The following is a 72,089-nucleotide window of genomic DNA, read 5'->3' as shown; positions in this document are numbered from 1 at the left end:
ATAATAAACCTCCTCAATAAATTGCTAACACGGCAAAAATATATATCGTCACTGATTTTACACAATCATGAACCTGAGAATTTTTAAAATTATTGTTGACACTTACGTTCGAGCAATAACCTACGTATAATGATGACGAGTGTTTGCAGAGCGTGGGTATATCCCTGATAAGGACCGCCCTCTATTTGAGTAATGATATCGTATGAGGGAAGTTTGAAAAACAAGAAGAGTATAAAAGATGTACAACTCGACAGCTGACAGTTGACATACGACTCTCAACACGAGCGCTTCACAGCTACAACGGAGAAGAATTTCACGTCTGTTTTTCAAATAACGTAGACAAAATGTATGATTCGTACAGACTAGCTATTGGTGCATGTGGTGGCGATCTTCCACAGGAAGAACTCAGGCCAAGGTCAAGTTCAATGAGGAGCACCACAAGCACATCGAGTACCAGCAGCAGTGGCAGTGGCAGACCTGCAAAGACAAAGAGGAAGACCAACAGAAAGTATATGGTCAGCAAAACCGAGCACCTTCGAATGGTTGGAGAATGAAGTAGCCTCGACCTGTAGTGAGGAAAATGATACGGTAGACGTCCCATTTTATAAATCGCTTTTGAAAATACTCTGCAAGACAATATACAACACTGAAGTCATCAGCCTTCAATAATTCAGTTTAACAACCTACTGCATCCTGCAAAATTCAGTGATGAAAGGCATCAACACCAGTGACTTGAATTGAATCATACATCGTGACAGTGAACGGGTGATAATATAGGACCCTTGAGCTGGAGACTTTTTGATAGCCTTACGGAGAGACTCTGGATAGAAAACAATCGAACGGGAGTTCGTCGTAATGCTTCAAGAGACTTTCATTTAATGGAACTGGTTGATCGGATACCTGGGACAGTTCCTTGGCCAGATCGTCGGTGAAGATATTTACAAATGGTATCACAAGCTGGACTTAAATGAAACGATAATCGGACTTGGACTTACTTCATCGGTCGAATTCTTAACGTCTATTTTCCACCGATCAATAGCGTGAACTTACCTTGGTTGTCTTAGAATTTCTCTGGCGGGGAAACTTTTTCTTATTGTTCAGCACATTGGTTTTTAAGAATTTGTCTAGTAGAGAAACTTTTCATTCTTTTTCTTTTACTCATTTGTGCTCAAGGCATGTGGAATACATAGACTTTGTCTATTTGATTTGTATATATTTACGCTATTATTTTTTACACTTTTCTGTTTGAACATCCTTTCTTGTTGGATGCAAATCAATATGTATCATAAAATAAATATTTAATATTTTAACTGAAACATAGTGTACGATCATTTTTTGAGTGTATAGTCATGTCTCTGATCTTTACAATAATTGATGATTTTACATACAGTTTAAAATTTTGCCAACCCAGTTACAGTTAAATATATTCAAAATTATGCTTTGATTAATGAAACAAACATAGTATGAAAAAGTTATGTCATTCAATCAGCCGACAGTTCATATCCCACTCTTTCCTACCTCCAGGGACTGAGCAGAAATTGTAATTGATGGGCATATTTTATTGGAGGTGGGTAATTAGTTTTCGCACAAGCATTTTACAGGGGGCATAAAACTGCTGAACTGCATTACAATCAAACCTTATTCTTCAAAATGTTTCACGCTCAGACAAACAAGTTTCTCGGAAATCCAAAATTTAATTTTTCCTCCATAGAGTAAACACGGAAATATCGGCCATTTTGAATTTCAAAAATCGCAAAATGTTGGGCATTTTGTTTCGCTAGTTCCAAACTTTGCACGCTGACCCCAATTGTTATTGTAGCTTTGGTACAATAATGATTGAATGTTTCATTTAGGAAAGTTTGAGCAAAATTTTAAGTCTTCCACTTTAGGGGCGCATACCTTAAGACTACAAGGAAGATACTCCCTGTGTGCTTCAGGCTTGCCCGGGGCTAGCTAGCCAAATATTATATCACATTATGTCTCAATTATTATCGTCTCTGCGATCTCAGACATCCGTATGGCACTGAAAGGAAGTTAGAAATGAAATATGATATGAAAATCACTGGCTTTGTAAATTTCGAAGTTTATCTGTTTATTTGTTTAGAGTAAAACAAATTATAAATTTTGCCGTGAGAAATGTTGAAATTAAAATCACAGCCCTAATGACCAATTCCATTTAATTACGCTTTATACGTCATTTTCTATTCAGTAGATATTATAAAATTTCACTCTTTGTTGAGAAGTTCACCATTCATTAACAGTTCACGTTCATGCTTGATCTTTACTGGTCTACAAGAAGATCAACTCTAAATACACAATTCAGTCGATTTGACCTATGGCCAGCAGTTCATCAGTGTGGTCAAAGAGATATTAACTGCCAAATGGATGAAAGAAAAAATAGAGAATGAGCGATAATTTTCTACGAACATAGTTCGTAGAAATAAAGTCAACTTCGCACATACATATCAAACTGAGCACAGGCCAATCATGTCACAGCACGTACCAGACAGACCTGCAAACATAGGTCGGCAATGCTGATAACGGCTTATCACACTTGTATCAAATACCCGGATCAAATACCTATTAAGTCGTACAATTGATGCTAAAATTAGATGGTGCAACACCTTTGATGAACTAACAGTGACGTCATGGCGTTGGAATTCCCCCTGACGTGATGATATTTGTACTATCATTGCATATTTCACCGTGTAGCCATATCCTGATTGACAAATAGGCCCAGACACATGACAAAAGTTAACTACATACTTAAATATGCATTTGATAATGTACTATACTATGCTTTAAAGCCAATTATCTCAACATGTATCGAAACATTTATCATTTGCGTAACATAAAATGAACATCTGATTATCAATGAAAAAACGCGAACTTAAAACTGTCAACTGTCTTTCTTGTGATTGAGACATACTATAAGAAACTTATCGTTCTATTTTTCGCAGATCTCAATGTGGCTGGGTAATTCTGTCTGTAAAATAGGGTATACTCTACATAGATATGCCATTAAAAGATTTTTTCCGAGAAATTCAAGGAGTGTGGAACTAATTGCAACGTCCATGTCACTTGCACAGTAGTGGTAACCAGGGTTTGGTCAATCATGGACAAAATAGCCTTTCCGCCACAAGAACTTTCATTAACCGCATTAATTACTCGTCACAGCAAAGCGGTTTATGAAGGTCCTTGAAATGAACAAAAAACTGATATATACATATAAATTGCCGAACGATAACTATATATAACGACAAGCTCAACAGGGTCTTCTTTCCCCGCTAATTCAGCTCAAAAAGCGAAGAACAACAATTGATATCGGTAAAGGAGTGAAAGAAATGCACTGACAAGAAAGATGGTGACGTTTCTCAGTTACACTTGCTGTTTCTGTCTAAGAGACAAGGTGGGCGACAAACGAACACTTCAGTGAGAGGCTACAACAGTGAAGAAAACGCAACCTGCGCGGCTCCTTGGAGAAACGTCGTCTGTTGTCTTAAACATCGTGAAAAAGCTGTATGTCCTTCAGAAGCTGATCGGTTTTCATTCTTAGCAGATCTTTCGTCGTTTTTATACATCTATACTGTTACTGTAAGACGAACAGTTTACCGCATCATGCTGATATTGTTCAGTGTGAAAGCAATGTGGACGTAAAACGTTTGTTCACAAGACCATTCTTCCGAGCTAAGCCAACACTCGTCAAGGACTTACGTAAAATTAACACCAGAAATAGAGTTGCGTTGCGTTGAATCAACCATAACCATAGAAACAACGTATAAATGGCAAATACGGCTGAAATGAATGTAACTGCTCTGTGGCTTGCTTTCACGCTGATGATACAGTTGTTTGTGAACACGCTTATTTAAAATGAGCTGAACAATTTATTATTGAGATGAACTGAACAATTTTTTTTAAAGTCGTACTTTCATTTTCATCAAATGTAGTTTCTAACGTTAATTTCTCTTTATGTATCTGTTGTCTTTTTTGTCTTCGAGCAGCTTTACATGCAGGTATCGCCCAAATCCTTGCTTAGGTTTGAATTCGCGAAATATTTTTTTTCTGCACTTTTACACTTCAAATCCTTAACAGTCACAGACGATAATCCTCCTCAGAAGCTATATTCAACAGGAAGTAAGATTCGAAAGGTTTTCAGAAAGAATTAGTCAGAAAGTTGCCATTTTTTCATATGATAATTTTTCTGAAATGACAGAATAATTATGCATCACCTTCCCAAGTAGTAAAATAAACAGTGGATTTCACCAAGAGTAGAACCCGGGTCAACTGTTAAATTTCGCAGTTTATCACATAAGGATGACTTGAAATAGCTTTACCTCACAGTTTGGGGTTCGACAATTGCCGAAAATTTCAAAAGGGCCAACATATTTACACCGATGTAGGATTTCAGTTTTCAACCTTACCCGATCCAAGACACACACTGAAATTTGAACCGAGAAAAGATATATAGATAATATCACCCTGATCAGGCGTGATTGGGGATATATTTAGTATTGTGCGTATTGTCCCTTCATCGGTGCGAGATTCTATCAATATGCCTCTGTATAAATGAGAGGGAAGCTTATGTTTGATGCTGATTTTCAAGACTACAAATTATGACAAAGATAGTATTTATAAATGTAGTTATTTCAACAATGTTCCATACCTATCAGCGACACATAAGCGATTCTTGCTAGCAATGTCAATGGTCTTATGAACATGAATTGTCTATTGTCATATACATGTACGTCTGCTATGTATTTCCATGTCATATAGCAGCTCTGTTCACTGCTTTGTTACATCAGTAAAGATACGCTACATATGAATGAGTGTCTCTGCACAAAATACGCTGCGATAAAAGTAGTTTCTTCCATGTGTAATCTACAACACAGTTGCACAACTTGTATAATCATTGCTATATTGCATTGAATTAGATTTCAAGGTGCGCGATGAATAAGTGGACAAGGCCATCTAATATATAAAGTATATGAAATTGTATCATTCGCTAACACTCTAATAATACTTAACAGCTGGAAAACGTAACAAGAGCTTGGAATGAATACCAGCAACTTGGAATCTAACATGCACTACAACTGCGATTTCTATCTGTGTGGTGTTGAAACAATACACATGATATTAACAAAAATTATTAGAGTGTCATGGAATATTTGCACGTATGAACGGCTGATAATTATCCCATTGTTTAATTGGACTTGTTTGTGACAAAGAGTTCAGGAGAAAATAGCGTGAACTTTATACGTGTAATTTCCATGTTTCCAGGAGAAAACTGATAAGGACCGTCCGGTGACATCATGTGAAAGGATTTCCCATGAACGAAGTAGAGAAAAATGATCAATGCTTTACTGTAAGAAATTTGAAGGAAAATTTAAGTAAAAATAGAAAATCGTAAAATTCGTTTCACTAATATTCTATCCATATAATGTCCCTGTTGACGATATTAGAAATATGTCAATGTGCTCGTTAGATGACTGTTTAGACAAATATTAACAACTATTAACAGGATATACGTGTTGGAAGAAATGCCATTAAATTATCATTATACTGCTCAGGACAAAAAGTCCCATAAAGTCGGATCCATTCCTACTAAATTACAGACAAGGGGGCTTGCTGTCCTGGAAGATTAAAAAATGGCATAATAATCAGACTCAATAAATACCTATGGTACGGCAAAAAGCATATATTTTAACTGACTTGACACAAATCATGAGCGAGCAAAATAAATCTATTTTTAATACTTACGTTTGAACAATAACCTACGTATAATGATGACGAATGTTAGCATAGTGTGGGGGTATTTCTGATAAGGAACGCCCTCCATTTGAAAAATGATATCATATGAGAAACTTTTGAAAAGCAAACGAGTATAAAAGATGTACTACTCGACCAGCTGACAGTTGACATAAGACTCTCGACACGAGCACTTCGCAGTTACAAGTCTTGAGAAGCATTTCGTGCCTGGTATCCTAATAACGTAGACAAAATGTATGATTCATACAGACTAGCTATTGGTGCATGTGGTTGCGACCTTCCACAGGAAGAACTCAGGCCAAGGTCAAGTTCAATGAGGAGCACCACAAGCACATCGAGTACCAGCAGCAGTGGCAGTGGCAGACCTGCAAAGACAAAGAGGAAGACCAACAGAAAGTACTACTATATGGTCAGCAAAACCGAGCACCTTCGAATGGTTGGAGAATGAAGTACCCTCGACTTGTAATGAGGCAGATGATATGGTAGATGTCTGAATTTGGAACCCGCTTTTGATGAGACTTTTCAAGACAAATATACAATATTAGGTCATCAGTCTCAAAAACACTTACTTTGAAAATCGTTATCTACTGCATCCTACAACATTCAGCGATGAGAAATATCGACGGGAGTGATCAGAATTATACCATACGCCGACGCCATGAATAGCTGAGAATGCCGGACCCTTTAGCTCGACACCTTATTGACAGACTTTCGAAAAGACTCTGATTTACACAAAAAAATTGAAATGACTTTGTCGTGACTTTTCAAATGATACTCTTGTTCCTTGGACATGAACGATCAGATGCCTTGGACAATTCTTTTAACAGATCGTCAGTGAAGACATTGACAACTGATATCACAAGCCGGACCTCGTTGAAACAATCATTTGACGTGGACATTTTTCATTCGTCGAATTTGGAACATATTTTCCACCAAGCAGTAGCTTGAATTTACATTGGTTACTTCAGAATTTTCTTTGAGGGAAACTTTTTCTCATTGTTCTTTGACTCTTCTGTCTTTTATGGCGAAAAAAAAATACTCAGATTTCTTTTCTATTCGATTGTTTTTCATATTTACACCACTATTTTATGTGCGAATAAGTCATGTATCATGGAATAAACATTTGCTATATGAACTGACAACGTTGCATACGATCGGGTTTTTCGTAGTGCTACTGCTAGTGGCAAAAATGTGTGATGTATGATGTATGGGCTTTCCCTGAAGACCAACAATCTCCCACATAAATGCTCGATAAAGCCAGCATAAGTATAGCCCATATGTATCTTTAACGAATTTCGGTATGTTCCATGAAAGGTGTCCGTTAAAGACAGTGACATGGCAAAACTAAGCCCTAAAATTCCTAGACTACAGTACCGGCGACGTAAATGCACCCGTAGGTGTTCATTTGATTGCTCATTGGCTCTGTCTGTACCTATCAGTTTGCAAATAAGTGTTACATCAAGGCTGGATTTATTAATCCATAGTGCATCTATTGATAATTGTCTTGACAAATGCCATGCAATAACGACTTCCCGACATTAAGAAGTACATCTACATTCTTATTAGCTGCGGCACAAATTTGTTCATGTTTGAAATAGCTGTTGGCAGTGTTGGTATGTATGGCTGCACGAAGAACAGCGATCACGGTCAAGTTCAGTAAGGGGTATCAAAACTATGTCAAGTGCATCCTTTAATGGCAGTCGTATGGTGGGATCTCGGAGGATAAAGTGAACAAAGAGTAACTTGATACAGAATGTTTAGTGACTGCTATATTGTAGACTGCACTCGGAGCTTTAGTCGGTTCCTAAGGTGTGATTGGTATTGTTCTGAGGGCAGTATCAGAATATCAGAAGTGTGGAAGAATAAAAATGACAGTCAGATGTCAAATAGAAATGATAGTCGGATTGTGTGATTCATCCTTGTATCCTTTACAATCAGTAGAATTATTATTCTCCTTGGACGATCCAAATTTTCTTTGGTATAAACTTGATTTTGCATACATCATGTCATGGCATGTCTGACGAGAATGCTGGATCTGAGTAATGGTGACCAGAACCAAGTACACGGACTTAGGATGATACTATTTAAAAGACAGAAAAGAGTCTTCAAGCCTGAAGGGACATTTTTAACCGAAACTTAATCATGATCAGATATTTTGGAAAAATCCTCAAGTAGATAAGCGGTACGGCGTACGGTCAGAAACTTGGAGACAGCCTTCTCTGTGGCAGCTCTTGGTTGGTCTTTTCCCAGGTGTTCTCTATGACACGGTTCTACGACATACATTTCCGTTTTGATTTGAATGACTGACATATTAGGCTTTCTAGATTTTACATTGCCTAGGGGGTATCCGATTTGTTGAATTTTATGAAATTTTATCATTTACAAATGCCCCGAGAATATGCGACACCTGGCAATGTGTGAGAACAATTGACAATGGACATTACCGTGGGAGCATAGCACCTGCTCTGTAACCGTAGCCTTGTGTTGTTGATAGCAAACCCACAATAACACGTCTATTAGATTTTAAGGTGTATCAAAGAGATAAAAGGCTGATAATTATCCTATTGTTTAAATGAATTTGTTTTTGACAAATAGTTCATGAAGAAAACAACTTGAACTTTATACATGTAATTTCATGTCATCGCGAAACCACATATGAGAACAGTGGATTAACACCGTGTGAGAGGCTTGCGATTTGACTCAGACAACTACGAAGTTGTCTTAGGATTAGACGAAATCGAGGAAACTGCACTGTTAGAAATTTTGAAGGAAAGTGTCTATAAAACTGAAAATCAGCAAATTCGCTTCACTAATTTTACATCTGGACCATTTGAAAAATACGGTGTCATTGCACTGATTATAGGGTGACTCTGTAGGCAAATATTAACTCATGGCAAATATTAATGGGACAAAGGTGTGAGACGAAATACCGCCAAACTAATTTTGACAGCTACTCTCACGACCGAACATTCTACCTATTGGATTCAATCATGATGTTGCGAAGATATAGAGACTCACTGTTCAGAAAAATAAAAAGAGATGACATGTACGGATCACCTGCAACGTGTATCAAGAAAGTAACAAGTACACTCAAACTCATTTGATACAAATCATGAACTTAATAATTTGTTTACTATTACTCGAAAAACATGTGTACATCAACCCACAGATAATGATGACGAATGTTTGCATATTGTGAGGATATCCCTGATACGGACCGCCCTCTATTTGAATAATGATATCAAACGAGGTCATTATAAAAAACAAGTATAATATATAAAGGCGTATTATTCGATCAAATAACAGTTAACGTAAGACTCTCAACAAGTATACATCACAGCTTAGCCGAGAAGTCGTGTGAAGAAATCTCGTGCAAAATTTCCCGATATAACAGAGAAAATGTATGATTCATACAGACTAGCTATTGGTGCATATGGTGGCGACCTTCCACAGGAAGAAATCAGGCCAAGGTCAAGTTCAGTGAGAAGCACCACAAGTACATCGAGTACCAGTAGCAGTGGCAGCAGCAGCAGTGTTAGACCTGCAAAGACAAAGAGGAAGACCAACAGAAAGTACATGGTCAGCAAAACCGAGCACCTTCGAATGGTTGGAGAATGAACAATCCTCGACATGCAAAGAAGAGAATTGCATGATAAACGTCTTATAGTTTACAACTTGCGAGATAACTTGGGAAATTGGCATCGCCCTACAACCATTTATTGCAGAATTTGCAAGATGGGAAGCTATCGTTACGATCATATAGCATTCCACAACGATTTCAATATTTCAAAACATCTGCAGTAGAAAGACTTTCGTATCATCAAACGTCTGGGCAGTGATACGAAGAGAATACTGGATGTAGACTTACTGACAGACTTTTGGCGAAATTTTGAGATGAAAACCAACGACAAAGACTTCGTCGAATCCCTTCAAGAAGACTTCAGCTTTTCGGAACAGGATAATCGAATGACTGGGTCAGTCCCTATAGATAATCGTCATTCGAAACATTGGCAGCGTTATAGGAAGCTGGACTGAAATTAAGCAACAACGATATGAAACAACTATTGGAGACTGATTAGTTTTAAAGTCCTAACGCTCGTTTTTATTGAGCAACATAATGATTTTATTATAATAAGTTTTTATTTTATGATTTCCTCAACCAGAATTGCTCATCCTTATTGTTCTATGACTGTTTCCATGTCACATATTTACATTACATACATAGACATTCTGTAGCTGATTTTGTGATATTGTACCTTCATTTTCTAATGTTTTCGCTTGCAGAAGGATAGTTTATCATGAAATAAATATGTGCTATTTTAACCACAAACTTTAGATTCCTTCCTATTGTTGTTAAAGCGTTATTATCTCTATATCATCACGGATTACTTTTGTGCAGTCGCCCCGAGCTCCTTTTTAAAAACTAAAATTTCCATCGGTATTTTCCGTATAGCTTGTTCGAACTCCTTGACATATCCTGCTCACAGACCCATAGCAGTAAAATCAATTGTTGTTGTTGTTGCTGATGTTGTTGTTGAAAAAGAGGTGATTTTACTCATCACGTTAAGTAGCCAATATGTTAATTAGGAGTATAATTGAATAATTTGACTGTAATATTCATGTCAATACGAGATACAGTTCTTCCGTATTTCCTCCACCAATACAAGTGAAAAAAAGCAAAAAAAATGTTGCGCAAAAATACATATAAAAACTTTAAAACCTCAACACCATATTAAAGTCATTTTACTCGATTTCTATTTCTGTGTGATCGACATAGACTTGTCACAGCATTTGTTAATAAAGACTGTCCATGACTGTCTGTTCAGAAACATAAGAAACATTTATAGACATTTAGGAACATTTCTCTGGAATTGGTCGACTCATTTGAGGTCGTCTTCATCATGTTCATTGACTCCAACAATTGCATATCAGCCATGCGCTGCCCGTACAATTGTCTGGATCTGAATGACGTCAGTATAACGTCAAAGAAATCATTGCCCATAAAGTCATTCACCTAGCAACCTACATAATTATTTAGTACAGAAGCGTGTCATGCTAACCTAAATGTCGACTGCCAGGACCAGGCGATATATTCTCGTTCAAAGGCATTGGTTGGAAATCACATGTACATTAAGTGTAAGAAATTGGATCTAATTATTTTGCGAAAAATTAATGACCGTTGTTTATTTAGTGAAAATAACAACAGATCCTTGTAGAACGATATATGACTCTGAACTTAAACACAAATTGTGATAAATTAATTCGCACAAAGGTCGACACTTTCCCGCCTTCACACTTTACAAATGGGTATTCAAGATTGTGCTCGCACGGAAATGGAGGATGTCACTTCATGACATGTAATTGTCGTACACATACGTCACAAGGTATAGTAGTGTGAAACAAATAGCTGATAAAAGTCACATCGCGTTGATATCACATAACAATTTACCGGCACATCGATCGACCTTCGATATTTAGATAAGGTTAGTTCCTATCCTAATGATCTAATTGTTTGGTTGCCGAAAAAATAGTTTCCTGTTGGCTTAATCATGGTGATCAAGGATATCAGTTTCATGTATTGTTCAGCTTCCATATTAAGATTCTTCACGAGTTCGTATTGTTTAACCTCCCAACCGAACAATAGATGTACAACAAACCACCCCTGACGACGGGTATACCTTGAGATGTTTACCAGTTCACGACATTTGTGGACGAGTGCCCGCAAGTGCACGTGTATCGAATGATGTGGTTAAGACCATGTTGCTGATGGGGTTTAATGTCAATACATTATAACAGTATATTCAATTATTGGCGTAAATGTCAAAAAGGGAATATTTTTCTCTTAATGAGATCTCTCGCATGTTCTAACTGTGCTGTACTTTTATTATCACTCTTGACAATCAGATCGGTGAACCTACACAATCAATACACATGTACTGGTATAATATATTACACCACGCCAGTATATATGATGGCGCAAATACAGACAGCTGAGTGGTAGAGACGTAAAAATAACCATGCCATATCGCGATATAGCATGGTTTAAAGACGCAAAAGCTCTCAGCTGGAGAGCAATTATCCCCTTTTTGACGTTTCACACCAGAATGTCGATATACTAGTACGCAATAGCAATTATAGCCACTTGACCCGTTCATTCCACCGCTATCGCTAGTGCATATATATCATGAACTGGTCAAAATCTCGTGGTATACCCGTCGCTGAGATAATTTATACAATACAATTAATCGACGAGAAATAATACTTACCATCATTGTTTTCTTTATAAGGTTTGTCTTAATTAAATTTTCAATTTTGCATAATTTTTAAAAGTATTTAATAAAGCTTATGCTGATTGTCACATCCTTGACACCGCAATAGAACAAACAGCCGATACAGAGACCGACATACATATGGGCATGAATATTGGACAGCATCCACTGAAAGCATGACTCTGACTGGCGAACTCATTGTTTACATAGCATAAATTCACAAGACTGAATGACAGTAAACTGTATTCACAGAATGTAAAGATAAACTGAAGCTACTCCCTATTGTTTATCACTCCTCTTGTCTTTCTATTCGCTCATCCAGATACAAATGATATTTTAAACCTAAATCAGACCTTTCACTCTTTAGTGCCATGCCATTTGTTACAACTTACCATCATCGTGTTTGACATGCGAAAAAATGAGACTGAATTGCACCTTAATGCAGAATATCAAAATTTCATTGAACTTTAAGACAGGATGACATTGACTGCACTGAATAAGACACGTAAAAATAAAAAACCTTTCAACCAAATACATGAGCGTACAGAAATGTAACCATTTAAAATACGCATAGCAAAAATTGCAACGAAGCATTTGCAGCCAAACTGTGCGTTTTTGAAAAAAATTAAAAATGAATGTCAGCCGCAAAAAAGGAAAAAGGAACTTGGAAGAAAAGTACACCCTGCCAATTTAAAAAAAAATGTAAAGTTTTGAAACAAAAAGCAAAAATTGGAATGCGGGCATTCTGACTACCCCCTCCCGAGGTCTAATTGTTTATCCTTTAGTTGAGAATAGAGTAGATATTCTGTTTCAAGTTTTGTTTAAGGAAACATGAACAGAGTTGATCAGAATTTCTTACATTTGATCACTATGCGAGTTCTCCCAGACACTATCAAAGAGAAATGTATAAGTTACGCCCCAATCTTAACTTTTCGTCCGAAATTGTTTGCATTTTTTAATGATAAGGGTGTAATAGGATTAGTACCCCTTCACTAATCAACACGGGCAATTCACTATGAAATGGGCCCTCGACGATGATGAAATAATGAAGAGCTGCACGTGAGCGACCCAGCAGAGGTTATATATAGAAACACAAGGAGTACCAGGGCTTGACTTCTGATCTACATAGTTTGGGAACTAACAAACAATCACATTTGTCTGTTACTGACGATGCCATCACCAAATCTGATATCAGCAGTGTTCAGTAACCTTACTAGCATTCATACAATATCACAGGCCTGTCAATCAGAGACTTTGTGGAATGTTTAATCTATAACCGTCAGTTACTGAGTGTTGTAGCTACTCCATATAAGTGTGGCATATCTCACCGATTCTCCATCCAAGTTCGAAAGCCTGTCTCTGGTATTACATGATAACTCTAACCTTTTGAATGAGCACTCATATATTTGATATTATTGGGGCCTCAACTCCACTTCTCACAAAACTCTAAAAGGTTGTTACGGTAAATTTGAAGTGTGTATAGCTTTGGCGCTAATTAAATGTAAGGTAGACTTCATCCTTAGCAAAATTCACTCCGCTTTGGTGATGCTGCTTAACCTGTGACACCAATTCCTGAATTCTATTTCGAAGTAAATTAAGTTCATTGCGATGAAATGTAAAGAATTTTTAACATTAGGATGGGCTGGGTTGATCAGGAGAACGTGTGACTCCTGATATTAATTATGTAAATGGTATCTCGCTCCGAAATGCAAATGTAGACATGTACCTATCGACGTCGTTCGTACATGTTTTGGAGAAGTAGTTTGAACGAGAATAAATACATGGTGTTTTAATTCTTTACTCAATTATCATTCGAAACTTTATCATGATGACGCTCATCACGAGTTGAAGGTCAGTCCTAAAATGCGGAGATGTTACTTCCTCTGATTGTTCATCAAGTATTCATTAGCCAAACCTGGTGAACAGAGTAAATAATGTCCGTGGTCGTCTGTATGGACATACGGAGTTTGGATGATGAAACATTTCGAAGCATTCCAACGCCTTTGCCTTTGAGGTCATAGTTGAAGCAAATACTCATTGTAATATTATCCTGATGTCTGTCATCATGACAACCAGAATCGTAGGTGCTGTAGGGAAACCAAAACCCTGGTGTCATAATTTGTTGTGGCTTTAATTCGCATGCTAATAAACCGTTCATACATTAATCATGGCGATAAAATCTGTAATCTACCATTAATGTGGTGTTGATGACGTGTCAACGATGCACCTACAGTACTCACCTGTAGCCTCTGACCTCTCGTGTGTTTCAAAACTATTTCACTTTACACCAGGTGTATGGATATTAAAGTCATGTACCAGTTTCATTGTATGACATCCGGCTTATTTACGAATGCTAAAATTTATCACGGGTTATCCCACGAACCTTGATATTTGTTAAAAAAGCAAAGAAGTTACCTGAGGGCACTTTATATAAAATACCCAATTGTAACTTCGAACTGACATTTCTGTAAACGCCGCCACTACTGTTGTTGTCTTGTCACTACAAAGTTTCATCTCGTCTTTGTTTTCTTGCTACTGTACTTCATCGAAGAGAATAAGGCATGAACCGTCGATAAATGACGAGATCGACCATGGTTATTGCAAAATTCCAATTCATTTGAAGAACAAACATCACAGCTCGTGCATAAGATAACAAAATAGTATAATTAATAAATATTCAATTGAATATAGACAAGTCAAACAAATTATTGTTTTCGTCATGGACATGCTGCAAAGCATAATAAAATATTTTTAAAAATAAACTTGAAGATCAATATTCTTAAAACTTAGACATTTAGGTTCAAAATGTACATCTTACTCAGTAACTGTAAACTGTTTATGCAATATAAAGGTATCACACAACATCAAATGCATTGATTAAAAAATGGTCGGTGTGTCTTCTTCGACGATTTGCCAAAATGTTTTGCCGATAAAATGTTTACATGTAAGCTGCCAACTGAAGTTTTTTTTCCGAATTCTTCACAGTCTCAACAAATCGATGTCTTTCTCAAAGAAGTCCGTGATTTCTCCTCATCTCACCAAACGATTATCAAATAATTACGCGAATATATCCTTCGTCATATTCGTCTTCCTTTTTATAGATGTTGATGTAGTTGTGCTGCAGGATACTTCGTTACTGCATTAACATCCCATGTTATCACTGGCGTCAACTTGGACTATACCAGTCTCATCAAATCCATCAACAGAGTGTTCAATGACTCTTCTGCTAACCTTCGTTCTTTGCATGTGCAGCTCACTCCCCAATCATCAGCAAGTACTCAGTCTTGGAGACAACTCGCTTTTTGTTCGTTTTTCTCTTCACCCCGACAGGTCTAGTACTACCAGTACTTGATGTGCTTGTCGTACTCCGGACTGAGTTTGACCTTGTCCTCTGTTCTTCGTCCAGATCACCACCATATACACCACTGGCTGGTCTATACGTGTCTAACATTCTGTTCTACTTCCGTATCGTGGTTAAGTAGGCAAAAATCTTGACAGGACGTTTATCTCAGTAGTACCTGTGCTAATAGCTGTGTATCAGCTGCAGCAGATCGAAATGCCTTATCATCAAGCCATGGTTTTATTTTATATTCTCTCAGTATCTATTTCCGTCATATTGCGTCATTACCAACGCAGCCAACGACCATTCATGCTGGATTGTGTCGTCGTATGTAGATTAGCTGGCACTTGGATGTTATCACCAACTTTGTGTTGTTAGTCACTGTTTCCAATGAACTTCCAGCTTGTTTATGCTGACATCAGCTTATGATGACAAGAGGTCGATGACTTTATGGTTGTTCCGGCAATTAAGCGTGTGTCTACATTGTATGAAGATTAGTTGGCACTTACCATCAACTTTGTGTTGTTTGTCACTGTTTCCAATGAACTTACAACTGAATTCATAATTTCGGTTTACGTAAAGTGTATGGAACTTTGTATCAGTTTTAACGATTTTTTTCTGAGCAGCAAATTACCTCTCTAACAGTAGACACAGTCGAACTAATTCGGCGCGACTGTATGTAATTGGCTCTTAAACGTTGTCTGCTATTCTACGTTGGTATGCGGTCATGTTGTTGATCAGAGCAACTCAAGACATCAATGTGTAGAGTACGTTTTGACCTGCTTTCTCTATGCATCCAAGAGTGTACACCACGCTGAACTACATGTACATATGGAGATCTTGGAACAAATATAACCGGCCGATCCCTTCCTCCACCCCGCCAGACTATATTTACCACTGCCTGGGAATATTCCATACCTCAGTGTATACAAGACACAAGAGTATTACATGTAGACACTTCCCTAAGTCAGTGGTACGCTGAGAACAAACGAATATATCACACGAACGGAGCTAGGGCCTTGACGATATTCATATTGTGAGAAGCACGTAACTAGAGCTATGCTTGTAAGCTGATTGTTCACAAGTTTTATTCTGACCGTGTTTTTGACATTATATTCACGAAAATAAAACAACATCCCGAACTTTGTACAAACAAGTTAGCCAACATATTAAACTTGAAAATCAAAAGACATTCTCGCTTCTTCCTGTTCAGGGAAAAATGTCGATTTGCAGTTCTAAATGAGACGAATGATATTCAGCTTCTCCGTATTGAATTGTCGAGTCTTTGAAGTATGGTGACATGTTAGGTTGAGCGTGCAGAAATGTCAATAGTACAAGGGAGACACACCTCGCCATATACTTCATCGGAAACACAGTGATATGATACACCTCACTGGAAATACCCTGCATCGTCGTCAGTTCCTTTCCGAGCTGAAGAATAACATCATTTAGATGTGTTTCAAATATTTCCTACCGACTTAAATGTCGTAGAATGTGTCAGGTCAGTGGCAAACTACACAAGAAGATGTTGTACAAAAAATAATAAAAGAAATGTCGCTGAACAAGTCTTGCGAATAAATGGCAACTTTATTCTAGATCTTATCCACAGTCCCTCAAACCACTAGACGAACTGTGTTTTAACATTTGGGTGAACTATGGAACAAAAATAAGGAATCTCCAATCAGCCTATAGATAATAATGTAGATATACGCTTAATTGTCAGAACATCCACAAAGTCATCGAGCTGATGTCATCATAAGCTGATGTCAGCATAAACAAGCTGGAAGTGTGAGGGTAGACATTTCTAATAATATAATTGTTGTTTTCGCCAGTTCTTAATTTATTTACGAAAGTTTCTCCGTAAGAGTAACTTAATGAATTCTGTCACTTATTAAGATATGTAAATTATTACCGGCTAATTGTCAAGATATGTAAATTATTGCCTGCTGATTGTTTTAGAGTTGTTTGTACGATTAAGTTTTACCTTGAATTATTATAATGGGTCGGACCGAATATGCAGTTATCATTAAGTTGAGAAAGTATAAAGTTGGATAGTAGGTTTGGTATAGCAGCCTTTTATCATCAGCGGGCTCTTTTATAAACATTTTTCGTCAAAGAAATAAAGATTCTTATTTGTCATCCACAAGCCTCTACTCTGGTTGATCTCTGGTATCCTGCTCACACGGCGATCGAAGACCAAATAGTGATAGTACTGCTGTACTGTTAATTCTGCGTGGTCACTACACAGAACGGGATGTGGCACCGTTGTAAAGAAGGGAAATGCTAAACACACCAATGTGTTTGGAAAATATAACCAACTGCATAAAAACTTGATTTTCCCCAGAAGTTAGAGGATGAATATTTTTTCCAGATTAGGGGATGTGTGTCTTGTATGTGGCAAAGTTCCTGGAAGTGATTCCTTCACCTTTATAACAATACAAGCGACCTGGCAGTTAACAAGACTTGTAGTTGAATTCCGTCGCTGCATTTGCATGATGAAGTTCAAGATCATTCCTCCATGCTATTGACAAGCTTTCAGAAAGAGGAGAAAAATCATGAATGAAAGTCACTTGCTTGAATGTTGACCTTTGACTGGTGACCCTTGACCCCTGGTTACCAACATGGTCCAATGTCAACAATCAATTGAGTAAATAAAGCATGGTGAGTCGGAGCAATTTTGCCTTAAATCTACCATGGTTTGCTTAGATATTTTTACATGATTATTGAAAATATCAGTGAAAAGAGTGTGGATTGATTTAAGTTAATGATGAATATTTCACAGTTTTGGTATATTAACTGATCCCTGATTTTTCACTTGTCTTCGTGAAACAATTTGTGTTATTATTGTTCCGAGAGAGGTGACTTTATTCGTCTCGTGAACTTACCAGTCTTATTGATTGACACAATAATTAAATAATTTTGTCGGTAGTATTAATGTCCACAAAAATTGGAGATCTTCCGTACTTTCTCCACCAATACACGTGGGAAAACCAAAACTGGTTGGGCAAGAATACAGGTACAAACTTTAAAATTCAACGTGACAGTTAAAGTCATTTTACATGATTTGCATCTCAGAGTGATCAACATAGACGTGTTGCAGCATTCCTTGATAAATGACTGTCCCTTTCGGAATATTAGAAATATTTGTTGACATTTAGGAACATGCTCTGGAATCGGTCCACTCATTTGTGGTGTTCTTCAGCGTCTTCATTGACTTCTAGCGTTGTATATCAGTTATGCCATGGTACAATTGTCCAGTTCAATCTGAATGACGTCAGTATGACGCTAAAAAGATCAGTACCGATAAAGTGACTCACCTAACGACCTAAATATTAATATTTGGTACAGAAGCGTGTGATACTATCTTAAATGTCGACTGTTAGGACCGTTCTAAAGCCTCGGTTGAAAAACATTTGTACATTAAGTGTTATAGAAATTGGGTATTAATGAACGTTCTTTATTTGTGAAAATTACAACAGTTCTTGACAGAACGTTTAAAAATGAATCGTTCGACATGTGCCTCTGAACTTTAACACAAACCTCAATTTCTCAGGTATTCAAGATTGTGCTCGCACGGAAATGGAGGCTGTCACTTCATGACATGTAATTGTCGTACACATACGTCACAAGGTATCGTAGTATGAAACAAATAGCTGATAAAAGTCACATCGCGTTGATATCACATAACAATTTACCAGCATATCGATCGACCTTCGATATTTAGATAAGGTAAGTACCTATCCTAATGATCTAATTGTTTGGTTGCCGAAAAAATAGCTTATTGCCGGCATTAAGGATATAATTTTCATGTATTGCAATTCTGCTTTCCAAGTATGTTCCATGCAAGTTCGTATTGCCTAACCTCCCAAACGTACAACAGCAAGAAACCACCCCTAGTGACGAGTACACCCCGAAATTTTGACCAATTTATGGCAATTGTGGACGAGACACCACGAGTGCAGATGTATCGAGTGAAGCGGTCAAAACCGAGTTGTATACGAGTTGTTCAGGTGGTTTTAAATTAGTGCTTTTAGTTCAGAAGAGTATATGGAAATATTGGCGGAAAAAGTTAGAAGATGAAGTGTTCTCTATAACTGAGAGCTCGTGGCTGTTTCAACTGTGCTGTATCCCGAAAAGATCACTTTTACTTTCACTCTCGACCAATCAGATCGCTGTACTTACTCAATCACTATACTGTTATGATATATTAAATCATACCAGTATATCAGTGGCGCAAATACAGCCAGCTGATTGGTCGGGACATTAAAATAACAGTGCCATATTAACGATTCAGCACGGTTTAAAGGCGCTGGACCATGTTAGTTGTCAACAAGATCTCAATGTATCTGACACGTAGACATTGATGCTGTTGGAAGATTAGGTGCTGACTATTATGTCTTTCGAGAAAATGATGAAAACACAAATCTGCACAACAAAATCGCAGCAAAAAAAATTGAAAATGTTTTGCATTTTTGGAAAAAAATAAAATGAAGGTCAGCCGAAAAAAAGTACTGGAATTAGGAAGGAAAGATATGCATGCCTTGCAAAATCCCCCGACGAATGTAAACTTTTAAAACGAAAAATGGGTATTCTGACTATCTGCTGCCAAGGTATAATATTCATTTTTCAAACCGTGTTTCAAGAGATCATAGACCTCTACAAAGTAAGTCAGGACTTCTCACATTTTATCGGTCCCAAACAGATCTAAGAGAACTTTGTTTCCTACACCTCAATCTAACTATTGTCGGGATTTTTTTTTTCATTTTTAACGAGAAAGTTGGAACATGATTGGTATCTCTTCACTAATCAAAAGGCCAAATAATCGCCCTGGACGATGATGAAATAATGAGCCTGCTGCACGTGAGCGGCCGAGCAGATGTCATAGAAGTACACAGAACACCAGGGCTTGACTTGTGATCTACATAGTTTGGGAACTAACAAACAACTGAGTTTGTCTGTTGCTAACGATGCCATCACCTGTACATGGTAAGTTAAGTAAAGTGCGATATCAGCAGTGTTCAGTAACCTTACTCAAGCCTGTCAATCAGAGACTTTGTGGAATGTTTAATTAATGGCCGTCAGTTACTTATTGTTTTTGTTACCCCCATATAAGTGTGGCATATCTCACCGATTCTTCATTCGAGTTCGAAAGCGTGTAACTGGTATTACATTGTAACTCTAACCTTTTGAATGAGCACTCATATCTTTCATATTATTGGGGCCACAGCTCCACTTCTTACAAAACTCTAAAAGGTTGTTACGGTAAATTTGAAGTGTGTAAAGCTTTGGCGCTATTTAAATGTAAGGTAGACTTCATCCTTAGCAAAATTCATTTCGCTTTGGTGATGCTGCTTAACCTGCGACACCGATGCCTGAATTCTGTTTCGAAGTAATATGACATTAAACTGGTCCAATAATAATTTCCATTCAAGGTAATAAATTACCAGGTCCATGGGACATTTGTGATTTACAAATTTAAGTAGGACCATCCTGAACCACTGATAGTTAGTGGTGGTACCAGGTGTCCGGAATGGGTAAGCGTACCCTGATAGCATGCTACACCCGTCAGGATTGGTCCAAAATTGTCTAAATATTGTATGAAAAGATACAGGATATGAATCACTGTAATAAGTCAAAGCCGGAATGCTGTCGCTAATCATTTGAGTGACCGAGGTGTCATTTTTGGCCACAATGTCATCATATCGGCCGTAGCACTTTTTGAAAGTCCTAACGAGTCTTTTTGTTGGTATCCCTGTCTCACTAATTTTGAAGCCAAATTAAGTTCATTGCGATGAAATGTAAAGAATTTTAACATTAGGATGGTCTGAGTTGTCCAGGAGAACGTGTGACTCCTGATATTAATTATGCAAATGGTGATCTCGCTCGGAAATGCAAATGTAGACATGTACCTATCGACGTCGTTCGTGCAGAAGTAGTTTGAATGGGAATAAATACATGGTGTTTTAATTCTGTATTCAATTATCATTCGAAACTTTAATAAATACATTGTGTTTTAATTCTTTATTCAATTATCATTCGAAACTTTATGACGCTCATCACGAGATAAAGGTCAGTCCTGACACCTGGAGATGATACTTCCTCTGATTGTCCGCAAAGTATTCATTAGCCAAACCTGGTGAGCGGAGTAAACAATGTCCGTGGTCGTCTGTATGGACATACGGAATTTGGATGATGAAACATGAGGATTCAACGTCTTTGCCCTTAAGGTCATAGTTGTAGCAAATACCCATTGTTACATTATCCCTATGTCTGTCATCATGACAACCAGAATCGTTGGGGCTGTAGGGAAGCCAAAAAACTAGTGTCATGATTTGTTCATACATTAATCATGGCGATAAAATCTGTAATCTACCATTAATGTGTGTTTGATGTACGTGTCAACAATGCACCTACAGTACTCACCTGTAACCTCTGACCTCTCGTATGTTTCAAAACTAGTTCACTTTACAGCATGTGTATGGATATTAAAGTCATTTACCAGTTTCATTGTATGACGCCCGGCTTTTGTTACGAATGCTAAAATTTATCACGTGTTATCCCACGAACCTTGACAATTGTTAAAAAAGCAAAGCAAGTTTCGTCTCGGTCTTTGCTTTATTGCTGCTGTATTTCATAGAAGAGAAGATGTCATGAATCGTCGATAAATGACGAAATCGACCATGGTTATCACAAAATTCCAATTTATTTGAGGAACAAACATGATAGCTCATGAATAAGATAACGAAAAAAGTATAAATGGACTTATACATGAACTGTCGATATGTTCCAATAAGAATCGAGAGGTCAAACAAATCATTGTTTAAGTCATAGACGTACTGTCAAGTAAGTATTCAAAATACTTATAGATCAATATTCTTATAACTTAGACATTTAGGTGAAAATGTACATTATCATATAGTCACAGGAGTAACTGAGTAACTGTAAGTGTTTGTGCAATGAACAGTTATCATACAACTTACAGTAATTGAATTGGTTCAAAAATGGTCAATGTGTCTTCTTCGACGATTTACCAAATTCTTTTGCCGATGAAATGTTCCCTCGTAAGCTGCCATCTGAAAGTTTTTTTCAAATTCTTCACAGTCTCAAAAAAATTAAAATCTTTCTCATTGACGTCCATGGTTTCTCATCTCACCCGAAGATTATCAAATAATTACGCCAACTTTATGAGAATATAGCCAGCCTTCGTCATATTTGTCTTCCTTTCTATCAATATATAGTTATGGTTGTGCTGCAGGACGCAAGTTAGGTCCGCATAGCTTGGTACTGCATTCCCATCCTGGATTCTCTAATCGATGGCGTCAACTTGGACTATATACCAGTCCCATCAAATCCATTAACAATGACGCTTATGTCGTACCGTTTGTCCTTTACAAGTGTAGCTCACTCCCCAACCATCAGCAAGTATTCAGTCTTGGTGACCACTCGCTTTTTGTTTTTTTTCTCTTCACCCCGACAGGCCTAGTACTACGAGTACTTGATGTGCTTGTCGTACTCCGGACTGAGTTTGACCTTGTCCTCTGTTCTTCGTCCATGTCACCACCATATACCCCACTGGCTGGTCTGTACGTGTCTAACATTGTTCTACTTCCGTATCGTGGTTAATTCAGCAGAAAAAATCTTGACAGGACTTATCTCAGCTGTAGCTGTGCTATTAAATAACCGTGTATCAACTGAGTAGCTTTATATTCACTCTATGTTTATATATTTCTGTCGTATTGCGTCATTCCCGACGACAATCCATCCTGGATGTTCGTCATCGTTATCTATAGGCTGAATTTGTTTTGAAAAGTGAAGATAATCCTATTTTTGTATAGTTCACCCAAATTTTAAAATACAAGTCCCTCTTGTGGGACTGTGGTTAAAATATAGGAAAAAAGTTGTGATTTACGCGCATGACTAGTCTTGTTTAGCGCCATTTTATATATTTTTTTATAAAAAGTCTTTTCGTGTTGTTTGTATTGACCTAACATTTTCTACAACACCTGATGTTGCTATTCCGCAGCTCCGAAAAGAAATGACGACGATGCTGGTTATTTAAACTGTGGTATATGATATCATGGTAATTCCAGTGAGGTGTATGGCGAGCTGTGTTTCCCCATTGTTAATATTTCTTTTTCTACTTGTCTGTGATATTTCTGCACGCTCAACCTAATCCCTTGTGACACCATACTTTCAAAGACTCGATAATTCAAAGAGGAGAGGCTAAAATTATATTATTGTTTTCAAAACTTTAGGTCTACAAATAATCGACATATTTCTCTGAACAGTATTAAAGAAGCAAGAATTTCTTTTGAGTCTTTTGTATTTTCTCAAGTTGTGTCGGCTAACTTGTGTGTTCAGAGTTCAGGATATTTATTTCGTTAATATTACGTCAAAAACAAAGTCGGTTTAAACAATGGGAGTGTCATCGCTCCTCTGTGTGAAAGATTCGGAACAATCAGCGTGCAAGCATATCTCTAGTAACAGGCTCCTCACAATATGAGGGTTATCATCATGACCCGGGCTCCGTAGTGTGATATAAGTAGTAAATAAAAGGTGGACAACTGGATGAAGTAAGATTTTTACACCCATTTTATTCATTTATCTACATGGAGCGAAGGAAAATTTAACCATCCATGTAACTAAGTGTAACCCTGACCTATATATGAACTCACGCGCAGCAGCTTGCGCAGCAGTGCATTGTCCTGAACTAAGCAGGGAATTTCCCTGCTGAGTCAGGCGTGGACTTGCGCAATACACTAGCTGGGAACCACTGATGCTGGTGGACTATGTAGAAACTTGTTCTGTCTGACCTAAATACACAACATGTATATACATGTACGGGAAATTCCGTGTGAGTCATCACCATCAAACTAGCCTATATAAAGGACCCCGTTGTCAGTCCGGCCGGCCGGTCGCGGAGTCTAGCTGATGTTGAACACGAAGTTAACTAAATTTCATATCCATTCAATCCATAATGTCTTAGGTATCTTTCCAGAGGTGGACTAAATCCTTCTTGTTTTTGAATTTCTAGCGCCTGATGAAATATGTCCTGAATAAGTTCTGACCCGGAGCCTCCTCGTTCCGAAGGGTTGCACCCTTTTTCTTGTATTTGTGTAAGCAGCTGTTTATATTGAACATAATAATGTTTATATTTCTCTCTTCTTTTTGCTACACCCGTTTTCCCTTGTATTACATCAATAACAACACCTGGTATAGGAGTTAAGGCTAACAGTACCGGAACTGTTGGAATTGCTGCTATTACAGCAGAGCTTACAAGAATTCCTTAGTAATATTAAGAGCCATATCAATTCGACCCATCAATTTGTAACTTCGTCGATATGCAGCACTTGTTCTTTCTATGTAATCAGCCAATTGTTCAACGCTTTCAACAACTGAGATGTGCATTTTTACTGTATATGTAAAGGGGGATAAAAAATAATTGTAGTAATATAGAAATACAATATGGCAGAAGGAGGAGAAGATATACCACTCCAGGATTTCGATGATGCAAATGTAAATGACGATGATGACGCTACTGCTGAAACATTCTTTATAGACGATGATAATGCCCTTGCAGAAGTCGATCCTTACCGGATAGCTCAAGCGCGCGGAGCCCGCAGGTAGATCCTACGACTAGATAGAAAGTAGAACATGAAATACAAATGGCTAAAGAATTCTTAGATGAGAATAATATTACTGATGAGCAGCACGAAACGAATTATTTTGAATGCAAAGATTAGGGATGGAAAGCTGTATTATAAAAAACTCAGGCTATCAAAACTATAGGACGTGGATTTAGATCACTCGAGACAGTAAAAAGAGAAGCAGGAGGATATGAATTTGTAAGTAAAGTATACAGTTAGAGGGGAGACAGCGCAGAGCCCGAATATGTGAGTCGTACATTGTATTCTGTAGATGTGGAAAACGATAAAATACCGGCTGAGAAGATGACGCCAGAAGACATGGGTTATACAAAGATAAACTGACAGAGTTACGACAAGATGCTTCTGGTAATGCAGATAAAATACAAGCTTTTGAAATAAAATCGAACAATGGAACAATCTAAACCCAGAATATAGAGCTATTAATGATGAATTAAGGATTGCGAATATGCGTATTAGCGAGCTTAACAATGAAAAAGTTAAATAAGGCTAGAGAAAAGAGAAGTTGAAAAACAGTTAAAGGATCCTGAAACGAGCACCCAAGGAAAGAAAAGCCGAAAAACTACTAGCTGAACTCATAACAAGAGAAGCTAAAGTTGACAATCGAATTGAATACGAACATGGAAGATCAGTGAGGCACGTGAAAGTCTGGCACGACTAGGTCTCTTCGTGATGTAATTTCGATCCAGAATTGTCACTCAGGCTGAAGCTGACAGAATTATTTAAACGAAATGGTATAACAATCGCTGCAATACTGACTGCCCTTGGAATGACAATATCAACAATTGCCTGGCTGTGACTAGAGGAGGAGGAGGAGGCGGGGAGCAGGGGGAGGAGGAGCAAACACAGGTGGGTTCAGTCCACCCAAAGTATATACAAAAGCTAAAGAAATTGTCAAGCAATTTGGTGAATGGTTAAAAACATTGGCCGCAAAAAGTGCTGCTGCAATACCAGGTTTAATCGGTTCACTTGTCAGTTTTCTATTAAAAACAGCAGGATCGGTGGTCGGATTTGTTGGAGAACAGCTATGGATATTTTTAACTGGATTAACATTAGTCATTATAAATAAAATTATGTATTAATATATCACACCCCCTAAAGCATCGACATGTTTGGTGAAAAGAATATTGCAAAGTTTCTTTCTAAAAATAAAGACCTGTTTGGTTTCTCTGTTGAATTGGAATGGTGCAAACTCCGACGGGTAAATCGACATATCCTTCGAGCAAATCCAGGTGTCCGACTCAAAGATGATAATCTATATCATAACATATTAGCTTTCGTGAAGGAATGTCAAAAGACTAACTTCTTTAAGCGACTAGAATTCATAGCTGTATTCCAGGATACTGAGGATGACCAAGAGGCTCATCATCTCCAAGAATATTGGGTTCTTCGATTGATTCGCGACACAGGTAATCGATTTATCTTTCAATCAGACGGAAATATTTATGTAAAGATGTGATTTTTTTTCTTCTAAGTCATTATATACACGAAGTGAAATGTAAGATGTGATTTATTTTCTTTTTTTCTTCTACTATATACATTACACGAAAAATGGGGTACGATAGAACATTATCACCGACTTTCACCAACCGAATACCGAATGGAACAAGTCAGAAAGAACTCATCACGTGATTGCTCATAATCCAAGTGAGGCAGATCCAGGCCAGACACTTATCATACGATGTCCGAAGTTAGAAAGCGGAGTACTCTTAGTTCCAGATACTTTCGACCTGGTTTTTGATCTCGAAGTAATGGGAGATGAATATAACCGAGTAGTACAAAATGTTGCAAAAAATTTGGTGGAGCGTATGAAACTCACATTTGAGGGTCAGACACTTTTCGATTTGAATAAATATAACTTTATTGAATGCTATCGTGATCTCTTCAAACATAAAAAGGAGAGAACGAACATGACACTGTACGGAATTCAGAACGAAAATCTAAGAAAATTAAGAAGCGGTGCGACCGATGCAGATCAAAACGTCGTGGGCGATAAGTTACTTTTCGACACATATAAAACAAAATATGCTATTCGTCTCACTCACCCCTCATAACAGGCCATGGAGTTGCATATCCAAAAGCGTTAGGGAGTCATATTGAATGGGAAATTACGTTGGCACCCGCCCCCCAATTACTTGTCAGTAATCAGTTGTTACAACCAATTATAAATTAAAAACATTCAAATGGAATACGAGACAATTTCTGACCTCGATCTCGCGAGGTCAACTGCTGGTTATTACAACAGTGGGAAAAGTTACCTTTACGAGCATATACATTATTTTAGAACAATCCCATTCAAAGAATCGGACACGGTTATCAATGAAAATATAAATGTACCACGACGTAGCATTAGAGGTATCGCTATACTCTTCACTAAAAATCAGAATCAGACAGAACTGAACAGTGAACTTTTCTTTAACCCATCCATTGAATCTGTGTCTGTATCAATCGAAGGCATTGCAAATAAAGTGTACTCTCAGAAGATGATACCAAGACAATTTTGGCGAGAGGTGCGACGGTATTTTGCTGAAGATAAAGATTGGTGTGAAATTGATATAGATGAGCCGATTATTTGAAGAATAAATTCTGTCTGTTTATCGATCTGCGTAGCTTTAAAGATATTGAGTTTCATGGAAATGGTTTAAAAGTAATGAACACAAAGGACGGAATTCAACTTGAATCCTGAGAAAAGACACCTCAACTAAGTTGGCGATGACGCTCACGATGAAAATATATTTGCCACATTTATGTTATCAGTGATGCCCTGGTCTCTATTGAAAATAGTAGATTAAAGTCTTTACAATATTATAACCATGACCCGTCGTCCGTCCTATCGGCCATGTTTCTGCCAGCCATTCGCCCGTGTCTGGATTGTATAACTGCACACGTTTGATATCATTTGGCGCCATCATGATTTTACTACGCTTTTCACTACGGATTTCTCCAGCCTTTTTCCGTACAAACTGTACAAACTGTGCCGGCTCCGGCTTCTTCCCAGTTTCAAACAGATCTTATAATCTTCAAAGTTCAAATGTTTTCTAACACAAACATCTTTCACCCCTTATTTTTTTTCGTCTCCGAAGTTGGAGTTCGAAAAGCATACACTTTCGAGCGTATGCCGACAAAATCAAGAATAGGTTCACCATTCAACTCATCTTTAAATTTACCTATCACTTTTTTATTAATCTTCGGAAAGTTGGGTCCGACTCATCCCACTAGTATCATATATAGACTTCTCACCATTCTTTTCCACATCTTCTCGGACTATATCATTGAAAGTTACGTCCGGAGGGTCCGGGATCGGTACACTGTAAACAAAACTGTCAGTATCCATGTAGGCTAATCGTATTCCAGGGAACTGGTTCGAAAGTAATTGTAATGCGTCTCATACATAAGCAGCTTAGAAAGTTCCAGTACTGCGGCGCCGATGAAAACTGGTTTTACATATCTATGCTCATCCGTTTTCAGTTCCAGTAGGGCACTGTCGCAGGAATCGCCATCCTCTTCGGAAGTTATGAAAGTTATATGTTTCATCTTTGGATTATACTTCTGAATCTTTTTACGTCCACTATCCGTGCCGTTCCAGTCCGAAACAAATTTAAAGTCTCTGTACTTTCGAACATCTTCTATTGTCTTACCGAACATTGCATTATTCATCAGCTTATAGAAATTCTTTTCGAAATCTGTCCTCCCCTTTGCCCTCATTTTAGTGTTAAAGTCAATATATTTCGCGAGACATGGAGCTTCATCGAAAGCAAGCACCCGATAAATCTTTTTCAATCTCATTCCCATCCGAAGATAGAATTCCAGCAACTTGTAGTGTAAGACATAGGACTCTCTATCCATCACACTTGTAATCAGTCGACCGCCCTGCCTCGGAAATTCATAGTGATGCGGTGCTAATGGCAAATCGCTGTGTTCTTCATGTAATTCGGCTGGGTATTCTAAGTCTACTTCTAGAAAACTTGGTGGAAAGGTGGAACCAGGTCCCCACGCTCCGCCAGCTCCGCCCCCGCGCTCCCCCCTCGGCGGCCCATTCCTCCCACTCTTCCATCGTCATCCAATGAAGTCCGCCCGTAGGCATTGCCTGACTCATTGCCCAGCCGTAGAGATTGTTTGCATCGAGATATTTTATTTCGGTCACCGGCTTCTCTGGATCTAATTCCCGCCAGGGCGCCGGCCGCAGGATGATTTGTCTGTAAATAATGAATATTACACTGGCTGATGCCGCCTCTAATTCCCCGTTGTACGAAAGTCATCTGCTCAGCATCTTGAATGAGTTTAAACTTATTACCCGTGTAAAGTAACATAGCATCCCATGTCAAGCCAGGCGCTGACATATAGTGGGCTGGATCTAACTTATATGCTTCTAAACATGTGTCACGAAAATTTTCAAATATATTTGCAAGAAGTAGAACGTCAGTCTCACAATAGAATTCCATATAATCACGAATCGTCTTACATCCAACTTCGTCCCATACTCTTAATGCATGTTCGTAATCAGACTCAGAAATCCCCTCTTCCGTCAATTCGCTATAAAATTCCCCCCTCTCCGGGAGCTGGTTCTCTCCCAGTCTGTCAACCGAGTCTAAATATTCGTAGGGGAAGAAACCTTTCGCCCTTTGAATGTCCGGGTACGAAAGTGGCGCCGCCGTCCACCCGTGGTCCGGCACAGTTTTTGCCAACTTCGCCAATGACCCCATCATCAGCTGAGCACTGTCCATAAACTTTATAGAAAAGAAACGTCTCTTTATCTCCCTCTTCCCTCCGGCAACAACAATTGAGGCGTGAAAAATAAATGTTTTCGAGAGACCCATAATTCCTCCATTGCTCGTCTTAGCTATGATTTTAGGCTCTGGTCCCCCTCCGCGTCTATTTCATGTAATTCTTTCAAAATAAAAGAACCATCGTATCCCTTGAGGTTGTGAAAGTAGATAGGAATGGTTCTCGACGGCCGGCATCCTTCGCAATAGAAGGTCGCCTCCTCCTTCACTACTCGGTATCCTGCCGGCTCTCCACATGCAATACAGACTGGATCACATCCGTCGCGCCGGTAATTAGAAGGATCCCTCATCGGTATTATTTTCCAATAATACGATTTCGAATAATACTCGGCCCGTTCTTTCATATCCTTTAGAAAGTCTGTAACACAGGAGAGACCTGTGAATGTTCTTTTACCATAAACAGTGGGTCGGCCCGCCGAGCCCCACCTTCCACCATAACATACGAAAGACAAATTGGAATGTGTCGGCCGGTCCCCTTCTCAATAATTGCCTCAGTATCTGCATAGACGACGTAGGGAGAAGGAACCTTCTTCCGATGTCCTTCAAATTGACACACTTCCTTAGAAAATCTGGCTGGGCAGTGTCTGTTCCACAGTATACCTGATGTTTTTCTAATTCTTCTGTTGACTTAAAACCTCTTTTACAAACCATACAAATACCTTCCGTCTGCGCTCATTCTTTCGATTAGTACGAGAATTACGAAGGCGATTTTCCGCAGTAATTGGTACGAAGTGAGAACGGCCGCCGTCTTCGCCAACTATCAGTAAGATATTTGCTATTTGATCGCCTTCGGCTCCGCTACTATATAACACAGTTATGTCGGACGGGGAGTGGGATCATTTTCGTAGATCTGAAATACTTGAAGTTTGACCCCTGGATTTTGCTGCTCGAAGCGCCTGAATACAGTCAGATCGGCGGGCGTGGGCGGGGGAATACCTTCCCAACAGTAGTCAGCCATAAATGGGGCGTACGTATTCCATTTTCTCCTTACCTGACCACATTTCTTTTCACGAAACTCGGGGTCGGCCAACTTTAAACTTGCTACGATGGCGTATTGAAAACAGTTCTCGCTGCCCGAAGGTAGCACCAGATCGCTCACACAATGCTTATTTTTTAACCATCTGGGAAGTTGAATCCGCCCCGGCCAGCCCCGAGTAAAACTTCTACTAGAATTACTTCAAAATTAAGTATCTCCTCGAGAACGAGACCAGAACCCTCAACATTTTCAATTGTATCAAGCATACGATCGTAGCGATCTATTAATTGTTGCCCCACATCCGATCCCGATCCTCTTACATCTTTTGTGTATGTATCTTTTAATTTAACATGCAATGTACGATGTTGTGTATTACCAGTTTTCGGATCCGATAATTTGACTTCCATTTCGGTATAAACAGAGTACATCTTTCGTTCCGTTCTTTGACCATACCTTCAATATCCACCAGCTCCCCGATATCCTTGACTCGCTTGACTTCAGGAAATTTTTTTCGTAAAACTGCTCCCTTGAATGCTGTATGTAATCGACGGGCCATAATAATCTTTATGATATATACTATCCTAAAAATTTTTAAAATGAAAAAATAATTATTCTATGATAGGTCATCAAAATCCACTATAATATTTTTGTCAGCATTTATTTGTTTATATATCTCACCTAATCTTTCTAAGTCGACTAGTTCTTCCGCATCTTGAATTTCTGGTTTATTAGGCGCAGCACAAAATAATCTCTCAACAGTGAAAGAAAGAGCACGCTTACTTAAGCGCGGTTTAAATGCTAAGAATTCTATCTTACTACCTTTTCGGATATTACGAGGTACAATAGCAGGATTTTCTCGGACTGGTAACGGACTCACTGTTTTAAAACCGCAGTCAATTTCTTGAACCATATCAATACATGTAGCGAAATCGTGATTTCTCCCTCTTTTTAAACTGAAATTTAAAATACTCAACCGGCTGCGCCCCGCTCCCTCGCTTCTGATACACTTTAGATGGATTGTAAAATCCAGTAGTATTCTTGGAGTGAGCGGCCAGGCTTAGAGCATAACTTTTAGCAGTAGATGCATCGAAACTTTCACCTAGGGTACGGAATATTATTAAATCAGTAAACTTTTGAAGACTCAGTTGCCAACTGACACACACCCCATCACATGTAGCTGGATCTCCTCCCGAACCATATTTAGGTCCGATGTTGAAAACTACTTCTAGCTCACTGTCTACGTATATGAAAGGATCTACATATTCACCAAATACTAATTTGCCTCCATCATCAATTTTGATGTTTTCTCCGGTTTCAAGTATTTTTATTGCAGTTGAAATAGAAAGGATTGTCATTGTCTTATCGTATATATCTTAATAAAATAATTTTAAAAAAATTTTTTCTATGATATAGTATCCCAAAATGTCATACATATTCATAAATGGACCAACTGGAAGTGGTAAGAGTTACGATGCAGTAAATTTGGATCCGTATCACGTACCAGAATTTGACACTAGTTTTTCCAGCAACATTGCCGACTTTTATAATGGGCGCCACGTTTCGATTGCCGATTTTCAGAACCAGTTTATAGAACATACGCTTAGTTTACAATGTCAGGCTGGGAGAGGAGGAGGAGGGGAGGCCTCCCCCTCCCTTCAGAACAATACATTATTGTGACTCTTCCATAATTCAACATCTGACTTTTTCTCGAATCCGGGGCGTTTCCACGGAGTGGGAAGAAAAAAGATTGTTTCTAGAGCATTTGACCATTTACCCAGTTTCATTATCATATTCAAAGATATGCCTTGGGATTATTGCAGGCGGAATGTGTTGACTCGAGCCAGGTCGTACGAAATCACGTACCGCCTTAGAAGAACTAGAAGAGATTCACAACAAGTTCAAACAGACTTTCTTAGAAATTTGCCACGACTATAGGCTTCCATGTTTGGTAATTCGGAACGCTCTTACCCCCCTCGTTCTCAAGAATATACTTAATCCAACAATTGATACCGAGACAGTCGGACCAGTAGAATATCCACGAGCTTTTGACTTTGGAATTGCATGGCAGCTCGACGCGATAGCGGCAGCCAGGGATTTTTAATAGACGGTTTCAAGGAGGAGGAACTTGAAAAAGCGTACTTCCCACCTGGTCAAGAACAACTAGAACAACCTCGAGTCTCACTAAAGAACCTACACAAACTTCTTAACGCTTGTGAATCTGTGTGTGCTTATAATGCTTCGTTTGACCTACGAGCACTTGACATTATGAAACCCTACGGTTCTGTACACCGGACTTTGAAGTTACTTGTCTATGGCTCATGTCAGTTGTGTACATTATACTTCAACCAGAACTTATCGATAAAGCTGAAAAGGGGGACTCGAAAGAACGGACTGTGGTAACATGAGAAGTCGTTTTGAAGATCTTGCAAACTTAATATGTTCGAGGAACTGAGGGGCCCCACCTCATCCACATACGGCCGAAAAGATGCAGTAAGTGAACATTACTTACGACAGTACATGATAAATACTTGGCCAGGTGGGGGTGGAAGTGGGGTGGTAACTGACACTTTCGGCTTTCAAGAAATTAAGACTTTTTCCATGGTACTTATTGAATAACTTTCGTAAATACTTACGTTAGTACTTACGTAGTACTTGACAAGTACCATGGACAGGAACTTACGAAGTACTTACGTACCAGCACAGGAACAGGAACTTACGAAGTTCTAATAACATTTTCCCTCCGGCTCCCAACTATTGAAACTTTCTGGATAACCTTTCCATTTTATCAGATAATATTTCTTTCCTCTAATTTTTTTCGTCTTCAAAATTCGTTCTACTCTGTACAGCTCGTCGCGTTCCGAAAGGGCACTCTGAAGTTCATCGGAGTAGAAAGTGCCGAGTATTTCCTCTCCATTCAGATCTTTTATTTTGTAAACTGGTGGCGTTCCCAAGCCAGCTGCGTACACAACTTTGAAACCACGAAAATCTCCTCTGTCCAATTTGGTAAATATCCTTTCTTAAAGTGGTCTTGTATTTTGTAATTCGGACCCTTTCTCCGGCTTGAATTCAGGTTGGCTCCCCCGGCTGCCAACTCAGGACCGAATAGTGTATAAAATGCCTGCCAATCGTTCTCCTCTGTTACGTCCCTGGGTTTCATTTTGATACTTCCGTGAACGGTGTTATTGTAATTCTCGAGAAGGTGTGGTAGAATGGGAAGCCAGGAACGTGTCTGTCTGTATGTAAAGTATTTCCACATCATCGTCTTAAGGTCCGATTAAAACGTTCAACGACGCTAGCTTTTTTGTCACTGTAGGTGTGAAACCAGTGAATTCCTGACTCCTCGAACCACCCCTGCATTTTTCGATTAGTAAATTCCCGCCCCTCATCTGTCTGAAGTTTGTCGGGCCTTCTCCCAGATTTCTTAATCACATCTTGTAGTGCCTTGCAACGTATCATCAGCCGTTTTTGACTGTATTGGCCTGGCCCATGCATATTTACTGAGTACATCGATTACTGTTAGCATGTATCGAATGTTACGATTCTCTTTTGCGAATGGGGCAGGGAATTCCACGAGATCCGCTTGCCACTGTGAGTCTATCGATGTTACAAAAACGCGCGCCGCCCGAGCACCCCCACGAGTACGAGGTACCGGTTTATGTAGGTTATAAGTAAGCTGAGTTTTTAACCAGTCCTGCACCTCTTTCTTGGTAACTTTCAGTCCGCTGGCCCGTGCTGCGTCATACAATTTTTGTACACCTCCAAACCAGTTTTCGGGTTGAATATAATTCTCTAAGAGTACCTTCGGGAACCTTCGGCGCAGCCATAATTGCTATATTATACGAAAAATTTTATGTCGTACGGATTCCGTAAACGAAATACTAGTTTACTGAATGGCCTACTTTTCAATTGCTTGATTAGGCCCACGGCTTCCCGTTCTGACACCTCCATTCCATATTCTTTTATAATAGTTTTGTTGTCTATCTTGTTCGGTGTGTAAAATAGTACTAACATCTGTATGTTTTCCCTAAATGGTTTACTAATACTAGTATATTGTTGAGTCAGAACCCAGACAGATAATCCGTCATGTCTTGCGCTGAAACCAAGTTGGACTAAACGTTACTGCGCTTCTTCATATCTTTGGACGAGGCGCAGTCATCGAGGATTATTAAAGTGTTCGTTCCAGCCCATTCTTTATGCACGTAGGTTAATGTATCATCCACTGCATCGAGTCCGACTGGAAATATAAACACATTATCATCGGTGAAAATGAATCTTCTATTATACGCTTTATTATTCATGAATGTTGGGCAAATGAATATCACATATTCGAATTTCCTTAAGTACGGACCGGTGAGGAGGTCCAACATAAATTCTGTTTTGCCAGAATATGTCGGTCCAGTTATAATCATGTTGAATGGTGGGGTTACGTATATTGACATTTCCTCTGGATCTATATATTTAGTGACTTTATTCCAGTACCTACAATAGTAATGAATATTGCTAAAGATAACAAACCAATTTTACCATATTCGTGAATAGGGTCTGCTGGTCGTAGATGCTGCCCGTTCCGGGAGGGGAGGGGAGGGGCCGATCCGAGTCGTGTCATTGTGAGTGGTGGTGACCTCCGGGCTCGTCCTGCCACTTCACAGGATCCCTCCCCTCCCATCTCGTGTACAGCACTTTCTCGAACTTCCGTGTTTATATCACCGTTCACCCGAAGGACATAGATTCTGTTGCGTATTGCAATTCATTATTATAACCCGAGATTGCCGGGCCCGAAAGGATGACCATCTCAGACGGTAAGAGAAGTAAATTTGGTGAGACTGCCATATCAAGTTTGACACCAGTATTCATTATTGTGTCTTGATATCGCCTATAACTAATTACTTTGTCGGTATTGCGAATTTCATCTTCGAGGAGAACACCGAATTCTTTTCGGACTTGCTGTGCACTGCCAGTATCACCCACAATGGTACTGCGAATATTTGCTTGTGCGCCGAGTATGCAATATACGTAGGCTTCAAGGCTTTCATTGAGGCGGGCTAGGCCAGCCTTTGTTAGTCCCGAGTCTCCCTTCAGAGGAATGAAACTATTATATTGTCCCTCCGATCCATCATTTCGGAAGAAATAGTAGTGTGGTCGGTCTTTGTCGGACAGTACATGTTTTTTCTTTCCAAAAATGGTATGTGTATAGAAAACGCCTCCGTCGGCGGAGAGGAAAAAGTCATGACCGTTGTATATCGCTTTTGGCTGTCGAACAGGGCCCACGATTAGTGTAATATTCATATCCATAACCAAGACCTTTATTTTGACCTTTTCGATATCGAAAGTCGGACTTCGTTGGACTTATATTTCCAAATTCTGTACATAGAAGTTCATATTGGACGAGATTGTACGGATTGTCGCCCGCTTTGAAGGTGGGGGTATCGTCTGGAAGTGCAACGCCCATTTCATGAAGGATCCTACGTATTGTAAAATATACATGGAAACGGCAGAATGATCGTATTTGCGGAGGAAATTTCCCTTCGGAACCAAAGAGATGGGCGAATGATATACCACAACCAGTAGTGCTGCACCATACAGCGAAATTCAGTTGCTGGTCCCAGTATTTCATGTTTGGACCGCCCAGCCAGACATTACTTTCTTTCGCTGATCGATGAGTGATTACGTTATCTTTAAATATATCCCGTGGATGAAAAGTAAATTTATCTGTCGGCGTTACATATATTTCTAAGTCCATGAGAATAGGTTTTATTCCCCCGTCCGGTTTGGAAGGGGGGGATATCAGCATGCTGTACTGTCGGTACGCTCGTCTTATTCAATTGAAAAGCAACTGGGAATGCGTCTGTACTCATTATTCGTGTTTCTATATACAGATAGATTTAAATGGAGGAGAATTTTCTCGGAATCCCTGTCGGAATCCCTGTCGGTACGGTTCTGTTAGGGGTACTAACATTCCAGACTATGTTAATACTTTATTTCGGATTCAGGTTTAAACGAATTTTTTATTTTTTACTAAGAATAGATAACATACTGCAAACAATGGAGAATTTAATAAAGTCATCGGCAGCGGCAAATATGGCAGCGCCCTACCGGAACAGTTCCCTATCGGAACGGAGGGGCTTCGGCGCCTTCGGACAATAATCAATCCATAATAGAGACAAAACGTGAAAAAATACTCTGTGTCATCGCAAGTGGTCAAAGAAGTTATTTTTTGGTAAGGAGTTACAGTTGCTGACGTAGAAAAATGGAAAGATGAAACGGTGGTTAAAGCCTTCAAAATGTACGAAGCGAAATACAGTTCTCTTATAAGTGATACCATCACTCAAAGTTTCATAGATCTAGGAGCCCGTGCAATTAGTCAGGTAGTTCCAATCGATGATCGAGATAACTATGCCACTGATCTTAAAAAGGATTTATTCTAAACAGTGAAATAAAACGATTATCAGGACGGATAGCGTACACATGGGGGCCCCTGATTGCTCTAATTTCCACCGGTTTAATTACGGGTAAACATTTAAATTTTAAAAAAATCGGGTTTAATATAGTACCTGAAATAAATGGATTCAACTTCGACGACTCAGCAAACGGCTCCGCCAGGGACGACCGTACCAGGGACGATCCTAACACCAACACCGGCACCTCCGACACAGCGCAACATAGAGAAAGTGACGTTACCCGCCGAAGCAACCAGGGAGAGTTGCTGCGGGCAAGAAATTAGCGGAATGGAACAGGCAAAACAGGGAGAAGAAACTAAAAGCAATGAGGGGGAGGGAGGGGGGAGGGGAAGTGATGCGGTAGCAGACCTACCGCCTACAATGAAAGAACAGTGTGATAATAATTCACGCTGGTATAATAAATGTTATCTTGTTTTAGGAATTGTGGGAGTTTCATTGACTGCATTAGGGCTATATTGGGGGCGTGCTCGACATATTCTGTCCCCTCCCGGAAAGATCTAACCCAGAAAGCGAAAAAACAGAGCCCGTAGCAGCTCCCTCCGGAACAGTTCCGACAGGGGAGGGGGAGGGGGGAGGGGGAGGGGGTGTTCCCAGCTCCTCTACATTGTATGAGATGGATTAACTCCCCATATTTTTTTATTTTTATTTTTATTTTATATACTAGTCAGCAATCATGGATATTAAAACAGTTGTAAACACAATGTACGATGGTATTGTAATCGCAGGACTTGCGATGGGATATCTTATGATCTCCAGCAAATTTCTGAAAATAGAGGTTGGCGATCCAAGTCGTCCAAATTTGACTCGATTGGCAAAATTAGGCGGTGCGACTGCTGCCGCGGTTGCGACCAAAGATCTTCTTGAACAGAAAAATATTATTCCTGCAGAACCTTATACTTCGTATATAATATTCATCGAACATTTATACTTAGTAATATATACAACGTACAACAATGATCATTTGGATTGAAAGTCAAACAGGTGAACCAGTCACTGTTAATTTTTACCCTTGCATTGACACGACACAGTTTACGAAGATAAGACTGCTAGAGTGCGGACTATATAATTCATGGCATAACATAACATCGACGAATAATGTAATAAAATATCAAGAAGGTGACCAACCGAAGAAGACTAAATCAATACGTCCAGGTAACTACAATATCGATACGTTAAACAAAGCAATCGGGTTGAAGCAAAAAATTAATTTTGAAAAACATCTGCCGACAAACCACGTTCTTCTAACTTTGGCTAAAGATATTAAAGTCTATTTCAATGCCACAGGTAGCTTCGCCAACGTAGTTGGTTTTTCAGATAAACCTGAGGACAACCCAGTTATAAAAAGTACTATGAGTCCGAAGAAAGTGGATTTCTTAACAGTCACTAAATATATAGTTCATTCAGATGTAGTCGATGTTACTGGAAATTATGTTTCATTTGGTTCGGGTGCCTCCGGAGGATACATACAGGGGAAAGTATCGAACTGTTTACAAATACTTCCCATCCGGGATACGAGAGAAATAAGTGAAAAGGTTACTTACGATTTTAAAAACGGAGCAATTTCTATGCCATTGAGAAAAGGGGGAGATTACATGAATTCAATGCATATCTGGATAACAGATCAGGATGGGAACATGATCGATTTCAATAACTGGCCAATTAGCTTTTGTATTGAATTGCTGTAGTCGTTCCGAAGCGTTCCGAGGAGCCCCCTACCGGTGTAACATAAACCATCCCACGACTAATCCTCCAGCAATATAGATCATCTCATATTTCTTTTGCTCAGGACTGGGTTGATAATAATCTGAGAATTGCGCTAACGCTTGCGCTGGACTTGACGTAGAGTTGCTTTGCACCGCTTCTGCTTCTTCCAGGATTTCTGCATCTGTATCTCTTAATTCTGCCGCAGCATGCGCGTCCTTTGCCTGATTTTCTCTTTCCCAGTCAGCCTGGAGTAATCTTTTTTCTGACCAGACGTTGCGATCATGTTCAAATTTTTCTAATGCTTTATCATGTCGGACTTTCTCTTCAATAAGAGCCTCACCATTCCCAGAAAGCTTTTGTCCGATAATATTTCCTCCTGTGAATGCCGTTGCATTTAATACAGCACCGAGAACTGTCATTCCTATAGCTGAAGCCATGACTGTGTATTGTATATTACAAGGTATTATTTTAATTTTCACTGTATATAGGTCCCTACGGAGTATGTCTGATCCAAGTGGCTTCGGTCTAGGTACAATTCGTATGCAAAATCTTGAGCTTGAAGATCTGAGTGATGTTAAAGTTAACAATAATACTAAGATGGCTGCTAATCATAATAAGGATTACGTCCTTCGTTATAAAGACCGCGAAAAATATTTCGTTTTAGCCAATGCCGCGGTGCAATCCCACGAGCATGCTGTAGAATTTTCCGAACTTAAAGACATTGATGAAACTGTAATTGACGCCACAAAGGCTTCGAATGATCCTACTCCTTTTGCTCTGACATGGGATGGGATAGTCAGAAATTCATGCCTTATAATGTGCCGCGTAACATCTTAGATATATTGGATAGTGAAATTGCAGGAGGTGTTGCTGAACCACCAGGAACTCCGAATGTGATTTATTTTGATAGCAATGTAAACAAATATAAATTGTTAGATTTTCGTAGTTGGCTTACTCCTACAAATCCATACATTGCACTTCTTGGTATACCGATTCACCTTAAAATTAAGTCCTCTTAATACAATAATGAAGGCAGATAATACACTAAGAAGGTGGATAAACGAGGGGGAGAATTATTGCTCGTATACAGCTAGCGGAGTTCCAGTTAGATTATTTTGGGACACAACTTTAAAGAAACTGGGTCTTGAAAAGTGTCGGTGATGAGGCAGCTGAATTAACTTTACAGACAGTAAATCAACAGATGACTGATAATATGAAAATACTTCAACATGGTACAGTTCTCATTAGATGTGTAAAGTTAGCTACTGGAGATGAATTTGACGATTTGGTTGGATATTATGCTATGAAAACAGATAACAGAACAACTTGTGATATTATCATAAGTATTGATAAAGATCGGGGAGGGGAAATGAGTATTGAATGTTTTGTTGGTGGGAATAGAATAGAGAACGACTTAGGAACTACATTTGTACGTAAAGATAAAAGAGTGAACACTTTAGATATCAGTACCATTCATCTGAAACGCTCATTTTGTTTGAAGTAATGGTCTTTCGTCATATTTTAAGTTCAGAGGAAATTACTAAAATTTTATCTATCGGGTGAACAAGTTCGCACCGATAGGAACTTCGTGTTCAGAACCTCAGTCATGCAGTAGGAAAAATTCACATCAGCTAGACTCCGCGACCGCTGGCCGGACTGACAACGGGCTCCTTTATATAGGCTAGTTTGATGGTGATGACTCACACGGAATTTCCCGTACACCTTCGGAACGTGTATAAACATGCTCAGCAGGGAAATTCCCGCTTAGTTCAGGACAATGCACTGCTGCGCAAGCTGCTGCTGCGTGAGTTCATATATAGGTCAGGGTCACACTTTAGTTACATGGATGGTTAAATTTTCCTTCGCTCCATGTAGATAAATGAATAAAATGGGTGTAAAAATTCTTACTTCATCCCCAGTTGTCCACTTTTATTTTACTACTGGATTATCGTTGTTTACTCAGGGTACCACTGCGCGTGCGGGAAGTCTTTAATATTCCAATGCCTTGTATACTCTGAGGTATGGAATATTCCCAGGCTGGGGTAAATATTCAGTCTGGCGGGGTTGGGAAAGGGGTTAGTCAGTGATATTTGTTCCTAGATCTCCACATGTAGTTCACTGTAGTGTGCCCTCTAGAGGTGCATAGTGACAGCAGGTCAAAAATGTATTCTATGCGTTGATGCCTGGGTTTGCTCTGATCAACAAAATGATCGCATACCAACTGGAGGATTATAACAGAATAGTTGACAGGAGAGATGCTGAAATTCCCCAAAGAAAGATGATTGCAAAGGTATTATAACAGAGGTTATTATATTATAACAGTTTGCAGCATTGCGGCTCAAGCGGAACACAGGTTCGAAGTCTGACATTCGAGACTAGTTTGTCAGTATTGGCAGCTGTAAAGAATGCCCATTTTTATGCTCCCATGCCATATGTAATATATGTAGGGTGTAAATTCGTTTAGTAGAGAGAATTGTTTGACTTTGTGTTTGTTGAGTTTCTGTCAAAAGTAAAGGCTTGAGGACGGCAGCATGTACAGTGATACTTGGTAGGGAGATGTGATTGTAAATGAAGACGTGGAGTTGTGAAAATGAACATTCAACTCTTCCCACAGTTATGAAATTAATGAAAGAAGAAATGATATGTGATGAAAAATCTGTAATGCTTGTCAGACTGGTGACGGCAAGGCTGAATTTCACCAAAAACACCATGTCTTATGAGTGAATTGTCACGGGGAGGGAGGATTATAAACAGAATAGTTGACAGGAGAGATGCTGAAATTCCCCAAAGAAAGATGATTGCAAAGGTATTATAACAGAGGTTTTATCAGATAAGCATGGGGAGGGGTCACAGTACCTCCCGGAACAGCTTTCACGTTGAATTCTATCCTATGTCAGGTATTTCTTGCCATCGACTACATGTACGTGCCATCTCTTCAGTCAGCATGGCCAATACCATTGTCTTTATGGTACAATGACCTATGAATTTCTGTGGTAGATGCCAACTTAGGGTCAAGATTGAATAGACGTATAACATTTAGGACATAAATTTGTGTCCAAAACCCCAGCGTTGCTCATGTTGATGATTGATAGGTCTTGTGTCCCTATGACTCATCTGCGTTCATTTATTGGCTGCCTATATATCCTCAAGTCTCATTCATATTTACTGTTTTGAAACAAGTTCATTCATTGGCTGCCTTATGTTCTTGTCCCTGCCTCACTTTCGAGTGTTAAAGAGCTAGTCTAGTTAAAGAGGTTGACTATGTTATACATGTACATGGATCATCTGGAATAAATGATGCAGTCCTTTATTATCAATTCAGAATTAAAGGGACATGAGCTGTAACTTTTGACTATTTTTTCAGTATTTCAGTTCTGGAAATCTACTGTAGTTTCTCATCCTAATACTTGTGCTGTGCTAATTTAAAGTGTCCATTACTTTGCTTGTCAACACAGCCAGTACATGTGTAATGACCATTGTTATTGTTGATAAATGATTCTAGTCCGGACTTGAATAAAGTATTCAACAATCATGCCTGATTATATCCATTTCGACTGCATCGACAAGGTATGCACTTGGTATTTATTTCATCATAGCCCAGGGATTAACACCAGAAACTGGAGTCAAAACGGAGAACAATACTGAAAAAAGCTAAATGGGGCAGCAAATGGAGCTTTAATACACAATCCGATGGCAAGCATTTTGTTGTACAAATGAACCTGTAGCTGAAGAGTGTAACTCCAAAGTTGTATATTTTTCATTTTGTGAGAAGCATATATAAAAGCATATGTAAAGTAGTAAAGGACTTTGTAATTGTAATTCAGAACTAGTAGATTATATCTTTCCCTAGTCCTGGTCTAGCAGAAATTTTACTCGTAAATTTTAACCCCTGGATATGTCATGATGCTATTTTTAGATTCGGTGGCCATTTTGATATATTGCTGTGTCCGTTCACGTCAGTATCTCAGACAGGCAATTGCCAATTTCTTTAACTCTTGGTTCAAGGCTGATATTTAGTCTATTTCAAAACTTTAAAGTACAAGTATATGCAAATATATTTCTATTTTGATTGAATCTTATTTGCCCTTGTGGCCGATACTTAAGGTTTCAAGACAAGAAATTGGCCTTTTTAAGCTAACAATTGTCTAGTGGTTAATAACCTCAGAACCCACGTAAATTATATATTTTCGGAAACACTTTGGTTGCCAAAGTGTCACCATTGTTTACATAACTATCACATTACAGGTAATTTGCATAACCTTTCAAAAATCGGTTTTTCCTATTTTTTTGTTTCAATGCTTTGAGATATGTGGCTGAAATTTGTGTGAGTGCAAGCTGTCCTAAGGATCTTCTAAATTGTGTCTTAGAATTTGAGAATTTGTTTAAACCTTCTGAAACGATTTTTATGTCAGAAAAACCTCCAGAGGGGTGAATTTAACCCTAGTTGATTTCTTTAAAATTGTACTCAAATAAAAGTAAGCAAGATATGAAAAATCTGAGACACACTTTGGAAGAGCTTTGTAACAGCTTGCATTCCAGCAAGTTTGAGTGAGATATTTTGAAGTATTGAGACAAAACATAGGGAAAACCGATTTTTAAAAGCTTATGCAAATTACCTGTCACGTGATAGATAACTAGGGGAAGATTTTAGTAACCATAGTGTCACCATTTTTACATAAGTAAACAATGGTGACACTATGGTTACTAACATCTTCCCCTATATCTACACTTTCAGAAAATGTAAAATTTATGGGGTTCTGAGCTTATTAACCACCAGAGAATTGTTAGATTAAAGAGGTCAAGTTCTTGTGTTGGAACTTTTTCAACAACAATTTGACACAAGCCCACAGTGACTATAAATCTTCATCGAAGTGTGTTATCAACCTTGACTTGTTTCATGTGCCTTTTTATCATCCTTAAGGAAGCAAAGATGAAAGTCCATGTGAAGACCATGAGAGTGATAATGGAAGTGATGATCTGACAGTTGAGCAAATAGATGCAATCAATGCTACTGTTGCAACATTATCAAGGAAACTAAGAAGTCTTACTCTCTGAGAAATAGTGTGCTTCAGTCCCAAGGTAAAATCAGTTGTTATTGATATTATTTCATAATATTTACCTGTGCGTTGGAAAAATCTTGGATGGATCATTATTCTGTTGGTCATGTCTACCTGTTCCTTGGCAATTTTAATGACATTCATTTTGATTTAACACACAAACATCATCAAAGCTGTTGTAGTAGGAATTTCCAGACACCTCATGTCCAAGAAAAGTGTTAGCAGTAGGTTTTCACAATCATTAGCCTCAGGGCTCAAAATTAGCGGTAGTCCCACGTCCACAGACTACTAATACTAACCTTTCTCTGAGGGTACCAAAGTCCATGAAACGGTAGCCCACACGGAATACCTGAGCCTGGGACCTGAAATTCAGTCAGTACTTCTTAGTATGCTATGTCCGGTCTGTCACTTTGGGACCACTTAATGCAGTCAAACCAAGCTTGACACAGAAAGGCCAGACTATGACTTTGTTATGCAAATTATGAAGACGCTGTGAGGTGGAACTTTGCAACAAAGTTTCTATATCCGAACTTCCGTACTTTAATGACAGGCACAGGATATTATAGCAATGAAAATGCACATTTGTTGCATTTTTAGCTCATAGTTTAGTATTTATATAAATACAAAAAGAGCTTATATGGTGAGTTGATGGCGTCTGTATGTCTATGGGTATGTATGTGGGTATGTATGTGCGGATGTATGCAAAGGCTCCCATACCGCCAAAGCTACCATCTCATTATTTGGTGTACAGGTAGATGCAGGGGTTGAGATGTGACGTTGTTCAAATGCACATGTATGGCCATTTTATTACGATTTTTGGCTCACATTTGGTATACCAATGTGAGGTAATTGTATAAGCTGAATCAGTTCATTTGCATGTCTGTATGAATGTATGTATGTATGTATGTATGTATGTATGTATGTACGTATGTATGTATGTATGTATGTATGTATGTATGTATGTATGTATGTATGTATGTATGTATGTATGTATGTATGTATGTTACGTATTTTATGTATGTACGTATGTATGTATGTATGTATGTATTTGTATGTATGTATGTATGTATGTATGTATGTATGTATGTCCGTCCACATCAAAAACAGCTAAACGGCAGAACCTACTGTCTTAGTATTTGGTGTACAGGTGCACCTAGGGGTGGAGATGTGAATTTGTTCAAATGAACTTGTCAGTGTCATAAATATGCTAATGAGGGGAAAAGGAAAACCCTGCAAATCGCTTAAACTCTGTAACCGTTGGTCAGATAGGGTTGAAACTTGTTGTGCAGGTTCCTTTTGGTATTCTTAAGCAGATGTGTAAAATTTAGGATGAAATTTGCATGTTTCTATTTTTTCAGGTAATTTTTTCAGTTTTTAGTCAAAAATGTTTAACTCTGAAACCACTCATCTGATTGCTCTGAAAGTTGGCATACAAGTTCCTCAGGATGACATCAGTCAAGTGTATACAAATTGAATTGAAATTTTTATATTTGTAATTTTTGGGCAATTTTTCGAATTTTTGGTCAAATTTTTTTTATTCAAGAATAACTAATCTAGCTTTGATATTTGGTATACAGGTTACTAAGATTGATCCAAATCAGTTTGATGAAAATCTGTGGTAGATGCCAACTTAGGGTCAAGATTGAATAGACGTATAACATTTAGGACATAAATTTGTGTCCAAAACCCCAGCGTTGCTCATGTTGATGATTGATAGGTCTTGTGTCCCTATGACTCATCTGCGTTCATTTATTGGCTGCCTATATATCCTCAAGTCTCATTAATATTTACTGTTCCGAAACAAGTTCATTCATTGGCTGCCTTATGTTCTTGTCCCTGCCTCACTTTCGAGTGTTAAAGAGCTAGTCTAGTTAAAGAGGTTGACTATGTTATACATGTACATGGATCATCTGGAATAAATGATGCAGTCCTTTATTATCAATTCAGAATTAAAGGGACATGAGCTGTAACTTTTGACTATTTTTTCAGTATTTCAGTTCTGGAAATCTACTGTAGTTTCTCATCCTAATACTTGTGCTGTGCTAATTTAAAGTGTCCATTACTTTGCTTGTCAACACAGCCAGTACATGTGTAATGACCATTGTTATTGTTGATAAATGATTCTAGTCCGGACTTGAATAAAGTATTCAACAATCATGCCTGATTATATCCATTTCGACTGCATCGACAAGGTATGCACTTGGTATTTATTTCATCATAGCCCAGGGATTAACACCAGAAACTGGAGTCAAAACGGAGAACAATACTGAAAAAAGCTAAATGGGGCAGCAAATGGAGCTTTAATACACAATCCGATGGCAAGCATTTTGTTGTACAAATGAACCTGTAGCTGAAGAGTGTAACTCCAAAGTTGTATATTTTTCATTTTGTAAGAAGCATATATAAGCATATGTAAAGTAGTAAAGGACTTTGTAATTGTAATTCAGAACTAGTAGATTATATCTTTCCCTAGTCCTGGTCTAGCAGAAATTTTACTCATAAATTTTAACCCCTGGATATGTCATGATGCTATTTTTAGATTCGGTGGCCATTTTGATATATTGCTGTGTCCGTTCACGTCAGTATCTCAGACAGGCAATTGCCAATTTCTTTAACTCTTGGTTCAAGGCTGATATTTAGTCTATTTCAAAACTTTAAAGTACAAGTATATGCAAATATATTTCTATTTTGATTGAATCTTATTTGCCCTTGTGGCCGATACTTAAGGTTTCAAGACAAGAAATTGGCCTTTTTAAGCTAACAATTGTCTAGTGGTTAATAACCTCAGAACCCACGTAAATTATATATTTTCGGAAACACTTTGGTTGCCAAAGTGTCACCATTGTTTACATAACTATCACATTACAGGTAATTTGCATAACCTTTCAAAAATCGGTTTTTCCTATTTTTTGTTTTAATGCTTTGAGATATGTGGCTGAAATTTGTGTGAGTGCAAGCTGTCCTAAGGATCTTCTAAATTGTGTCTTAGAATTTGAGAATTTGTTTAAACCTTTTGAAACGATTTTTATGTCAGAAAAACCTCCAGAGGGGTGAATTTAACCCTAGTTGATTTCTTTAAAATTGTACTCAAATAAAAAGTAAGCAAGATATGAAAAATCTGAGACACACTTTGGAAGAGCTTTGTAACAGCTTACATTCCAGCAAGTTTGAGTGAGATGTTTTGAAGTATTGAGACAAAACATAGAGAAAACCGATTTTTAAAAGCTTATGCAAATTACCTGTCACGTGATAGATAACTAGGGGAGATTTTAGTAACCATAGTGTCACCATTTTTACATAAGTAAACAATGGTGACACTATGGTTACTAACATCTTCCCTATATCTACACTTTCAGAAAATGTAAAATTTATGGGGTTCTGAGCTTATTAACCACCAGAGAATTGTTAGATTAAAGAGGTCAAGTTCTTGTGTTGGAACTTTTTCAAACAACAATTTGACACAAGCACCACAGTGACTATAAATCTTCATCGGAAGTGTGTTATCAACCTTGACTTGTTTCATGTGCCTTTTTATCATCCTTAAGGAAGCAAAGATGAAAGTCCATGTGAAGACCATGAGAGTGATAATGGAAGTGATGATCTGACAGTTGAGCAAATAGATGCAATCAATGCTACTGTTGCAACAGTATCAAGGAAAACTAAGAAGTCTTACTCTCTGAGAAATAGTGTACTTCAGTCCCAAGGTAAAATCAGTTGTTATTGATATTATTTCATAATATTTACCTGTGGAAAAATCTTGGATGGATCATTATTCTGTTGGTCATGTCTACCTGTTCCTTGGCAATTTTAATGACATTCATTTTGATTTTAACACACAAACATCATCAAAGCTGTTGTAGTAGGAATTTCCAGAAACCTCATGTCCAAGAAAAGTGTTAGCAGTAGGTTTTCACAATCATTAGCCTCAGGGCTCAAAATTAGCGGTAGTCCCACGTCCACAGACTACTAGTACTAACCTTTCTCTGGGGCTACCAAAGTCCATGAAATGGTAGCCCACACGGAATACCTGAGCCTGGGACCTGAAATTCAGTCAGTACTTCTTAGTATGCTATGTCCGGTCTGTCACTTTGGGACCACTTAATGCAGTCAAACCAAGCTGGACACAGAAAGGCCAGACTATGACTTTGTTATGCAAATTATGAAGACGCTGTGAGGTGGAACTTTGCAACAAAGTTTCTATATCCGAACTTCCGTACTTTAATGACAGGCACAGGAAATTATAGCCAATGAAAATGCACATTTGTTGCATTTTTAGCTCATATTTGGTATTTATATAAATACCAAAAAGAGCTTATATGGTGAGTTGATGGCGTCTGTATGTCTGTGGGTATGTATGTGGGTATGTATGTGCGGATGTATGCAAAGGCTCCCATACCGCCAAAGCTACCATCTCATTATTTGGTGTACAGGTAGATGCAGGGGTTGAGATGTGACGTTGTTCAAATGAACATGTGTGGCCATTTTATTACGATTTTTAGCTCACATTTGGTATACCAATGTGAGGTAATTGTATAAGCTGAATCAGTTCATTTGCATGCCATTTGCATGTCTGTATGTATGTACGTATGTATGTATGTATGTATATGTATGTATGTATGTATGTATGTATGTATGTATGTATGTCCGTCCACATCAAAAACAGCTACACGGCAGAACCTACTCTCTTAGTATTGGTGTACAGGTGCACCTAGGGGTGGAGATGTGAATTTGTTCAAATGAACTTGTCAGTGTCATAAATATGCAATGAGGGGAAAAGGAAAAACCCTGCAAATTGCTAAAACTCTGTAACCGTTGGTCAGATAGGGTTGAACCTTGTTGTGCAGGTTCCTTCAGGTATTCTTAAGCAGATGTGTAAAATTTAGGATGAAATTGGCATGTTTCTATTTTTTCAGGTAATTTTTTCAGTTTTTAGTCAAAAAATATTTAACTCTGAAACCACTCATCTGATTGCTCTGAAAGTTGGTATACATGTTCCTCAGGATGACATCAGTCAAGTGTATACAAATTGAATTGAAATTTTTATATTTGTAATTTTTGGGCAATTTTCCGAATTTTTGGTCAAAATTTTTTTTATTCAAGAATAACTAATCTAGCTTTGATATTTGGTATACAGGTTACTAAGGTTGATCCAAATCAGTTTGATGAAAATCTGTGGTAGATGCCAACTTAGGGTCAAGATTGAATAGACGTATAACATTTAGGACATAAATTTGTGTCTAAACCCCAGCGTTGCTCATGTTGATGATTGATAGGTCTTGTGTCCCTATGACTCATCTGCGTTCATTTATTGGCTGCCTATATATCCTCAAGTCTCATTCATATTTACTGTTTTGAAACAAGTTCATTCATTGGCTGCCTTATGTTCTTGTCCCTGCCTCACTTTCGAGTGTTAAAGAGCTAGTCTAGTTAAAGAGGTTGACTATGTTATACATGTACATGGATCATCTGGAATAAATGATGCAGTCCTTTATTATCAATTCAGAATTAAAGGGACTGAGCTGTAACTTTTGACTATTTTTTCAGTATTTCAGTTCTGGAAATCTACTGTAGTTTCTCATCCTAATACTTGTGCTGTGCTAATTTAAAGTGTCCATTACTTTGCTTGTCAACACAGCCAGTACATGTGTAATGACCATTGTTATTGTTGATAAATGATTCTAGTCCGGACTTGAGTAAAGTATTCAACAATAATGCCTGATTATATCCATTTCGACTGCATCGACAAGGTATGCACTTGGTATTTATTTCATCATAGCCCAGGGATTAACACCAGAAACTGGAGTCAAAACGGAGAACAATACTGAAAAAAGCTAAATGGGGCAGCAAATGGAGCTTTAATACACAATCCGATGGCAAGCATTTTGTTGTACAAATGAACCTGTAGCTGAAGAGTGTAACTCCAAAGTTGTATATTTTTCATTTTGTAAGAAGCATATATAAGCATATGTAAAGTAGTAAAGGACTTTGTAATTGTAATTCAGAACTAGTAGATTATATCTTTCCCTAGTCCTGGTCTAGCAGAAATTTTACTCATAAATTTTAACCCCTGGATATGTCATGATGCTATTTTTAGATTCGGTGGCCATTTTGATATATTGCTGTGTCCGTTCACGTCAGTATCTCAGACAGGCAATTGCCAATTTCTTTAACTCTTGGTTCAAGGCTGATATTTAGTCTATTTCAAAACTTTAAAGTACAAGTATATGCAAATATATTTCTATTTTGATTGAATCTTATTTGCCCTTGTGGCCGATACTTAAGGTTTCAAGACAAGAAATTGGCCTTTTTAAGCTAACAATTGTCTAGTGGTTAATAACCTCAGAACCCACGTAAATTATATATTTTCGGAAACACTTTGGTTGCCAAAGTGTCACCATTGTTTACATAACTATCACATTACAGGTAATTTGCATAACCTTTCAAAAATCGGTTTTCCCATTTTTGTTTCAATGCTTTGAGATATGTGGCTGAAATTTGTGTGAGTGCAAGCTGTCCTAAGGATCTTCTAAATTGTGTCTTAGAATTTGAGAATTTGTTTAAACCTTCTGAAACGATTTTTATGTCAGAAAAACCTCCAGAGGGGTGAATTTAACCCTAGTTGATTTCTTTAAAATTGTACTCAAATAAAAAGTAAGCAAGATATGAAAAATCTGAGACACACTTTGGAAGAGCTTTGTAACAGCTTGCATTCCAGCAAGTTTGAGTGAGATATTTTGAAGTATTGAGACAAAACATAGGGAAAACCGATTTTTAAAAGCTTATGCAAATTACCTGTCACGTGATAGATAACTAGGGGAAGATTTTAGTAACCATAGTGTCACCATTGTTTACATAAGTAAACAATGGTGACACTATGGTTACTAAAATCTTCCCCTATATCTACACTTTCAGAAAATGTAAAATTTATGGGGGTTCTGAGCTTATTAACCACCAGAGAATTGTTAGATTAAAGAGGTCAAGTTCTTGTGTTGGAACTTTTTCAAACAACAATTTGACACAAGCACCACAGTGACTATAAATCTTCATCGGAAGTGTGTTATCAACCTTGACTTGTTTCATGTGCCTTTTTATCATCCTTAAGGAAGCAAAGATGAAAGTCCATGTGAAGACCATGAGAGTGATAATGGAAGTGATGATCTGACAGTTGAGCAAATAGATGCAATCAATGCTACTGTTGCAACAGTATCAAGGAAACCAAGAAGTCTTACTCTCTGAGAAATAGTGTGCTTCAGTCCCAAGGTAAAATCAGTTGTTATTGATATTATTATTTCATAATATTTACCTGTGGAAAAATCTTGGATGGATCATTATTCTGTTGGTCATGTCTACCTGTTCCTTGGCAATTTTAATGACATTCATTTTGATTTTAACACACAAACATCATCAAAGCTGTTGTTAGGAATTTCCAGACAACCTCATGTCCAAGAAAAGTGTTAGCAGTAGGTTTTCACAATCATTAGCCTCAGGGCTCAAAATTAGCGGTAGTCCCACGTCCACAGACTACTAGTACTAACCTGTCTCTGGGGCTACCAAAGTCCATGAAACGGTAGCCCACACGGAATACCTGAGCCTGGGACCTGAAATTCAGTCAGTACTTCTTAGTATGCTATGTCCGGTCTGTCACTTTGGGACCACTTAATGCAGTCAAACCAAGCTTGACACAGAAAGGCCAGACTATGACTTTGTTATGCAAATTATGAAGACGCTGTGAGGTGGAACTTTGCAACAAAGTTTCTATATCCGAACTTCCGTACTTTAATGACAGGCACAGGAAATTATAGCAATGAAAATGCACATTTGTTGCATTTTTAGCTCATGTTTAGTATTTATATAAATACCAAAAAGAGCTATATGGTGAGTTGATGGCGTCTGTATGACTGTGGGTATGTATGCAAAGGCTCCCATACCGCCAAAGCTACCATCTCATTATTTGGTGTACAGGTAGATGCAGGGGTTGAGATGTGACGTTGTTCAAATGAACATGTGTGGCCATTTTATTACGATTTTTAGCTCACATTTGGTATACCAATGTGAGGTAATTGTATAAGCTGAATCAGTTTATTTGCATGCCATTTGCATGTCTGTATGAATGTATGTCTGTATGAATGTATGTCTGTATGTATGTATGTATGTATGTATGTATGTATGTCCACATCAATTCAGCTAAACGGCAGAACCTACTGTCTTAGTATTTGGTGTAGAGGTGCACCTAGGGGTGGAGATGTGAATTTGTTCAAATGAACTTGTCAGTGTCATAAATATCAAATGAGGGAAAAGGAAAACCCTGCAAATTGCTAAAACTCTGTAACCGTTGGTCAGATAGGGTTGAAACTTGATGTGCAGGTTCCTTTAGGTATTCTAAAGCAGATGTGTAAAATTTAGGATGAAATTTGCAAATTGAATCGAAATTTTTATATTTGTAATTTTTGGGCAATTTTCCGAATTTTTGGTCAAAATTTTTTTTATTCAAGAATAACTAATCTAGCTTTGATATTTGGTATACAGGTTACTAAGGTTGATCCAAATCAGTTTGATGACAATCGTGAAGATATCTTGAATTTTATATTTTTGCTACATTTTTTGGTTATTTTTCTCATTTTAAGTAAAATTTCTTCTTCTCTGAAACCGCTGGCCCAATTGCTCTCAAATTTGGATTGGATGTTTGCAAGGATGTTACCCTTCTAATTGTTGAAATTACGACAAAGTTGGAAATATTACTCTTTTTGGGGGGACAAGTTTTGTTATTTTTGGTCAAAAAATCGTAAAAAATATTTTCATTTTAAAGCCCCTGGACAGACGGCTTTTACATTTGGTGTACAGATGTCCAGGGATGACAATAGTTAGATATGTGGAAATTGTCCTGAAATATACAAATTTGTATTTTTAAGACAATTTTGTCATATTTGGTCAAGAAAACTTGTTCTCAAAATTACTTGTCTGATAGCTTTGTAATTTGGTACAAAAGTCCCGAGGGATGTTATTAGATAAATTTTCTGCTCAAGTGTTGGGAAACCCCAAATATTTATATTTTAGGTAATTTTCTTTTGTGACCTTAAATGACCTACACCAACCAAGGATTTGTTGTGAGACAGTTTCGAAGGCTGTGAACATAATTTTGTCTTGTTTAATATCAATTTGTAGTAAAATTTGATCCTGAAAACAGAGCTGAGGTAATTTTTTTCATTGCGAACCAATTTTTGCAACTTTTGCATGTAAAACACACAAGAACTGATGAGAAATTTGGATCCAGGATAATTCCAGATGTCATAATCCCCCCACAGTGGAAGGAATTTCACTATCTGTAACTGATTTAAGTGCTGTTTACATTTGAATAATAGCACTCATAGCATTAATTAAAACATCCACAAAGTTGTAAATATACTGCCAGCTGGTCTTATGTAAACATGGTCAACCAAGGGGTGGAACATTTGATATTCAGGAGGGGGTAGGGGATAGAAGATTGATGAGGTAGCATTCCTTTTTAAAAGATCCCTTTTATATTTTTTCCTACTCTTTTTCCCCACTCTCCCACCTTGTCTTTTTGTCAAGCTTCTCTGGCTAATTTTTTGTTGACATTTGCATATGTATGTAGGATCTGCTTGTCCCATTGCTATAGAAGTTGATATGCATGTTCCTAAAGATGACCTCCAGTACCTAAGTTGCAGACCTTACTTGCTTTTGTCATTCTTGTTTTTCTGGTTGATCTTTGGTACCCATACTGGTATGTACCAGTTCTGATAAAATGTGAGCGACACCGTATAATTGCGGTATTTTTATTTCATGTCCTGAACTACAACTCAGACATGTATCAAGTGACTTTATTCAAAAGTAATTTTATCACAGACCTAATGAAGAGGACTCTATCCTCTCTGAGGACCTGTAATCAAAGTACCCATTAACAAGTGGGGACTGTGTCATCAACGATGACTTGTTTTCCATTAAACTTAGATTTCAAAATATTAAAACTGCAACAAATTTAGTATTTTATCAACATTTACAGAAAATATCAATTGTTAACACTCCAGAAACAATACATTTTTGCTCAGTCAGTTTGCTTTATCAAAGTATGATTTGGAAAGTTCACTCAAATAAATAATATAAATGTGCAACTCATGGTGAAATGAAACAGTTCAGGAAAAAGTGCACCACATGGCTATCGATATTGCACGTCTATTGTTAATGTATAAGTATACACGTAGTGTTCCAGCCAGGACGCGTCGTGCCCGTGCGGCAATGTCCCAAAAACAGAACCCATTGTCCAATATATCCGCGCAGTCAGTCAACAGTGTTCAATGGGTGTAGTCTGCAAGTAATATCTGTTACTGACGATATCCTTTTTTCCATGATCATTTTGGGGCTAATATATTTACATATAGGCCTATTATATATTAGCTGTGATTAAAATAACTAAAATGCTGCTCTGGGTTAGTTTGAACGAGCTTATATTTTGGCAGATACAGTATATTGTTGCAATCGCCTGAAGTTAAGCATAGTGACGTGATCACTGTAGCTTTCATTTTGTTTGTGAAACTATAATAAAATAATTCAAATTTGATTTACAACTGATACATTTTGTCCCTAAAATGTGCAAAAAGGCCCCAAAATAAACGATAGTGGGACACATTGTCCCATGGTTTAAAATGGCTGGCAGCAACACTGCATGTACGTGATATCCTTGCATCAGTTCTAATGGCATACATGTAATGTAAAAATACATTTATGTCATCTATGTGACATCTTCATATTTGCTGACTCAAGGTTAATTTTTTGCATTGGCATTTACTATGACTAATGCAGCAAAATTATTTTGATGTGATTGACCTTAATGCCAAAGCTGTGATGTTTTTTTAGAGATCGGAATCCTCGTCTCAGGTTTTCCTGATAACGGTATCATGGCTGTATGATAAGCTTCAAGGTATTCCTGAGAGCCAGTGGGAGGAGGTGATCATAAGTTATGATGACATGTGCCATTTAGACAACTTAAAAGTGGCAAAAACAGAATTGCCACTTCCATCTCCTTATAACCATATGTGGCAGAAAGTAAAGAAAATCATCGATCGCCTCCACATTAAGAACCATAAGGATCAAATATGTCATACATCTTGATATGAAGAAAGAATTTGTAGAGTTTGTGGATCCTCCGAGATTGAGGATGAATATCATTTTATTTGTGTTTGCCCTCTGTATCAGAACTTACGTTGTAGATATTTACCCAGGTGGTCATATACATTCCCAACAAATCAAAATTTTACTCACTTTTGTCATCTTCAAACGGTATGGAAATTTTTAAAATGGCATTATTTGTGTGCAAGGCAACAAAGCTGAAAATGAATGCCTGTAGATATTGACTGTACTCTCGCTTTCTTACTTTTCATTGTATTTTCCAATTGGAATCTGTAATATGGGCCGGAGGCCTTTAGGAACAATAAATCACAAAAATATGTCATACAGTGTACAGTCCAGACACTATACCAGCAGAGTTTGACACCATGGTCGCAGAACAGACATTTGTCTGGGCGTCACGCTTTAAACGTATTGTTTGCACAATGCCCAAGGTACACCATCTGTTTTATATGCACAGAATGAACAGAAGAAGAAATAAGTATTCCACTTATTGCTATGAAAATGGGCGCAAGCCAGTATTACCTAAAATTGGTAAAGGTGAAATTGGTCAGTCCTCTGTCAGAACCAAATCCCCCTAAATTTACAAGCAGCGAGGGACTTTCCCCTTTACAAGATAAGTGTAGAGAAAATAATGCCTCTGTCACTGTTAAAGTATCCAGTACTGAAACTATTGTTCATCACATAGCTACCTTGACCTGTGTAAAGGTCATGATCAATTGTTTAAATTTGGGTCCAGAGCCAAAGTGTTGAGACACTCCACTATTTAATCCTTTTCTTGGGAATCAGAGGCTTTTTCAGAGTCAACTGCTAACAGTATTTCTGGTGAGTCATTTTTGTAAGTGTGCCAACATTCCCTCTATCCACCGGTCTGGAAACGCAGCCGTTTTTATTGTGACACTCCGTGACATACCAGCAAACAAACGATTCACACCTCGGTACCTGAGCCAGCTGATGTTCTGGTGGTCGTGCATATCATTAAGAGATCATTTGCATTAGCTAATTTTCCCAGAGTGCCTAGCAGTGACGCAGTGCGCTTGCGCATCTAGCAGCCATCATTTCTTATAACCAAAACAAACCACACGTGTAGCCGCTGTGGGATCGCAACGTCGACTATGTTGTGGAAAAAATTCGACGATTTCGACGACAAAAACATAGATTGGACTTTGTGCTCGGTGAGGACAAGGAAATAGATGTTCTAGAAGCAGAAAACATCGACGACAGTCAAACACCGCCCAGTGATGTGAGTACTGGGACCACGTACAAATGTACTCGGCTGAAGCTAGCAGCCAAAACCTAGCAGCCAAAACTATGGTGTGGAAGCTAGCAGCCAAAACTTCCAAGTCACTTTCCTCCTATATTTTGAAGTCAAGTGGACATCATTCTAACATATTAGGTTCTTTATACATGTATCAACACAAACACATCATTTACCAATTAATTTCTTTGCATAAATTATCTCCATTCTAATTAGCACCTGGTATCCCAGCTAGCCTATGGCTATAAAGCACAGTGCATTGTCTGCTGGAATAAAAAAAAGAGTGTGCAACCATTACACCTAGCATGTCTTACACATATACATCCATACTAACAAACTACGCTTGTCTCATTTCTTAATTAATTTTTTTGCATAAATTATCTCCATTCTAATTAGCATCTATATGCTAGCCTATGGCTATAAAGCACAATGCATTGTCTGCTGGAATGAAAGAAAGAGTGTGCACCCATTACACCTAGCATGTCTTACACATATACATCCATACTAACAAACCACACTTCTCTCATTTCTTAATTAATTTCTTTGCATAAATTATCTCCATTCCAATTAGCATCTATATGCTAGCCTATGGCTATAAAGCACAATGCATTGTCTGCTGGAATGAAAGAAAGAGTGTGCACCCATTACACCTAGCATGTCTTACACATATACATCCATACTAACAAACCACACTTCTCTCATTTCTTAATTAATTTCTTTGCATAAATTATCTCTATTCTAATTAGCATCTATACGCTAGCCTATAGCTATAAAGCACAATGCGTTGTCTGCTTGAATAAAAGAAAGAGTGTGCATCCATTTCATCTAGCATGTCTTACACATATACACCCATTCTAACAAACTACACTTGTCTCATTTCTTAATTAATTTCTTTGCATAAATTATCTCTGTTTTAATTATCACCTATAGCCAATGGCCACAAGAATATAGTGTCTGCGTCAATGAAAGAAAGAGTGTGCATCCATTTAACCTAGCATGTCTTACACATATACATCCAAATTAACAAACCACACTTGTCTCATTTCTTAATTAATTTCTTTGCATAAATTATCTCTCCTTTAATTATTACCTATATGCTAGCCTATGGCCATACAGCAGAATATAGTGTCTGCATGGTCTGCCTGAATAAAAGAAAGAGTGTGCATCCATTTCATCTAGCATGTCTGACACATATACACACATTCTAACAAACTACACTTGTCTCATTTCTAAATTAATTTCTTTGCATAAATTATCTCAGCTTTAATTATCACCTATATGCTAACCTATGGCCATAGAGCAGAATATAGTGTCTGCTAGAATGAAAGAAAGAGTGTGCATCCATTACACCTAGCATGTCTTACTCTTATACATCCATACTAACAAACTTCACTGCTCTCATTTCTTAATTAATTTCTTTGCATAAATTATCTCCATTCCAATTAGCATCTATACGCTAGCCTATAGCTATAAAGCACAATGCGTTGTCTGCTTGAATAAAAGAAAGAGTGTGCATCCATTTCATCTAGCATGTCTTACACATATACACCCATTCTAACAAACTACACTTGTCTCATTTCTTAATTAATTTCTTTGCATAAATTATCTCTGTTTTAATTATCACCTATAGCCAATGGCCACAAGAATATAGTGTCTGCGTCAATGAAAGAAAGAGTGTGCATCCATTACACCTAGCATGTCTTACACATATACATCCAAATTAACAAACCACACTTGTCTCATTTCTTAATTAATTTCTTTGCATAAATTATCTCTCCTTTAATTATTACCTATATGCTAGCCTATGGCCATACAGCAGAATATAGTGTCTGCATGGTCTGCCTGAATAAAAGAAAGAGTGTGCATCCATTTCATCTAGCATGTCTGACACATATACACACATTCTAACAAACTACACTTGTCTCATTTCTAAATTAATTTCTTTGCATAAATTATCTCAGCTTTAATTATCACCTATATGCTAACCTATGGCCATAGAGCAGAATACAGTGTCTGCTAGAATGAAAGAAAGAGTGTGCATCCATTACACCTAGCATGTCTTACTCATATACATCCATACTAACAAACTTCACTGCTCTCATTTCTAATTAATTTCTTTGCATAAATTATCTCCAATTCATTAACATATAAATGCCAACCTATGGCTATACAGCACAATGCATTGTCTGCTGGAATGAAAGAAAGAGTGTGCATCCATTACACCTAGCATGTCTTACACATATACATCCATACTAACAAACTACACTTGTCTCATTTCTTAATTAATTTCTTTGCATAAATTATCTCTGCTTTAATTATCACCTATATGCTAACCTATGGCCATAGAGCAGAATATAGTGTCTGCCTGAATAAAAGAAAGAGTGTGCATCCATTTCACCTAGCATGTCTTACTCATATACATCCATACTAACAAACCACACTTGTCTCATTTCTTAATTAATTTCTTTGCATAAATTATCTCCAATTAATTATCACCTATATGCTAGCCTATGGCCATAGAGCACAATGCATTGTCTGCTGGAATGAAAGAAAGAGTGTGCATCCATTTCACCTAGCATGTCTTACTCATATACATCCATACTAACAAACCACACTTGTCTCATTTCTTAATTAATTTCTTTGCATAAATTATCTCTGGTTTAATAATCAGCTATATATGCTTGCGTATGGCCATACAGCAGAATATAGTGTCTGCCTGAAGGAAAAAAAGAGTGTGCACCCATTACACCTAGCATGTCTTACTTATATACATCCATACTAACAAACTTCACTGCTCTCATTTCTTAATTAATTTCTTTGCATAAATTATCTCCATTTCTTAACATATATATGCTAACCTATGGCCATACAGCAGAATATAACTCTGTCTGAATGAAAGAAAGAGTGTGCATCCATTACACCTAGCATGTCTTACACATATACACCCATTCTAACAAACTACACTTGTCTCATTTCTTAATTAATTTCTTTGCATAAATTATCTCTGTTTCAATTATCACCTATATGTTAGCCTATATTGGCCATACAGCAGAATATAGTGTCTGTTTGAATGAAAGAAAGAGTGTGCATCCATTTCACCTAGCATGTCTTACTCATATACATCCATACTAACAAACTACACTTGTCTCTTTTCTTAATTAATTTTTTTGCATAAATTATCTCCATTTCTTAACATATATTTATGCTAACCTATGGCCATACAGCAGAATATAGTGTCTGTCTGAATGAAAGAAAGAGTGTGCATCCATTTCACCTAGCATGTCTTACTCATATACATCCATACTAACAAACCACACTTGTCTCATTTCTTAATTAATTTCTTTGCATAAATTATCTCTGGTTTAATAATCACTATATGCTTGCGTATGGCCATACAGCAGAATATAGTGTCTGTCTGAATGAAAGAAAGAGTGTGCATCCATTTCACCTAGCATGTCTTACTCATATGCATCCATACTAACAAACCACACTTGTCTCATTTCTTAATTAATTTCTTTGCATAAATTATCTCCAATTAATTAACATATATATGCTAACCTATGGCTATACAGCAGAGTGCATTGTCTGCTGGAATGAAAGAAAGAGTGTGCATCTATTTCACCTAGCCTGTCTTACACATAGACATCCATATTAAGAACTATGACTTGTCTCATTTCTTAATTATTTCCCTTGCATAAATTGTCTCTAATTTAATTATCACCTATATGCTGGCCTGTGAATACAAGAGAATTCATTGTCTGCTGGAAAGAAAGAAAGAGAGTGCATCCATTTCACCTACCAATGTCTTACAGATATACATCCATACTAACAAATAAGGCTTCTCGCATTTCTTAATTAATTTCTTTACATAAATTATCTCCATTAACTACCACATAATCGCTAGCCTATGGCTATACATAGTATGCAGTGTCTGCTGGAAAGATAGAGTGTGCATCCTTTTCACTTAGCCTGTCCTGTGTCTTTAGATCTATACAAACAAACTTCACAGCAGACTATGCACTCTGTTCTACAGCCATAAACTAGCATATACGTCCCAATTATAATTGAGATAATTTATGCAAAGAAATTATTTAAGAAATGGAAGAAGAGTAGTCTGTTAGTATAGATGTGTATGTATAAGACTGGGTAGGTGAAATGGATGCACATTCTTTCTTTCATTCCAGCAGACCATGCATTCTGTTTCAAGCCAGTATACAGATGCTAATTACAATAAAGATAATTTATGCAAAAAAAATAATTAAAGAGTTGAGGTATATGAAGTCTGTAAGTATTGATGTACGTGCAGAAAACAGGGCAGGTGAAATGGATGCACACTCTTTCTTTTGTTCCAGCAGACCATGCATTCACTTCTACAGCAATTAGCCAGCATGCACATGCTCATTATAATAGAGATAATTTATGCAAAGAAATTAATTAAGAAGTGGGACAAGCGCAGTTTGCTAGTATGGATGGATATGTGTAAGACATGCTAGGTGACATGGGTGCACACTCTTTCTTTCATTACAGCAGGCAATGCATTGTGCTTTAAAGCCTTAGGCTAGCATATAGATGCTAATTAGAATGGAGATAATTTATGCAAAGATATTAACTGTGAAATGAGACAAGTGTGGTTTGTTAGTATGGATGTATATGTGCAAGACATGCTAGGTGTAATGGGTGCACACTCATTCTTTCATTTCAGCAGACATTGCACTGTGTTGTATAGCCATATATAAGGCTAGCATAAGCAGTCTAATAGAATGGAGATAATTTATGCAAAGGAATTAATTAAATAATGGAAAACGTGGAGTTTGTTACTATAGATGTATATGTGGAAGACAAGGTAGGTGTAATGGGTGCACACTCTTTCTTTCATTCCAGCAGACAATGCATTGTGCTGTATAGCCAAAGGCTAGCATATAGATGCTAATTAGAATGGAGATAATTTATGCAAAGAAATTAGTTAAGAAATGAGACAAGTGTAGTTTGTTAGTATGGATGTATATGATAAAGACATGCTGGGTGTAATGGGTGCACACTCTTTCTTTCATTCCAGTAGACAATGCATTGTGCTGTATAGCCATAGGTTGGCATATATATGTTAATTAATTGGAGATAATTCATGCAAAGAAATTAATTAAGAAATGAGACAAGTGTAGTTTGTTAGTATGGATGTATATGTGTAAGACGTGCTAGGTGAAATGGATGCACACTCTTTCTTTTATTCAGGCAGACAACGCATTGTGCTGTATAGCTATAGGCTAGCGTATAGATGCTAATTAGAATGGAGATAATTTATGCAAAGAAATTAATTAAGAAATGAGACAAGTGTAGTTTGTTAGTATGGATGTATATGTGTAAGATGTGCTAGGTGAAATGGATGCACACTCTTTCTTTTATTCAGGCAGACAACGCATTGTGCTTTATAGCTATAGGCTAGCGTATAGATGCTAATTAGAATGGAGATAATTTATGCAAAGAAATTAATTAAGAAATGAGACAAGTGTAGTTTGTTAGTATGGATGTATATGAGTAAGACATGCTAGGTGAAATGGATGCACACTCTTTCTTTTATTCAGGCAGACAACGCATTGTGCTTTATAGCTATAGGCTAGCGTATAGATGCTAATTAGAATGGAGATAATTTATGCAAAGAAATTAATTAAGAAATGAGACAAGTGTAGTTTGTTAGTATGGATGTATATGAGTAAGACATGCTAGGTGAAATGGATGCACACTCTTTCTTTTTATTCAGGCAGACAACGCATTGTGCTTTATAGCTATAGGCTAGCATATAGATGCTAATTAGAATGGAGATAATTTATGCAAAGAAATTAATTAAGAAATGAGACAAGTGTAGTTTGTTAGTATGGATGTATATGTGTAAGACATGCTAGGTGTAATGGATGCACACTCTTTCTTTCATTCAGGCAGATACTATATTCTGCTCTATGGCCATAGGTTAGCATATAGGTGATAATTAAAGCAGAGATAATTTATGCAAAGAAATTAATTAAGAAATGAGACAAGTGTAGTTTGTTAGTGTGGATGTATATGTGTAAGACATGCTAGGTGTAATGGGTGCACACTCTTTCTTTCATTCAGGCAGACACTATACTCTGCCGTATGGCCATAGGTTAGCATATATATGTTAATTAATTGGAGATAATTTATGCAAAGAAATTAATTAAGAAATGAGAGTAGTGAAGTTTGTTAGTATGGATGTATATGAGTAAGACATGCTAGGTGTAATGGGTGCACACTCTTTCTTTCATTCCAGTAGACAATGCATTGTGCTATATAGCCATAGGTTGGCATATATATGTTAATTAATTGGAGATAATTTATGCAAAGAAATTAATTAAGAAATGAGACAAGTGTAGTTTGCTAGTATGGATGTATATGTGTAAGACATGCTAGGTGAAATGGATGCACACTCTTTCTTTCATTCCAGCAGACAATGCATTGTGCTGTATAGCCATAGGCTAGCATATAGATGCTAATTAGAATGGAGATAATTTATGCAAAGAAATTAATTAAGAAATGAGACAAGTGTGGTTTGTTAATTTGGATGTATATGTGTAAGACATGCTAGGTTAAGTGGATGCACACTCTTTCTTTGACTCCAGCAGACAATGCATTGTGCTGTATAGCCATAGGCTAGCATATAGGTAATAATTAATGCAGAGATAATTTATGCAAAGAAATTAATTAAGAAATGAGACAAGTGTAGTTTGTTAGTATGGATGTATATGTGTAAGACATGCTAGGTGTAATGGATGCACACTCTTTCTTTCATTCCAGCAGACAATGCATTGTGCTGTATAGCCATAGGTTGGCATATATATGTTAATTAATTGAAGATAATTTATGCAAAGAAATTAATTACGAAATGAGACAAGTGTGGTTTGTTAATTTGGATGTATATGTGTAAGACATGCTAGGTGAAATGGATGCACACTCTTTCTTTGACTCCAAGAGACAATGCATTCTGGTCTATGGCCATAGGCTAGCATATAGGGGATAATTAAAGCTGAGATAATTTATGCAAAGAAATTAATTAAGAAATGAGACAAGTGAAATTTTTTAGTATGGATGTATATGTGTAAGACATGCTAGGATAAATGGATGCACACTCTTTCTTTCATTCAGGCAGACACTATATTCTGTTCTATGGCCATAGGCTAGCATATAGGTGATAATTAAAGCAGAGATAATTTATGCAAAGAAATTAATTAAGAAATGAGACAAGTGTAGTTTGTTAGAATGGGTGTATATGTGTAAGACATGCTAGATGAAATGGATGCACACTCTTTCTTTCATTACAGCAGACAATGCATCGTGCTTTATAGCCATAGGCTAGCATATAGATGCTAATTAGAATGGAGATAATTTATGCAAAGAAATTAATTAAGAAATGAGACAAGTGTGGTTTGTTAGTATGGATGTATATGTGTAAGACATGCTAGGTGTTATGGGTGCACACTCTTTCTTTCATTCAAGCAGACAATGCATTGTGCTGTATAGCCATAGGCTAGCTAGCATAGGTGCTAATTAGAATGGAGATAATTTATGCAAAGAAATGGATTAATAAATGATGTATTTGTGTTGATACTTGTACAAAGATCCTTGTACGTTTGAACGATGTCCACATGACTTCAAAATATAGGAGGAAAGTGGCTTGCAAGTTTTGACTGCTAGCTTCCACTCCATAGTTTTGACTGCTAGGTTTTGGCTGCTAGCTTCAGCCGAGTTACAAATGTCCAGTTTGTGAGAAAAAATATAAAAGTTCCAGTGGGCTCCGGAGTCACGCAAAGAAAATACATGCAAAGATATTAAAAGGTAGGTTATTTAATTTGCCAAGTCATCCGCTCGTTTTTAGTATTACCAATCATTCTCCCGACTGTGTTCTAATGCAACTGGCCGATCAAAATTTCCTAGACGATCGTATAGTCGGATCGACAACCCGCACAACGTTGTCGGAACTGCAACAATATACAAGTGTAAGACAACAAATATGTAGTCGCCAGTCTTTCTCCGTAATGTTCTTGGCAATATTACTAGACACAGTGGATAGAGGGACTGTAGATACGAATAACTGTTTAGGAATCGATCGATTTTTGGACCACATTTCACGTTTTTTGTTGCATTCAAAATCTCGATGACAAAAATCGGCCTAAAATACTATCATTATCAACATGCATGGTGAGGATTCATTGACTCATTGTTAGCTGCAGGTTTGGTGGTGGGACCCTGCTACAGGAAACTGTGCAGGCACTTGATATGCCCTCCTGGTGTACACTTTCACCTTGTCACCTTGACAAGGTGAAAGTGTACACCAGGAGGGCTTGTCACTTGTTACTTGACACTAGGTCGTATCACAAGGTGTCAATCAGGACTGTTGTTCTCTTTTCAAACTCTCTTTTCAACACTCTCTCTATCTATCTATTGTGTTTGAGAGTAACAGTAGTTACAGTATTATATATTTCCTGTCATTTTTTTCAGCTTCGGAACACAAAGTCAAGGATTGTTGTGAAGAAACAAACAATGAGGACCTCGTATCCTCTTCATGCCAGGATGAAGGTAAGAATGCTATGTGTATTTTCACTTTCATTGTTTTCAAATTATGTTTCCCAATTTAGATCATGATATGGAGGGGCCAGTGGTGGTATGTATGCATTCTGAGAGACTGTGATGCACTGTGCTTTCCTAAATGATTCACATATTGAGAATTCCATAAATTATGATTTTAAAATGCGAAAGATTGAGGATTGTTATATTATCAAAAGTTACAGCTACTGTCCACAGTCACTCACTGTATCTCTGTAAATGTTCAGCAAATGACAACGTTTGACCGGTAGTTTGTTGTCTATCCATGCAAGTTATACACTGGATGAGCTCATCTGCTCACGGGGATATACTGAGTGATATGACTTTCGGCTATGAAGTGCATCATTGCCAGTGAGTGTCATAAAAGCTCCCTCGTCAATAAATAAATTGTGGATTGTTGCCCTCAGTTCAATAATGCTTTCTGCAGACATGTGTCACTTTATTTGTATAACTGAATTTACATTTGTTATCATATATTTCTTGTAGATTCAACTGCCAGTAGTACAAACAAATCAAGGAAAAATGTATCAAGTGATGTCACTGTGAAGAAAGGTATGTCACATTTCTTGGTCACTTCTTCACTTATCACAATAATTCTCTGTTGGAGTGTCATATGCTGTCAAATATATTGTTTTGTGTGAGGTTTAAGTGTTAAGCATTAAAATGCACAATCAGAGAGATGTTGCTATTCAAGATTGTTGGTATGTTATGAATTACACATTTCCTGAATTATTATTATTTGAGGTGAAGTACGAGAACAGTTATTTGAATCATATTTCTGTCATTTTAAGTTTTACAGCTCCTATAATGGAGCCACTTTTCATATTAAATACTGTGGTAGATGCGCTTAAGAAAATCATTTCATAAAATTTCGCAATTCAAATGAAAGATCCTTCTGTGACAGGTGTGGTTATTTGATTTGAAGCCTACAAGAAAATGTTCATTTTTATGTACCTCTTTCTTTACAGGTTATTGCCGACCTCCACCTGTGTATACAAAAGAAGCCCTAGAGAATGAGTTATCACGCCTTATTGTTCAAACATTGACAGAGGTTGGTGAAGATGTGAATCTGAAAGTTCCAAACAGCGTATATGGTTTGGGAATTGCACATATTGCATGTAGCATTGTTGATAAAGTCAAGGCAGGTTCATCATTTCCTTCAACAATGATTTCAGAGCTGACACATCATCTGTGGAAGACAGTAACATCCGGTGACAGTGACAATACATATTCTCAGTATAATGAAACAATATGGCACTCATTCTTTAATATGTGGGCCAACAACAATGATGTAACAAAGCTCATGATAGATACATTCTGTGATTTACTTACATGGAGCACTGTTGACAATGATCAGCTATTCCGAACTGTAAGACTGTTCATGTTCAGGCTGATTGTTATTGTAAGGAAGCAAAGGGACAGGGCAGACAAACCAGCAGTTATTGATGATGAAGTCTCTGTCAGCGAGATAAGTGAAGAGGAGTACCAGGCTCTCCGGTATTTTGTGGATAGAGGGACTGTGCCTTAACTTACGAGCCATGATGATTCGTTTAGGGCTTCAAGTTCACGACTGTCGTCTGCTAGTTCTAGAAAAAAATAATGAAAAAATGGAAATAAAAAAAATCTATTATATTATTTGTGTAAAGCTGAGTTTGCTGTTCCACAACTTGCAAACAAAAATAATTCTAGCCTGTAGTGACGCCTAATTTGGCCATTTACGTGAAACGGTCACTGTCACTGTTCAACAGGCCATTATATCACTGTCGCTACCCAACGATCCTATGACAGTCGCCATATTGTCTCTCATTGTAAATTGAGATCGTTCAAAAACATGACGTTTGCGGGTTGCTATTGTCAGAATATCACAAAAAACAACATCTTGTTCACTTGAAAAACACTCAAGTCTTTACATTTTAATTAAATGGGGAATGTTGCTCCTCGAGATAACGTTTGAAAGGGGCCACACTTGAACATCGCATGTAATATCACGATCGGGAAAACTGTTCGCAAGTGTCATGACTGTTGCCCAAAATCAAGTACGACACGCCAAATATGAGCCGAATATGAACATCGACAGGGGAGTTGTTCACTACCAAACCTGTTATTGGGTCGATATATAGTATTTGGAGTGATATATATCCACATATATGCAGTGTTTTCTCTGCATGTTCATCGAAGCGGGCAATTTCTGCCCCATGCATCAAAATTAGGGAGCAAACTTGAAATTTGAGGGGGCAGTATTTTTTAATGCTTACTAATAACATTAGGCGTAAACAACATATCCTATCAAAACATGAACATAAAATGCATGGCACTGGTATCCATGGAGACTGAAGCACAACTATGTCCTTTACTGTGTTTTCTTTTCGATGCGTACACTCCACGTTATGCATGTCACCAAAATTGAATGACAGGCGATATTTTGTCCTTTCCGGGGGAATATTCTGAATAGAAATAACGGCAAATTTACAGGTCACTACACTGTGAGCTTGGGTCACCATCATACGGACGTATTTGCGTGCTGTGTTTTGTGCGCGATTTTCGCGCAGTCAGTAACTTTTAAAGCGCAGAAAAAGGCTCGAAATGCGCAATTTGCGCAATCGCGCAGTCGAGAGAAAACCCTGTATGTGCACTGTTACTGCATTCACTGTCGCTGAGCGTACGTGTCGAGAGCTCGCCATATTGACGCTGTATGGGAAAATATGTGACTAAAATCTCGACGCATTTCTACACTCGACTTTCCTATTCTACTCAGTTAACATACATGATACACAGAATATGACATGGAAAAGATAATTAGATCATATATTGGGGAATTGACTTGTAACATTGCCAGAAAAAAGGACGGAAACGTTTCTGGTGGTACATTCAAGCCGTTGCTCGTTTTGTAAAACACACTCAGCGATCAACCCAAGAATTTAACGCTCACTGTCGTCATTTACAATGGGAGAATGATCACGAAAAACACTTACCGGTTTCAGGATATGATAATTTCTGTCTTCGTGTCGTAGATAGACGCAGAGAACACTTAATAGAGCCAAAAAACGCGAAAATTCGAGAAAAGCTTACTCACTATCGGGGGACTGTGACATGCAGGACAAACCCAAGCTACGCATTATCACGTGACTGCTCCTCGTATCGCGGCTCAGCTGTGCGGTCTAGGTGATTGACACCTTTTACAATAGGCGTTTCCAGACCGGTGGATAGAGGGACTGTGGGTGCCATAACATTTCCACCTTCAGTCTGACATGGTCTCTTGTCTCAACCTTCAAAAGGGCAATTGAGTGAATGAAGAAGTTGCTTAGGGGAGCATATTCTTCTGTTCATTCAGTGCATATAGATGGTGTACCTTGGCCACTGTGCAAACAATACGATGGGCTGACAGTTTGATCCTATTTGGCATCTGTGATCATGAGTGAAATTGGGTGCCAGTTTATGTGTTTAGTATCTCTCCCTTTGTTTGCAATTCATTTTATAACAGTCTCGTCGCAAATTTGAAAGTCTACCATTTGCAAGCTCCCAGTTTAGAGACTCCACTACAGTAACTGTTGCATAATTGCAGGATTGTTCTGTGCCATATGAATCTGGCAGTGTCTTGACTACACACTTGCTCGCTATCTATCAAATTACAGTGTTCCATCAAATATGTAATATGCTTTCACTGGTTCTTTTCAGACAGGTCTAGGTATTCAGGTTCTGTCTTGCTCCATGTGTAAATACATAAGGTGCAAAATGTAGAAATTAAAGAAAAAAGTGTTAACAATGTCCAACTCATAATAAAAGGGTTTCCTGTTCATTGTCTTCTCCCAAGTTTACCATTGCTTTGTGATCAATGTTTGCTGTGATTAGGTGATCCAGTTTTCTTTACCAGTAAAGATCATAATTTGTTGATCATCTAATCGGGGCATGGTATCTTCTTGTTGACAACGCCAACTTGACATCTCTGTTGGGCCAAATAGGCAGTTTAAACAATTTCTCCAAATTGAATTTTTTAGTAACAACTTTTTCAATAATTTAAGTTTATCTTTTGTGCTTCCTGTCCTTGTATGTTGTAAAAGCGAAGATTAAATCACTTTCTGTATCAATGACTTTGCAGGTTTTTATATTGCTCGGTTTTAATTAGTCCCCACGGACACCGTCCAGGGGGGGGGGGACTTATAGGTTTGGTCATGTGCGTGCTTGCCTCCGTCCGTCCGTCCGTTCACACAGATATCTCAGAGATGCCTGGAGTGATTTCATTCAAACTTGGTACAAGGATTACTTCATATGTCATACATATGCACGTCAATTTGTTTGTGATATGATGGCGGCCATTTTGTTATGATTTTTTCATGTATGGAGCCGTAACTCAGACATATTTCCACCAGTATCATTCAAAGTTGGTACAAGGACATTGACCAATGTCATACATATGCACATCAATTTGTTTCACGACATGTCGCAGTCTCATGTCAAATATTGAATTTTAGCTCCCATAGCCATATGTATATATGGCAATGGAAGCTATTCTTATAGGCTAGGGAAATGTCTGTATGTCTGTATGTCTGTATGTCTGTACGTCTGTATGTCTGTATGTCTGTATGTCTGTATGTCTGTCCGTCAACATCGAAAACTCCAAAACCGCTGTACATTTCATCTTGATATTTGGTGTGTACATGGATGATGGGCTGTAGATGAGATTTTGTTCAAATGAAGTTGCCATTGCCAAAAATATGCAAATTAAGTGAAAAATGTAAAAACAGTCAAAATTGAAAAACTCAATAACCACTTAGCAGATTACATGAAAAATTAGCATGTAAGTACTTTGGGCTGACATGAAATGATTGTGCACATCTTGGGTCAGTATCTTGGACTTGCTATTTTTCATGAATTTTTTTGTAATTTTCTCCCATTTTTGGTCAAAAAATCTCCTGCTCTGAAACCACAAGTTCGATTGATTTGAAACTTGGTATGGAAGTGCATAGGAGTGACCTTTCCCAATTTGGGCAAATCGTGGTGAAATTTGCATATTTTTAGTTTACACATCCATAGACTCCCATGTATAAGGCAGATCTCCATAGACTCCCATGTATAAGGCCACAGAAAATAAAAATTTAGTTTCTCATCGTATTCATATTGCAAAAAGGATGCAGTGACACAATTTTTAGTCCCCACGGATAAAGTCCAGTGAGCTTATAGATTGGGTCATGTCCGTCTGTTCGTCCATCCGTGAGTCCATCCGTTCACGCAGATATCTCGGATATTTTGACAAAATGTCATGTGACCTTGATGACCTTTGATCTCAAATATACATATTTGTCCATAACTCAGTAACCACAAGTGCTACCACCCTTCATATATGGTATGATGGGACAGCTTATGACGCCACATATTGTACCTCATTAATTATGCACATATCTAATTTTGAGCGAGCCAATAGAGCTAGAGGTCTGATTTTTGGTATATAGGGATAACTTAGCAAAACAATTTTTTTGACAAAATGTCACGTGACCTCGGTGATCTTTGACCTCAAATATACATATTTGTCCATAACTCAGTAACCACAAGTGCTACAGCCTTCATGTATGGTATGATGGGACACCTTATGACGCCACATACTGTACCTCAATAATTATGCGCATATCTCATTCTGAGCAAGCCAATAGAGCTGGATGTCTGATTTTTGGTATATAGGGATAACTTAGCAATACAATTTTTTTGACAAAATGTCACGTGACCTCGGTGACCTTTGACCTCAAATATACATATTTGTCCATAACTAAGTAACCACAAGTGCTACAGCCTTCATGTATGGTATGATGGGACACCTTATGACGCCACATATTGTACCTCATTAATTATGCGCATATTTAATTTTGAGCGAGCCAATAGAGCTAGAGGTCTGATTTTTGGTATATAGGGATAACTTAGCAAAACAATTTTTTTGACAAAATGTCACGTGACCTCGGTGACCTTTGACCTCAAATATACATATTTGTCCATAACTCAGTAACCACAAGTGCTACAGCCTTCATGTATGGTATGATGGGACACCTTATGATGCCACATATTGTACCTCATTAATTATGCACATATCTAATTTTGAGCGAGCCAATAGAGCTAGAGGTCTGATTTTTGGTATATAGGGATAACTTAGCAATACAATTTTTTTGACAAAATGTCACGTGACCTCGATGACCTTTTACCTAAAATATATGTTTATGTCAATATATAAGTAACCACAAGTGCTATATCCTTTGTATTTAGTAGGATGGGAGACCTTACGACGCCACATATTGTACCTCATTAATTATGCGCATATCTAATTTTGAGCGAGCCAATAGAGCTAGAGGTCTGATTTTTGGTATATAGGGATAACTTAGCAATACAATTTTTTGACAAAATGTCACGTGACCTCGGTGACCTTTGACCTCAAATATACATATTTGTCCATAACTCAGTAACCACAAGTGCTACACCCTTCATGTTTGGTATGATTGGACACCTTATGACGCCACATACTGTACCTTAATAATTATGCGCATATCTCATTCCGAGCGAGTCAATAGAGCTGGATGTGTGATTTTTGGTATAGAGGGATAACTTAGCAATACAATTTTTTGACCAAATGTCATGTGACCTCGATGACCTTTTACCTAAAATATATGTTTATGTCAATAAATAAGTAACCACAAGTGCTATGTCCTTTGTATTTAGTAGGATGGGAGACCTTATGACAACACACGCTTTACCTCATTAATTATGTACACATCTAATTCTGGGTAAGCGAATAGAGCTAGAGATCTGATTTTTTGGCTTATAGGGATTAATTAGCAATATAATTTTTTTTTTCAAAATGTCATGTGACCTAGATGACCTTTGACCTTGATTATACATATATATGCATATTTCAGTAACCACAAGTTCTATACCCTCCAATTTTGATAGGATATTAGACCTTAAGATGTCACATCTTGTACCTCATTTATAATGCGCATATGTATTTCTTGGCTGGCCAATACTGCTAGAGGTCTGATCTTTTTCCCGATTTAGAACCATAACTTAGACATGCCTCATGTGT

General features: G+C 37.8%; 1 protein-coding gene across 1 annotated transcript; it reads left to right on the top strand.

Annotated features, from left to right (window-relative positions):
- The first annotated feature begins 20,342 nt into the window (after nt 1-20,342).
- On the top strand, nt 20,343-66,557 carry LOC139119550 (uncharacterized). Its single transcript, XM_070683393.1, has 8 exons — nt 20,343-20,361; nt 47,565-47,723; nt 51,122-51,222; nt 56,252-56,421; nt 64,173-64,261; nt 64,925-65,002; nt 65,516-65,581; nt 65,998-66,557. Exons 1-8 carry the CDS (start codon nt 20,343-20,345, stop codon nt 66,555-66,557), a joined length of 1,242 nt encoding a protein of 413 aa, XP_070539494.1.
- Nucleotides 66,558-72,089: the final 5,532 nt, after the last annotated feature.

Source organism: Ptychodera flava, chromosome 20 (genome assembly GCF_041260155.1).
Source record: "Ptychodera flava strain L36383 chromosome 20, AS_Pfla_20210202, whole genome shotgun sequence".
Lineage (NCBI taxonomy): Eukaryota > Metazoa > Hemichordata > Enteropneusta > Ptychoderidae > Ptychodera > Ptychodera flava.
This window is presented reverse-complemented; position numbering and strand designations above follow the sequence as displayed.

Bases quoted from the DNA above. Each gene is read 5' to 3' on its own strand.
- LOC139119550 (XM_070683393.1), top strand. The intron at 51,223-56,251 runs GTATCAAGGAAA...CCACACGTGTAG, and splicing joins TCAATGCTACTGTTGCAACA to CCGCTGTGGGATCGCAACGT. The intron at 64,262-64,924 runs GTAGGTTATTTA...CATTTTTTTCAG, and splicing joins ACATGCAAAGATATTAAAAG to CTTCGGAACACAAAGTCAAG.